This window comes from Hordeum vulgare, chromosome 7H, assembly GCF_904849725.1.
Source record: "Hordeum vulgare subsp. vulgare chromosome 7H, MorexV3_pseudomolecules_assembly, whole genome shotgun sequence".
NCBI lineage: Eukaryota > Viridiplantae > Streptophyta > Magnoliopsida > Poales > Poaceae > Hordeum > Hordeum vulgare.
This window is the reverse complement of record NC_058524.1, coordinates 525,602,226-525,674,314: the sequence shown is the minus strand read 5'-3', so window position 1 is coordinate 525,674,314 and position 72,089 is coordinate 525,602,226. Positions and strand designations below refer to the sequence as shown.

At 44.0% G+C, this 72,089-nt stretch overlaps 1 protein-coding gene and 2 long non-coding RNA genes across 3 annotated transcripts; 1 reads left to right on the top strand and 2 right to left on the bottom strand.

The window, feature by feature from the left end:
• Nucleotides 1-26,660: 26,660 nt before the first annotated feature.
• On the bottom strand, nucleotides 26,661-39,764 carry LOC123411869. Its single transcript, XR_006613345.1, has 3 exons — nucleotides 39,678-39,764; nucleotides 34,546-34,671; nucleotides 26,661-26,917 (listed from the first exon to the last, which is right to left on the bottom strand). It is a non-coding gene; the product is annotated as an uncharacterized LOC123411869 (long non-coding RNA).
• On the top strand, nucleotides 39,170-40,580 carry LOC123411868 (ethylene-responsive transcription factor WIN1-like). Its single transcript, XM_045104827.1, has 2 exons — nucleotides 39,170-39,453; nucleotides 39,654-40,580. The coding sequence occupies exons 1-2, from the start codon at nucleotides 39,371-39,373 to the stop codon at nucleotides 40,252-40,254; spliced, it is 684 nt and encodes a 227-aa protein (XP_044960762.1). The 5' UTR covers nucleotides 39,170-39,370; the 3' UTR covers nucleotides 40,255-40,580.
• Nucleotides 40,161-49,312, bottom strand: LOC123411870. The gene is made up of 5 exons (XR_006613346.1): nucleotides 49,094-49,312; nucleotides 42,134-48,217; nucleotides 41,179-41,356; nucleotides 41,009-41,089; nucleotides 40,161-40,250 (listed from the first exon to the last, which is right to left on the bottom strand). It is a non-coding gene; the product is annotated as an uncharacterized LOC123411870 (long non-coding RNA).
• Between the last annotated feature and the right edge of the window lie 22,777 nt (nucleotides 49,313-72,089).

Genomic DNA, 72,089 nt, shown 5'->3' with positions numbered 1-72,089 from the left:
ACGATAGTTCAGTGCAAAATACTTAATGGCTTAGAAGCAAGGCGCCGAAAACGTTGTAAAACGTCACGGAACATAAGTGATGTTCTAAAGAGATGAAATTGTGATTTCATGCTTGTGCCCTTGTTAAGAGGTACGAGACCTCCGACAAGATTCTTTGTCCACAAAGTAAAGGAGAAAGGCTCAATCGTTGAGCATGTGCTCAGATTGTCTGAGTACGACAATCGCTTGAATCAAGTGGGAGTTAATCTTCCAGATGAGATAGTGATAGTTCTCCAAAGTCACTACCACCAAGCTGTGAGAGCTTCGTGATGAACTATAACATATCAAGGATACATACAATGATCCTTGAGCGATTCGCGATGTTTGACACTGCGAAAGTAGAAATCAAGAAGGAGCATCAATAGTTGATGGTTTGTAAAACCACTAAGTTTCAAGAAAGGCAAGGGCTAGAAGGGATACTTCGTGAAACAACAAAACAGTTGTTGTACTAATGAAGAGACCCAAGATTAAACCCAAACCCGAGACTAAGTGCTTCTGTAATGAGGGGAACAGTCACTGAGGCGGAGCAACTCTAGATACTTGGAAGATAAGAAGGCTGGCAAAAGTCGAAAGAAGTGTATTTGATATACATGATGTTGATGTGTACTTTACTAGTACTCCTAGTAGCATGAGGGTATTGGATACCGGTTCGGTTGCTAAGTGATTAGTAACACGAAATGAAAGCTACGGCATAAACGGAGACTAGCTAAAGGCGAGGTGATGATACGTGTTGGAAGTGTTTCCAAGGTTGATATGATCAAACGTCGCACGCTCCCTCTACCATCGGGATTGGTGTTAAACCTAAATAATTGTTATTTGGTTCTTGCGTTAAGCATGAACATGATTGGATCGTGTTTATTGCAATATGATTATTCATTTAAAGAGAATAATGGTTACTCTATTTTCTTGAATAATCACCTTCAATGGTTTATTGAATCTCGATCATAGTGTTACACATGTTCATGATATTGGTGCCAAAAGATACGAGTTGATGATGATAGTACCACTTACTTGTGGCACTGCCGCTTGAGTCATGTTAGTATAAATTGCATGAAGAGGCTCCATGCTGATGGATCTTTGTACTCACCTGATTTCGAATCACTAGTGACATGCAAATCATACCACATGAGCAAGGCCTTGTTTTCATTGAGATGAAATAAGATAGTAACTTGTTGGAAGTGATACATTTTGATGCATGCAGTCCAATGGGTGCTGAGGCACGCAGTGGATATCATTATGTTCTTACTTCACTGACGATTTGAGTAGATACAGGAGTATTTACTTAATGAATCACAAGTCTGAAATGTTGAAAAGTCAATTCCGTTTCAGAGTGAAGTTCGTCGTAACAAGAGGATAAACTGTCTACGATATGATCATGGAAATGAATATCTGAATTACGAGTTTTGGTACACAGTTAAGACAATGTGGAAATTGTTTCACAGTTCATGCCACCTGGAACATCATAGTGTGATGATGTGTCTGAACGTCATATCCGCGCACTATTTGGTATGGTGCATACTATGATGTCTCTTATCGAATTACCACTATCGTTTATGGGTTGTGCATTAGAGACAACCGCACTCACTTTAAATAGGGCACCGCGTATTTCCGTTGAGATGACACAGTATAGACTGAGGTTTAGAGAAATCTAAACTGTCGTTTCTTGAAAGTTTGGGGTTTCGACACTTATGTGAAAAAGTTTCAGTCTGATAAGCTCGAACCCAAAGCGGATAAATGCATCTTCATAGGATATCCAAAGCAGTTGGGTACATCTCCTATCTCAGATCCGAAAGCAAAGTGTTTGTTTCTAGAAACGGATCCTTTCTCGAGAAAAGGTTTCTCTCGAAAGAATTGAGTGGGAGGGTAGTAGAACTTGATGAGGTTATTGAACCATCACTTCAACCAGTGTGTAGCAGGGCGCAGGAAGTTGTTCCTGTGGCGCCTACACCAATTGAAGTGGAAGCTGATGATGGTGATCATCAAGCATCGGATCAAGTTACTACAAGCCTCGTAGGTTGACAAGGTCGCATACTACTACAGAGTGGTACGGTAACCCTGTCTTGGAGGTCATGTTGTTGAGCAACAGTGAACCTACGAGTTATGGAGAAAGCGATGGTGGGCCCAGATTCCGACAAATGGCTGGAAGCCATGAAATCCGAGAGAGGATCCATGTATGAAAACAAAGTGTAGACTTTGGAAGAACTACTTGATGGTCATAAGACTATTGAGTAGAGATGGATCTTTTAAAAAGGAAGACAGACGATGATGGTGATAAGTCACTATTAAGAAAAAGCTCGACTTGTCGCAAAGATGTTTTCGACAAGATCAAACAGTTGACTATGATGAGACTTTCTCACTCGTAGCGATGCTAAAGGTCTGTTAGAATTATGTTAGTTGTTGATGCATTATTTATGAAATATTGCACGTAGGATGTCAAAACATTGTTTCCTCGACGGTTTCCTTGAGCAAACATTGTATGTGATACAACCAGGAGGTTTTGTCGATCCTAAAGATACTAGCAAGTATGCAAGCTCCAGCGATCCTTCAATGGACTGGTGCAAGCATCTCGGAGTTGGAATATATATACTTTGATGAGATGATCAAAGATTTTGGGTTTGTACAAGGTTTATGAGAAACTTGTATTTCCAAAGAAGTGAGTGGGAGCACTATAGAATTTCTGATAAGTATATGTGGTTGACATATTGTGGATCAGAAGTAATGTAGAATTTCTGTAAAGCATACAAGGTTGTTTGAAAGGAGTTTTTCAAAGGAATACCTAGATTGCGCTACTTGAACGTTGAGCATCAAAGATCTATGGAGATAGATCGAAAGCGCTTAATAGAAGTTTCAACAAGATGCATGCCTTGACAAGTTTTTGAAGGAGTTCAAAATAGATCAGTAAAGAAGGAATTCTTGGTTGCGTTGTAAGGTGTGAATTTGAGTAAGACTCAAAACCCGACCACGGCAGAATAAAGAGAATAGACGAAGGTCGTCTTCTATGCCTTAGCCGTAGAATCTAAAGTATGCCATGCTGTGTACCGCACCTGATGTGTGCCTTGACTCAAAGTCTGTTGAGAGGTACAGAGAGTGATCCATGATTGAATCACTAGCAGCGGTCAAAATTTATCCTTACTAACAAATGGACTAAGGAATTTTTCTCGATTATGGAGGTGGTTAAAAAGTTCGTCGTAAAGGGTTACGTCGATGCAAGCTTTGATACTAATCCGAATAACTATGAGTAGTGAAATGGATTCATATAGTAGAGTAGATATTTGGAGCATTTCCAAATAGCACGTAGTAGCAGCATCTATAAGATGACATAAAGATTCGTAAAGAACGCACGGATCTGAAAGTTTCAGAACCGTTGACTAAAACCTCTCTCACGAGCAAGACGTGATCAGACCCCATAACTATATGGGTGTTGGATTCGTTGGAATCACATGGTGATGTGAACTAGATTATTGACTCTAGTGCAAGTGGGAGACTGTTGGAAATATGCCCTAGAGGCAATAATAAATTAGTTATTATTATATTTCTTAGTTCATGATAATCGTTTATTATCCATGCTATAATTGTATTGATTGGAAACACAATACTTGTGTGGATACATAGACAAAACACTGTCCCTAGTAAGCCTCTAGTTGACTAGCTCATTGATCAAAGATGGTCAAGGTTTCCTGGCCATAGGCAAGTGTTGTCACTTGATAACGGGATCACATCATTAGGAGAATCATGTGATGGACTAGACCCAAACTAATAGACGTAGCATGTTGATCGTGTCATTTTGTTGCTACTGTTTTCTGCGTGTCAAGTATTTGTTCCTATGACCATGAGATCATATAACTCACTGACACCGGAGGAATGCTTTGTGTGTATCAAACGTCGCAACGTAACTGGGTGACTATAAAGATGCTTTACAGGTATCTCCGAAGGTGTTAGTTGAGTTAGTATGGATCAAGACTGGGATTTGTCACTCCGTGTGACGGAGAGGTATCTCGGGGCCCACTCGGTAATACAACATCACTCACAAGCCTTGCAAGCAATGTGACTTATTGTAAGTTTCGGGATCTTGTATTACGGAACGAGTAAAGAGACTTGCCGGTAAACGAGATTGAAATAGGTATGCGGATACTGACGATCGAATCTCGGGCAAGTAACATACCGAAGGACAAAGGGAATGACATACGGGATTATATGAATCCTTGGCACTAAGGTTCAAACGATAAGATCTTCGTAGAATATGTAGGATCCAATATGGGCATCCAGGTCCCGCTATTGGATATTGACCGAGGAGTCTCTCGGGTCATGTCTACATAGTTCTCGAACCCGCAGGGTCTGCACACTTAAGGTTCGACGTTGTTTTATGCGTATTTGAGTTATATGGTTGGTTAACGAATGTTGTTCGGAGTCCCGGATGAGATCACGGACGTCACGAGGGTTTTCGGAATGGTCCGGAAACGAAGAATGATATATAGGATGACCTCATTTGATTACCGGAAGGTTTTCGGAGTTACCGGGAATGTACCGGGAATGACGAATGGGTTCCAGAAGTTCACCGGGGGGGCAACCCACCCCGGGGAAGCCCATAGGCCATGAGGGTGGCGCACCAGCCCTTAGTGGGCTGGTGGGACAGCCCAAAAGGGCCCTATGCGCCATACAAAAGAAAATCAAAGAGAAAGAAAAAAAAAGGGAGGTGGGAAGGAAGGGAAGGACTCCCACCCACCAAACCAAGTCCAACTCGGTTTGGGGGGGGAGCCTTCCCCCCTTGGACTCGGCCGACCCCCTTGGGGCTCCTTGAGCCCCAAGGCAAGGTCCCTCCCTCCCACCTATATATACGGAGGTATTGGGGCTGATTTGAGACGACTTTTCCACGGCAGCCCGACCACATACCTCCACGGTTTTTCCTCTAGATCGCGTTTCTGCGGAGCTCGGGCGGAGCCCTGCTGAGACAAGGTCATCACCAACCTCCGGAGCGCCGTCACGCTGCCGGAGAACTCTTCTACCTCTCCGTCTCTCTTGCTGGATCAAGAAGGCCGAGATCATCGTCAAGCTGTACGTGTGCTGAACGCGTAGGTGCCGTCCGTTCGGTACTAGATCGTGGGACTGATCGCGGGATTGTTCGCGGGGCGGATCGAGGGACGTGAGGATGTTCCACTACATCAACCGCGTTCACTAACGCTTTTGTTGTACGATCTACAAGGGTACGTAGATCACTCATCCCCTCTCATAGATGGACATCACCATGATAGGTCTTCGTGCGCGTAGGAAAATTTTGTTTCCCATGCGACGTTCCCCAACATCAATCACTATGCTATTGCTCCTCGGCAACAACGTCATAAAAAGGTCTTGATAACCCACAAGTGTAGGAGATCATTTGTAGCCTTTTTCGATAACTAAGAGTGTCGAACCCAACGAGGAGATAGAGGTAGAATTAATATTCTCTCAAGTTCTATCGGCCACCGATACAACTCTAGGCACGCTAACGCTTACTTTACCTAGAACAAGTTTGAAACTACTTTGCGGGAAAGAAGCTAGAAGTACTTAGTAGGCGTGATAGATAGTATTGCAAGGAAATAAAGAGAAAGTAAATAAAATTCATGTGCTGTTTTGCAAGAAAATAAAGATCATGGAAATAAAAGTTAGGGGTTGTTTAGTAGAAAGGTTTTTGTGTAACGCAAGAAAAATATTGTCCATAGGCAATTGGATATAACATGATAGATGATTATCGTATGCAATGAGGGAAAGGCATATGCTAACAAACTTTCCGTACTTGAATCATATGCACTTATGATTGGACCTCTAGCAAGCATCCGCAAATACTAGAAATCATTAAGGTAAACCCAACCATAACATTAAACATCAAGTCCTCTTTACTCCCATATGCACACAACTCCCTTACTCGGTGTAAGCTTCTGTCACTCTAGGCACCCACTATAAGTGAATCATCAACATATTGCAAACCCTCCAGCGTTAATCCTTCACGTGTGCACCTCATGAAAGGCACCTTAGGACAGCATCATATCAACACACAACTCATATCAATAACATCATATGACAATTAACCCGTAGGACAAAAGAAATCTACTCAAACATCATAGGATAGACACACATCATTGGATAATAATATATAGCATTAAGCACCATTTTCAAATAGAGATTACAATGGGTAAGAGAGGTTTTACACCACTTCATAGAGGAGGAGAGAGTTGGTGGTGACGGCGGCGAAGTTGTTGGTGTAGATTGTTGTCACGATGGTTGCCCCGGCAGCGCTCTCACACCAATGGGAGAGGGGGAGAGCCTCCATCCTTCTTGTTCTTCCTTAACCTCCTCCTTAGGTGGGAGGAAGGTTTTTCTCTGGTCCATGGCTGCCATGGCACCCGGAGGGCTGCATTCCCTCCAGGATTGGATTTCTCTCTTTGTTTCTCTCGTGTTTTCTTGACCTGTTTTGGGGCCCTTCATTGTTTCTTAAATATCGAGCTGAAATTTTGAGGGTATTTTTATCAGAAAAATATATTCCTTGCAGCCAAAGGAGAGATCCAACCTACTTAAGGGCTGGCCACAAGCCATCAGGGCGCGGCTCCACCCCCAAGCCATGCCATGTTGGCTTGTGCCTCCCTCGGGCACCGTGTTGCATTGATTTTGACTCCTAAAATTCACATATTTTCCAAAAAAATCTTTGTAAATCGTTTGAAGTCCGTTTGATATGAATTTTCTGCAAAACAAAAACACACAAAAGACAGGAACTCGCACTAAGCACTGGGTCAATTGGTTAGTGCTAAAAATAATATAAATTAGTAAATAATTACTCAAAAAGCATCCTAGAATGATAATATAATAGCATGGAACAATAAAGAATTATAGATACGTTGGAAACGTATAACCGCTCGCGTGGATCCAGACATGGCCATCATTCCGCGAGTCCATCCCGTCCGCCGTTGCCGTGTGTAGACCTCACTCAATCGGATCGAGCAGGAGAGCCGTCTGCTTTCCCACATGCTCTGTGACCCACCTTGATACGGAGATAGTGGTAGGCGCGCCGATGGGGCAGACGGTGATGGTGCGTGGTTAGGCGGGGAGGGACGGGGCGTGGCAGAAGGTGCACCGATGGTGGAAGGCCGCAAGCATCGGCGGGACTGGGCATGAGTGACCGGCTGGAGATGGGATCGAGAGGCACGATAATGAGGGTGAATGGTTTTCTTTCTCTCGTACGTACCGGTTCGTTGACATATTTGGAGGACCGCGGGTTCATTTCTCAAAAACACAAGGGCTTTTTTGTAAAAGTGTCGCGATGGTGAGCGGGGAGAAGCACTCCATGCTTTATTATTAGGTAGAGATTCTTTGTTGTATGTTGAGGGATAATCATGTGATTCTACTATGTTGGAATTGTTGAGAGATTGCACTAGTGAAAGTATGAACTCTAGGTCTTATTTACAAGCATTTATATAACATTTTTCTCAATGTTTACTACTTGTTACCTCACTGTTTTTATTTATTCAGACTATAAAAATCTATTTCTACTATTCATACTACACTTGTATCATCATCTCTTCGCTGAACTAGTGCACCTATAGAATTTTCCATTGTATTGGGTGTGTTGGGGACACAAGAGATTTCTTGTATTTGATTGTAGGGTTGTTTGAGAGAGATCATCTTCATCCTACACCTCTCAGGATTCATAAACCTTAGGTTATCCACTTGAAAGAAATTTGTTGTTATCCTACAAAATTCAGCACTTGAGGGCCCAAAGATGTATAGAAGAATAAAGTTGCGTAGTAGGCATCACTCATCTCCATACAAGAGGGTTGATGCCAAGGAAATTTAAAAACCAACCAACAATATAAACATTTGCTTACAACCCTCCACGGTGTACATGTGAACTATGATTACTATCAACTATCAAATGGTTCTAACATAAGGAGATTAGGGTGTATGTTTGAAATATACGAAATTGTTGCGTGTGACAACTTTGCAATTGAAACCTATTACAAACCAACAAACCAAAATTACTAAATTACTGTGACAATCATTAACCAGAGGTACATACACACACATGATTCTTTTTTCAAGGCGGTGTACGGTGAAAACCTAGATTGAGTTAACACTTATAATGGTGTTTTTATTTTAATTTATAATTTCATGTTTCCTATATTCATATTTCAGGTTACTACTTAGTGAAGGCTAGTTGTTGCTCCTATGTTCGTAGTTAAGTTCCGACTATAAATTAAAACGAGCTGCAAATGAACACGCTCAATTTTAAGAAACTAAAATAGTACTATGAGTCGCGAGAATGCATGTTTAGTAAAAAAAAATCAGTTGTGGTTTAGTACTTACTATGATTGAAGTACCACTTATTTTAAAATGGACAGAAAACTTCTAATAAAATATTTATTTTGACCAGTCAACGGGGGGTGATTGCCCACCTGAACTCATTTTTGTATTAATAATAATAATACTAGACACTGGGATCGGCTGTCACAGAGCTCCGCAGAGCCCACGGAGAGAGAGAGAGAGAGAGAGAGGGTCAGCTAGAGATAGTTTCACACCACATCAGCAACAGAGAACATACAGTGCGGGAGGGGGCCAGACCACCCACAGTCGGAGGTGCTCCTGGATCGAATGTCGTTGGTCAGGGTTAGAGGACCCGATGTTATCGAACACCATCCAGTTCCAAGTCTTCCAAACAACTCAAAGGACACAACGCATCGCCGTGCTTAGGAGTGGATGGCTACAAGAAGGGTGGCGGGCGAAAAAGGCACACCAGACGCAATAGTCAATGGGAAGACTAAGGCAGTCGAGGACGCACGCCCACATCTATCGCAAGTGGGGGCACTCGAGGAACAGGGGCACGATCGTGTGAGACCAACCGGGGCAAAAGGGACAGTCGTCACTTTCAAGGAAGTTGATCCAATGTAGGAATTCCCGCGTGCGAGTGTTATCATGCCGCAGAACCCAGAGGAACACCTTGACCTTGACGGGCACGAAGCCATCCCAATTGAGGTCATGCAGAGGGAGCTCACGCCCAGAGAGTTTGATCATGCGTTACACTGCACCCACCTTGAACTGAAGACACCCACCCCACGCTAGGATCTGCTCATCACCAACCTCACAGAGCCGAACGCGATTGAGAGCTGATCGAACCAAGCAAAGTTCCAAACCTGCAATTCTTGACACTCAGTCCTGCACACGGACTGCATCAGGACCAAGCTGGCCAAAGTCCCCTAGGGTTGCTTCGGGGCGGAGACAGTGTGAATAAGCCACGGGGAGGGGAGCCGCCAATTGACCCAACGAGGTCCAATTTTGATGCCACATGGAGGTGTGCTCACCGTTGCCCACTCTCATCGATGTAAGTGAACGATAGAGTAGAACAAGGGAGGAAAAAACTTTCCAAGTGGGGGTAGAGGTCGTCAGAGGATCACCCAGGTACCATCGCCGAACCCACACAGTCCATGGGTTACACACACCACTGAAAATTTTATGAACCATCTTTAGAAGGAGGCACGTATTCTGGACACCAATGTCCGTCAAGCCAAGCCCCCCTTCCGAGCGGAGACGACAGGCATCATGCGAGGCCACTTGGAAGTCGCCCCCGGAGCACTCACAAGCCCCTTTCCAAAATGCGGGGGCGATCCATCTTGGTCAGAGTGCCCTTGGGGAGGGGGAGCACCGACATGGCATTGAAACAGAAGATTTATTTCAATCCATTTTATATTTCTCTATAGCTTAGCATGCTCGTTTGTGTCTCTCTCACAGAGTGAGGTGTCATAGAACATCGCCGTGTAGTTGAGGCTGGTGGTCGATGACAAAGGTGCAAGGCACAATGGGGATGGCTTAGGGCAATGCATGCTCTCGGGTGCTCCAGATATGCAGGTCCAGTCTATGGGACCTAACTCTGGTCAGTGTCGGCAATGGTGAGGCCCTTTAGGGGTCATTTCCCTTGTTGGAGACATTGTCGTGGAACTCCTCTCTTCGGCTCTGTGAGTGAATACCTAGCTGATATTCAGAAAAGGCAATACTGGTATGGTCGGGTGTAACCTTTTCTATAAATTTTTGTGTTAGACTGCAATGTAGCATTTTATGATATGCCAGAATTCATCGATATTTTTAGATAATAAATGTTGTCCAAAAATTCTGAAATATTTGCACACCCTACATAGCTTATTTTTTTTTCTCAAACTTCCGGTTGATTTTGTTCAATATTTCTATTTTTAAATGTCTTGACGTGAGCCTTTACATAAGAGCTCTTTTAGGAGCCAAGAAGAGGTCACGATCAATCACAAAACATGTATGCATCAATAATGCCTAATTCAAATTTCATACACTTGATACCACAACTCGAACCAACAATTCAATTAGATACAAGGAAAAGACCTCAAAGCACAAGTACAAAGAAACAACCAACAAGTCAAATGGACCCAAAATAAGACTCTACTTAAAGATCAACCGAACCGGATTTTTTCATTAGTTCCATGTCATTATCGTGCAAAATGGAAGAGACTACAATAAGCACACAGAAAGTATGATATTTCATAGCATTTCAAACCAATGTATATAAATTTTTTATACCCCTAATAATTATGAGCCAAAATAGACGAATGCAACAAAGCGCGTCATCAACGATCCAGTATACAGGGCAAAGCAACGACATCGAGATGGCTAGAGCTTGTTGCTAATTGCGACATAATCCAATAGACCATAACAGGTACCATGCTCGCGCGGGATTGGGAATCCTAGGCTCGCCAATCAGCTTGGCGATGGGATGCTCGAAAGAGGCAGCGGTGTAGGACGGGCTATGCTCCACGGCAAAAATCTTGGTGGCCACTAGGCGCTAGTCCGATGTACCGATTAAAATATCAGCCTCTTTTCCCACCGTTGGATCAGTCTTGATCTAAACGTTTGTGTCCACTCAGAGTCAACGCAGGCGAACGCTTCGCAATGCAACGCGCTTGCTTATTTTTCCTTGGGGCACCGGAGATGCTCCAGCAGTACCGTTGTCTTGCCAACACTAGACACAACATTGCCGTCACCTGGGCGAACTACGCCGGCGAGACCTTGCAGCACCGCCGTTGACTGAATCACATCAACGTCGTTATAGTTGCCTCCATCACCCTGCTCATAGCAACCTGCTCCCGGTCATACCCGACATGCTGCTATCACTACGAGCGCTAAGATGGCCTCACATCACACCTTGTCGGAGTAGTCTTGCCGCTTTCGCACCATTGCCATGCCTTCAAAGCAACAGGGCCACCGCTGCCGAAGCATGTAGCATGCCTCGCAACATAGCCATGGCCGCGAGAGTCGCACATCAGTCGCAGCATGACCGTGGGGCTGTGCAAAGCTCACCGTAAACTCGGTCGTTGGGTGTTGTGGTGTGAGCAACCATCTATCCTGGCTGGGCTATGGGCCATCTATCATGGGCCAACCGCCACAGGCTGAGCCCATCCAGACTCAGTCGAGCAAGGCGACTACATATACTCAAGGGAGAGGAACGATCAAGGGTATCCATTGGATCACGAACCCGGTGGCGGCGACACCTTGTTCTTCCCCTACCTTCCTTCCGACAATTCATGTATCTGAGATTGTAATCCGCTATTGCTACTCGAATTCGTGTGTGAGGGTGATAAATCAAGAGAGATATTGTTAGGTTGTTAACATCTGGTATTCAGAGCGAGGCCACCACCCTTTCACCCCTCATTTCCCCCCAATTTTGCTACCACACCTGATTCCTCTGTTTCACCGGCGACGACACAATGCCTCCTATCTTACCACCGGAGTGGGATGCCATGTGTGACAAGGAGTAGATGATATGGTATCTCACGTCCTTCATTGCCAACATTGAGGGCATGACAGCTGAGCTCGTTGTTGCTACCGCACGGCTCACTCGGTTGCCTCCTCCTCCTCTACCGCACGGCTCACGGCTCACTCGTTTGGCCCATCATCGACCTCGTGACCACGATGTTGGACTCTCTCACACCCATCGGCCAAACGCTCTTGGGCGGCAACGACAATTTCGTGTGCATCATCACCCCCTGCTCCGCCCACTGTTGTCAAGGAGATCCATGACACCACCTTGGACTTCTGCCCTAAGCTTGTAGTCGACCACACCATCGACGCCCTGGTCACCGCAGCCGCCACCGACGTCTCCTCTTCCACCACCAAGACCCTAGAGGTCCTCGAGGTTATTTTTGATGCGTCCACTGACTGCATTGCCAGGGCGCCCATCAACTGTTCGATGGATTGCTCAACCCAAGTCTCTACCATCGTTGACCTCAGCGAGATCCGAGACGCCACCACCACAGTCCATCCCGAGCGAGTGCTCGATCTCATCCACCAGGTGGTCACTGCCGAGACCGTGACCCTGGTGGCAACCACCACCGACGTCGGCCCCAAGACCATCGTGCATGAGCTTGATGCCCTTATTAGGTTGATCTCTCGTTCAATGGGCCCAACGGCCCATTGGAACCTTGACCCACGCCCTGATCGGGGGCGTCCAGCCCAAGCAAGGCTGGTGGGCCCCTCTCGCGCAGTGCTATATAGAGGAGGTGGGGACCATGGCACATGACACGAGGTTCACCGTCGCCACTGGTTCCCCACTCTTAACCCTAGTCCGATCCAGAGGGTAGCACTGAAGCGATGGGAAGTCCATCACCGCCGCTACCACATCTATCTCTCTGCTTCCCACCGTCGCCACTACGTCACGATGGACGCCGGAGGGAGCTCATCGAGTGCACAACAAGGTAATAAATCACTATATCATCCCGAACACATCTAGCCTAAGATCCATGGGATCTATCAATGGTATCATGAGCCACGAGGCTCTTTGATGTGTTTTCTGATGAAGAAGTACAAGTAAAGATTTCCTCCTCCCCGATATGAACCCAAGAAGGGCAAAGATCAAAGAAAAGAAAGCTTCACCGGAGTTCTCTCCGGAAAAGAAGCGTCGTCGCAAGGCCGCGCCCGTTCCTCTCGATCCCCACACGCATCGGCATGCCTAGGTGTGGGGAAGAAGAACCTACCCCCTCGGGGGCTAAGTACGGATCAAGATCCAAAAGCAAAAACAAAGAAATAAATCGGATCCGATCCGAAAAAGGCAACAAAAGGGGCGGAAGGGAACATGCAAACCAAGAAGCAAATCAGATCGGTTCCGAAAAGACAAAAAAAGGGGAGGGACCATCGGCACAAAGTATTAACGAGACAAGGGAGACCCCGCTCCTCCGCTTGACGGCGACGCGTTCACCGTCAAGGTGTTCGTGCACACCGGCAAGAGGGAGAGGGAGGCCTCCCTGCCTCGACGAGATCAACGGCGGGGCTACAGAGAGGCATCTTCGGCGGGGCATCGATGCCGCCGCGCGAGAGAAGCCCTCGGCCGCCGCGCTAGGAACGTCCCGGTTGGGCATGTAAGCCACTGCGGGAGAGGAAATGGGCTCCGCCACCCGCAGGTTACCGTCGGCGGCTGCTGTCCTACCCCGTCGCTCGAGGGCGGCGGGAGCAGCGCCACGGCTCCGACCGGAGCACGACAAGGCTCGGGGATAAGCAGCAGAGGGGATGCGGGAGCTTCGGCGGGGCATGAGAGCCACCGCTTGAAGGGAAGCGCCCGCAGTCGCTCTGCCACCCACGAGGAGCCCCTGCTCCGACGGCCTGAGGTACGCCGCGAGGATCCAGATCTCGCGAGAGGGAGAGCCGCCGCTCGAGAAAGGAAGGAGGACCGAGCGGCGCTGCAGGTGGAAAGGAAAGAAAAATGGGATTAGGTTTCGGGTCTGTGGCTGTCGGTTCCCTTTTTGATCTCCCGATCTGGGTGGAGAGCCGTTGGATCGCCACCAACGGCCACGATCGCCCCAGCGCTAACCCTAGCTGGTGCAGGCCAGCAGACCGGCGGGAGCCAGGCCGAGGCCCAGCCCAGGCCGAAGAAGCCGAGGTGGCTCGGCCAAAGGAGCCAGCCCGGCTCGAGCGCTTTTCCCCGGCTGGCCCAGGTAGCGATGGGCACCAGCTCGGGCCAAGCAATCGAAAGGCCCCAGGCCGGTCAATTTTTCTATTTTTAAGAAGATTTCTTTTCCTACTTATTAGAGGAAGAAATAAAAGGCCCTTCTAGACATTTTTCTTACGAAATTATGTCTAGATAACAGGAAATAAAAATGTTACAATTTTTGTGTTTAAATCAACAGAAATATGATAATATTTTTCTGAAAAGAAAAATAAAAGGTTCTGAAAATAAAAGAAAGATTTTCAGAAAAATAAAAAGTTCATGAATTTTATAAAAAGGATTATAAAGTTCATGAATTTTTAATTATGACAGAATATTTTTCTGTAATAGTAACATGTTTTTTCTGCAAAGAAAAATAAAAGGTTCTGAAAATAAAAGAAATATTTTCAGAAAGAGAAAAGTTCATGGATTTTATAAAAGGAAAATAAAGTTCATGAATTTTTATTTTTAACAGAATATTTTTCTGTAAATGTGCATGAATTTAATATTCACGCTTTTCCGCTGCAAAGTAAATGTTTAATTCTCCAATTAAATTGGAACCAACGGGAAAATTTAATTGGAAGAACTGTTATTAGCAATGTTTTTTCCGTTGTGGGTGAAATAAGATTCCAATAATTTCCGCTATGACAAAAGAAAAATGTTTGTTTTAAAGTTAAATATGGTATTGTTGTTTTCTGACCAACGTTGATGATAACAATACTATAATTGTATGAGTCATCTTATGTTTAAAGCTTAAATCTCTGATAAATTTTGTATCAAAGTGATTAATTTTCGGAGCACAAATAGAGAAATGCATATTTCTATTTCTGCTGCAATATGGTTAATGATGATGATTATTTCTTAGCAAAGTTGTTCAATAAGATTACTATCATCACATTGTTTATGAGTTATATGCATTATTTCCATTTCTGCCCAACGGTGATATGGAATTAATGTAGAAGGATGATGTTTTATTCTAATTCTACCACCACGGTGATTTAGAATATTCCAGAAAGTTTTAAAAGGTTTAATGTGCATGATTTTAATCAGACCAACGTATGGTTATTTTTATGCTCATTACCGTTGTTTATTGGCTAAGTTTTCTCAGACTAAAAGTTATTCAAGCTTTCACTCATGAAAAGTTATTCAAGCTTTCACTCATGAAAGCGAATGTTTTGGGTACTAGTGACCCGAAAGTTGGAAAAGAAAGGTCATAACTTGAGGGAATAAATTCTCTCTAAAGAATGGCTTCACAAGAAAAGAACTCTTGCATATTAATTCAAGAAAAGAAAAGAGATAGATCATTGAGAGTCTTGGTTGACGAATGTCTTTCATGTACTCTCTATGATGAAGTCACCTTTTTCAGTCAACATGATTGAAATGAAACAAGCAACATGCATGTTTAATTTGACCAACGTCGGATCAAACATGTGTGTCAAAGATAATTCAGATTTATTTCTGAATTTGATGCAGTCAAAAGAGCCAATTATGGCATTTATGTCCCTTACAGGGAATTACCCGCATGGCGGGAAAAGTCTGGAAAGAATGCCTGCGTAACCGGATAAAGTTGACATTATATTATGTCAACAATCTGTGTATGGCGGGAGAAATTTTGGCAAAGGCCTTATCCTGTATGACAGGAGAAAGTTATGATGACTCATGTGCGGTTAATGTCCCACTATGGGAGAAAAACATGGAGTAGCTATTAAGCTTTCCTAGTATCGACCGTACACCTTATGTGTAACGGTCATTATGCAATCACTAAATCCAGAAAGGATAAAAGTAACAGACGAACCTAAAGACAAGAATGATATGCAAGTGTGACTTGCAAAAGTGACAACTATAAAGAACTGTGTTGAGTTTCTGAAATGAAATGAGGAAAAAGTACTCCCATACTAGTTAACTTATAACTTCATTTTACATGAAGTGATAAGATGAATCAGCTAGATAATCGAAGTTTCCTCATTTCACAAGAACTATGAATGGGTTTCGAAATTGTGGCAGAAAAGTTCTTGCCACATTTCGAGGGGGAGATAGAGACATGAAATACATTGTAGTGTATTTCATGACTCCTCTGTACTTTAGATGATGTGATGCAGATTACTCCTCGGTACTTTAGATGATGTGATGCACATTATGCATCTAAAGTGATCCATTAATGAAGAATGTGATTGTCAAGGGGAGTACGACACTCATCTGAATATCGTCATTATGATACCCCTAAAGAAAAGAAACAGTTGTATTTCAGGATCTTTTATAGTTCCGAAAGCAGACTAAGGAATACAACAGTGGTGCTTAAAGTGCCATAAAGAAGAAAGTTTAAAGATACGACATTTCTTTAGTGAAGATGGAGTAATCTGGGGGAGCATGTTGTATGACATATACAACACCTGTTGTTAGCTCTACAAGGGATCTTGTGATACAGGTCCCTGTAATACATATTGCCTTTTGGAAATGGGTGACTATAGAATTAATTTGCCTTTTGGCAATGACAGAGCAACGACAACCCCATATGAAAGAAGTGCCAGTACCTGAGATTTTGATGGTCTCTAGGAATGTGAAAATCAGATACTTGTGACTACTATAAAGTCTATGTTAGTGAAATTCCATCATTTGAATTTCACTAACATAGACTTTATGAAGGGTATACAAGGAAAATGTGACTCCAAAGGGAATATGTAAAGGTGTAAAACATGACTTAAATCGAAAGATTTTGTGCAAAGAAAATGAGAGGACAATTGCATTCATGCAAAGTTATAGAATGGAAAATTCATTTCCCAATTCCTATGCATGTGGATGATGTCCTACTTGCTAGTGGTGGTGTCAATCTACTGCAGGGGGAGAAAAGAAGTTCTCGTCCTCAAAGTTCAAAAGAATAAAAGGGGGTATTAGGAATGTCGCATGGACATGCTAAGAAAGATCTCTAAAGTATTCATACGAGAAAACCTACGCCTGTTCTTATAGTCAAGGGCAATGGAACTGGAAACTATGGTGTTTCAAAAGTTAATAAGAAAAGATTGTAAACGAATATGGTACCATATGCTTCAGTTGTTGGAAGCTCAAGATGTTACTCTGACACAGTTCACGTATATATCCGGGTTGTTTTGGCAATGTCCAGTCCATAGATAAATCAATGGAATTGAGTCAAAGATATCGGCCTCATGCTGAAAGAAATAAGTGCTCTCAAAAGATTGTGAGTACAAAGGCAGGACTTGTGAAATGTATAGCGAAATCCACAATTGTCGCTAACTTTCATACTCGGAGTTTTGTGTGGAAAATCTCCAAATGAGTGAAACGATTGTCATCAGTGTGATGCAATGATATGTCATAGCTTGATACGAGGCTGAGGGACACGCAAAATGGTTAAGGCTACCTGTACCCGGAGTTGATAATGGTTGACAACAACGATAACCATTTTAAGTTCTTTCGCTCCTGTCACAACGAGTCAAGTGTTGATGCCAAACACACTGACAAAGAGTTACGTGTTGTGAAGGAGAAAGTCCAGAATTGTGGAAAAATGCTTGAAGCATAAAAGCAACAAACAAGTGTTTGCAGATCTGCTTATCAAAGGCTTACCGTCCAGTGTGTTCGGAGAACACACAGTCGACATGGGTTTTATGGTATAGTCTAAAATTTCTGGACAATAAAGGGCCCAAGGTTAAAGAATCTATCTCAAAATGGAGAGGTACATTGTGGTTGTCTGATTCCATCGGCAATTGAGCTGTGACGATGAAACATGCCCTATGTATTGATCTGTTGCGAAACGAGTAAAGTTAAAAGCATATGATGAGATCAAGGGGGAGAATATTAGGTTGATCTCTCGTTCAATGGGCCCAACAGCCCATTGGAACCTTGACCCACGCCCTGATCGGGGGCGTCCAGCCCAAGCAAGGCTGGTGGGCCCCTGTCGCGCAGTGCTATATAGAGGAGGTGGGGACCATGGCACATGACACGAGGTTCGCCGCCGCCACTGGTTCCCCACTCTCAACCCTAATCCGATCCAGAGGGTAGCATTGAAGCGATGGGAAGTCCATCACCGCCGCTACCGCATCTATCTCTCTGCTTCCCACCGTCGCCACTACGTCATGATGGACGCCGGAGGGAGCTCATCGAGTGCACAACAAGGTAATAAATCACTACATCATCCCGAACACATCTAGCCTAAGATCCATGGGATCTATCAGCCCTATCTGCCAACTCATCCACCCGAGTGATGAACGAGGTGTACCACGACGTCACCTTCATAATCCCTAGCTACCCTACTCCACCAGTTTTGCAAATGTGCATTAGGCACATGGGATACATATTCAGGCCAAGACCATGGCCATCGTAAAGGTACCATTCAGGTGCAGGCTATCCTAAGGAGCCATGTTCAGACCGAAACGAGGTACGGTCGTCGTTTCCAATTGGAAGGTCCATGGAGCATTTGTTTCTGTGAGCCCAAATACATGATTGCACTTTGATTGCTAGTGACTTTCCTCTGGAATTATGTCATATTGAACATCTTGTGTGCAACCTACATGGATTCTACATAAGGATGCTTTCTGTTGAGCTCTTGTGCTTGTGATTGTGCTTGTGGTCTCTGAAACAGGACATGGACAAATCATGTTTGTGTAAGCATCTCCTTCATGAAGGTAATCATTGGTTTTTAGAACTCCGTGCATGCTCTATTACTTGTGCACATGTGCTGCAACATTCTTGGCTTGCTACTATGGATGCACTTTTGTGTTAAAGAATGCGGAAAATGGGTGCTGGGAATACAGGAAACTCGAGCAGTATCGGTCTTCACTTAATTCAGTTCGAGCAATGGTCGCCGTTTGCTACAGCTAGCATCACTGATCAATGGCAACTTATCTATGCCAAGCACATTGTTGTATGTGATATCCCTCGCCATGAGAAATCGCAAGAGGCCATGCAGATCAGGATCATGTTAGTGATTCGGTCACTTTTGAGTCGAAGGGGATTTCAGGGTAATGTTTACATACCAACAAGTGCATTGCAAGATCTCATCGCTGCTCAATCTATGGTGCTGATCACAATGTTATTAACCAATATGTTTTACAGCATTATCATACTCTGCTCGAATGATATCAGTTGGTACTTGCATCACATGATTCTTCCCACTCTAAAACCTCAGTAAAATGTACACATGCCGAACTAGCAAACACATATACATATTCACTTTTGAGCTTGCATCTATCAACTTTTCGGAGTGGGACTACTTGTAGTTTGTCTATGTTGTCTTTATTCACTGAGCCATTGCTACATATTTATAGCGTACTGCTGCTATTACCTTGGCCACCACCTCATGGTGCACATGGATTGCAATCGACTGTCTTTTTCACGAGGGAATTTAGTTGTCCATTTTGTACACTTGTGCTGCCTTGTTTACCCTCTAAAGAAATATCATGTGAGGCTGATTATTCTTGTTGGTATTTGGCACTTCTCAAATCGTTGGTTTTTCAGATTGTACAAAATGCAGCCGAGGCTTGCGATTCAAAGTCCAGTATGTCTACTAGCGTGGTTCTCTTATTTGGTCACAAAAAGTCTATGCGTAAGGATCTGAATTTCCTACACCTAAAGGGCAACAGTAGTGGCCAACTTTTTATGGGCAGAAACATAGCAAGTATGTTATGTTTCATTCACTCGAATAAGAGCTGCAAGGAATTCAATCCCGATAACCGTAATCAAGATGGGCTTGCACGTGATCCATGGTTCAAGTCAGAGCTTTTCTGCTATTGCCTCCATTTATGGGCTACTATGTGTTAGGTTGATCTCTCACCGCGTGGGCCCAACGGCTCACCGGGCCTTGATCTATGCGCCCTGATCGGGGCGCCCAACCCATTATGGTTGGTGGTTCCCTGTGACCCGCGCTATATAAAGGACGGTGGGGTGCCGGGGCACGAACTACGAGATTCACCGCCGTCACACCCCTACCGACGTACCTATCCGATCTAGGTTAAGCGCGGTGCTCACGGGAAGCTCCACCCACGCCTAACCCTCCTTCTCCATCACCGTCGTCGCCACCACAACCATGGAGAACGGTGCGGACTCATCCGGCTCCGGACAACGTAATTACATGTGATCTACCGTGACTCATCTACCCTAGTCGATCCGCAGGATCTATCAATGGTATCTTGAGCCACTAGGTTAAGATGTGTTTCCGTGAAAGAAACCAGAAAGAAAAATTTCTCTCCCCACATGAACCCTAGATGGGCAAGCACCGAAGATGGCCTTGGGCCTCGTCGGGAAAGAAGCGCCGCCGCAAGGCCGTGCCTGTTCCTCTCGATCCCCACACGCATCGGCAAGCCGAGGTGTGGGGAAGAAGAACCTACCTCCTCGGAGGCAAAGTTCGGATCAAGATCCAACACGAAAACGAAAAGAAGGAAATCGGATCGAATCCGAAAAAGAAAAGCAAAAGTAAGGGGGAAACATGCAAAGCAAAGCATCAGCCCTTCGGGCAAAGGGCATCAACACCGCTCCCTTTACAGTCGCGCGTTCACCTTGAAGGTGCTCGCGCGCGCCGACAAAAGAACGGGGATGATGTCGAGGTTCTTCTCTGATAAGGGAAAAAGGAAATAAGGGCACCGCAAGCACGCCGTTCGACGGCAGTGCGCTTCCACGAAGGGAAACACACCACCGGCGAAAGGGGTGGTCACGGCGCCAACAGAGCAAAAGAAGGTGCGGCGCGGCGCGGCACGGGACTCATGGTCTCCACTGCCGGCGGCCAAAAACCCCTCGCAGGCCAAGATCCACCACCGTGGCGGGGCCCGAGAGACCCTCCTCGGCGGGGCATGCATGCCGCCCACGCGAGGGAGGGCTCGGCCACCAAGCCTGCAGGGGAAAGGGTGGGAGCCACCGGCGTGGTCTGCTCGAGAAACAGGAGGGGGAGGAACCAGAGGCGTGCACGGGGCGGCGGTCTTCGACCCCGTCACCGGCGGCCGCCGTGGCTCAATCACAAAGGAAAAGCGGCGAGCCCCTCCCTGTCGCGCGAACAGACCGGCTCGGTCAGAGGAGAAAGCGGCGGGGTGAGGAGAGAAATGAAAACGGCTAGGGTTTCGGTAGAGGAAAGGGGGTTTTATCCCAACAAAAATCTTGCGGAGCCGTCGGATGTAATCCGATGGTCAAGGGCGAAACCCTAAGCGGTGACGGGCCTCTCGGGCTGAAAGGGAAATGCTAGCCGTTTTCACTATGGTGTGTTGCTTCACCGATTGCATCTTGGATGAGGGACTTCTTGGCTCTATCTCCCAAATTGAATTGTGGCTAGTACAGTTTGAAGCACATAAATTGGAATGCATACTTGGCATTACTGCAGTTGGGTTACAGTCCTTGTCTGCAATTTATGTCCACATCCAATTGGGAGCATGCACCAGGGAGGGTGGCAAGCGAGCTTCATGGCAAGAAGAAGAGAATGCCAGTTTGTTAGTGTCGAACGACTTCTATGTTGCGTATTTTCACAAGACTAAGAAGTTGATATATTTACTTGGTGCCTTTTGCGAGTCTTCATATGAACTGCAACTTGTGCCATGTTTCTCTCTTAGGATATCCCATGACCTGGTTCTAATGTGTTATTGTCGTGCAACTCAGCAACCTACTCAGTGTGATGATGAAGATAGCATGGCCACAAGGACATCGTCTGTAGTTCTGATACAAGGCATTGATACACCATGGTACACTGGTGGCATCACACATGAACTATAGAAGGGCAGACACTGGCTTGAGGGCAAGCCAGTTTTTAAAGAAGGGGGGATATCAGCATCCCCCTATCCTGGCTGGGCTACGGGCCATCTATCATGGGACAACCACCACGGGCTGAGACCATCCCGACTCAGTCGAGCAAGGCAACTACATATACTCGAGGGAGAGGAACGAGAGAGGGCATCCAGTGGATCACGAACCCGGCGACGGCGGCACCTTGTTCTTCCCCTACCTTACTTCCCCCAATTCATGTATTTGAGATTGAAATCCTCTATTGCTACTCGAATTCATCTATGAGGGTGATAGATCGAGAGAGATATTGTTAGGCTACTAACATGCGGCACCACTGTTGTCGTATGAAGTACACCGTCGGCTCAGTCATCAAGCATCGCAGCATCGCCATTAATTTATTTCTTCTTAGGAAATATATTTTTGTTAACAAACTATTATTATATGCTTATTATTAAATATTATTAAAAAATCTCAATTTATAAGCCAATTATGTGTAAATTTTGTCATTATTTATTTTTTCTTTCTTAAAGGGTAATATTAATGACCCGAATTCGTACTTTCGTAGAGAACCTCATTTACCCCTTTATTGTTTTTGTATTGTGCCTTAGGGCATCTCAAACATGGACCCTCGGAGTGCATGCAACCGTGTGAATCGAACGATACCGTGTGAATCGAATGATCCGGATGCAGTTTGCCATCCAACATAATACCCCATCTGTTTGTAGACCAATCCAGATGTCTTTCTTTCTCAAACCGAAAGCAAACCAATGGGCTTTGCGGGCGTACGCACCACATCCACATGCGCGTTTTCCACCCATGTCATGCCCAAAACACTCTTCGCCTGGAAAACCCTCTACACGTGAAGCGGTTGCCGCATATTCATGGCGATCAACGGCACTCTAGAGAGGATGTGACTTTACATGATTGATTTCGGTCAGAGTGGCGCGATCGTACAAGCGGGTAGTGTCGCTTCAAAGCCAATGCGGTGACCGAGAAACCCACTTCAATCGTTATACCGCATTGAAGCGGGCTTTCCGTTCCTTCGCATGAAAACGCCCATTTAAGAAGGGCTCTAGTCCGTCCACACCACACCACACCAATATTCTTCCTCTTTTCTCCCGTCCTCTCTGACTCTCTCCGCTCTGACATCGTACAAACCACTGATTCCACATCACACCGAAGTCATGGTTCTCTGCACCGCAGTCAGTTGCAGCGGCTCTGGATATTGTTGTTTCTGTTCGGGGTCATCGACCTCGACTGTCGCCAACTCTTCCAGGAAGGAGGAGATCGACATCTTCTCTCGAGACGAGAAGGAGCAGTAGTTATAGCAGCCACGCTCTGGGAACGTAGTCTGGTGTTGCCCTCGTTGTTGCGTTGCCGCGTGAAGGGCGAGCTAGTGTCGCCTTGTCTCTGCCATGTGAAGGTGGAACTGAGCCCCCCCCCCCCTCACGCAACTATGACGTCCAAACAAACACCACATGAAGAAGGAGTCGGCGTCGCCGCAGGATAGCAAATACCACCGCATCGACTGGTTGGTGTCGCCACTATGTTGCGACTGACCCAACAAGGTCGTGAAGAAGGGCGTGGTTCCAGTGGCAACCTCGAAGGCACACGGGCGCCTCCTTCACTACTCGACGACGATCACAACACGAAGGTGCAGGCAGTGCCGCTAGTCGGGCCGGCCACGCATACGAGGTCATCGCCTCTTACAAAATAGTTTGTGTTTTCTAGGTTTTAGTTGAATGAAAATATCATCCGCTTTATGTAAATTATTATGTTCGAACTTTAGTGAATTTCATTGTGTTTGCATGAAAATTGTCTAGTTTATTCAGATCCCTTTAAAATGTATGCGGGTGTCAGTGTCAAAATCGGTAGATCTCGGGTAGGGGGTCCGGCACTGTGGACCTTAGATCGATGGGTTGCAGGAGAGAAGGGGAGACAATGTTTACCTAGGTTCGGGCCCTCTTGAGAAGGTAAAACCCTACGTCCTGATTGATTATATTGATGTGGATGATGATTACAGAGTCTATCTCGAGACCATGTATACTAAACCTTAGGTGGAATAATCCGTCTACATGGACGAGGACCCCCGATTTATAGTCACCGGGAGGGCCTAGGGTTACATGCAACCGACCTAATCTACTTTTACTTGGTTGCCACGCAAGTCTTCGGGGTTCTCCTCCTTCAATACGAGACGATCGCACATCCCGGCCCATGATAGGCACAACCCATCAGGCCAACCTCTTCGTAGTAAGCCGACTACCTGAGGACCCCTTAATTCCGGACTCCTTCAGCGGGCATGGTTGAATGGGTGGATCACATATAACTATTCATGGACAAATACCATGCCTGTTTTAGGGGTCCGTATTGAAGATTCCCACGTCAGTTTGTATTATCTTTCATACCTAGCTAAAGTATTTGGTGAGCTTCTCCTTTGTGATTGCGAAGGGCTAAGATTCTGTTTTATTTTAGTATGTGTCTTTTCTCTTTGATGCTTACTTGATTTTATGTTGTCGGATTTTCTCTAATTTTTTATGCGGAGTGGGGTTTATGTTGCAGTAGATAGTACTTGATATGTGTTTGAAATATAAAATGAAATTCTTGCAGGGACACGGTGTGTTAGTGTGAGTGCATACATGTCTAAACATAGTATTATCCCTAACTAATCACTAACATAATCGGCAAGGACCCACATAATATGTAAAAAATGTTCATACCATTGACAAAAATGTTCCTGAGATTTTCGTAATATTTAAAAATACAAAACTATTTTAATTACTTCTAAAAATAACGCTAATGAAATGTAAAACATTTTTGCATATTTTTTAAATGTACAGAACATATAAAAAAACTTCATGCTATTTAAAAATGTTCACATCCTTAAAATAATGTTCATTAAAGTGTAAAAATGTGATCATGAGATGCAACAAAATGGCCGTACACTAAATGTGCTCATGAATTGTAAAAAATGTTTCCATATTCTTTTAAAATGTAATAACATATAGAAAACTTTGTGCTATTTAAGAATGTTCACGTGCCCATACACTAAAACCGGGGGGGGGGGGGGTGGTGTGAAGAAAGTTCATCTTTACCTACTAATAAAGTAATTAGTGCTTCTGTCGTCCGTCATTAAAATTGCCCATAAAGTTGATGAAAATTACCCACAATTGCCACTTATAAGTCACATAAAACGTTCCAAACAGTAAAATCTTCGACTGGCCCGGCCCATGTAGACACCTCCTATATTACGCTCTGGGCGTTGGAAAAAGATGCAGCACACCTATTTGGGCCGGCCCATGCGTGGCCGTCTGTTCTTTTAGTTTAGTTTTTTTATTTTACTTTTCAGTTCCATTTTTTTCTACTTTAAATAATTTAGAACTTCAAATAACTTTTCTTAAATTTAAGAAACTGAGAATTTTGAAATAAAATATTCCAATAACATAATTTTTTTGAGAATTCAAAAACTACTCAGGAGTTTTGAAAAATGTTTGCATATACAAAAAAATGTTTAAACTTTTATAAAATGTCTGTAAATGAAAAAAGTCAATAATTTTAAACAAAAGTCCGTGTAAAAATCTTAAAAACAGTTCGTGCCTCTGTTTTTAGTCTCATTTTTTATTTTCATTTTCTGTTCCATTTTTTAAAATTTAAATAATATTGATTTTTGAAAAACTTTTGCAACTTATAAAACTGAGAATTTTGAAATAGAATTTTGAAGAAAACATAAAATGTTTGTGAATTCAAAAAATGCTCGGGATATTTGAAAAAGTATTCCCATATTCAGAAAAATGTTCATAATTTTGAGAACAATGTTGGTGAAAGCAATAAAAGTCCATGATTTTGAGAAAAAACTTTGTATATTATTTTTTAGTGCAATTGAAAAAAATGTTTGCTAATTCAAAAAATGTTCATGTATTTCAAGAAATGTCGTAAAATTTGAAGGACGTAATATGATCAGCATCCTTGAAGATTATAATTATTTTTCTCCCGTTGCAACGCACGGGTCCTTTTGATAGTGAATTTTAAAAAGAAAAGGGGAGAAAAACAAACAAAAAATAGTAAGAAAAAAACATGAAAAAAAACCGATAAACTGATTAATAAAAACAAATAAATAACAGAAAATCAAAACGGTTAGAACCTTTCCAAAATTAGGTTAGACTAATTGATGATTAGTTTGAACATGGGTTACTGATTTTCAGCCCATGCCCTCTGTTTTACGTTAGCATTAAGTTTTCTTGACCCTGCAGCAAGAAAGATATAGAAACAAATATATCTTTCGAACACCTAGCAGCATAGGGTGTGTGTGTATTACGTGTAATCCGCTGAAAAATCCTATTTAACACTTACTGCGTCAAATTACTGCATCAAAATGTAGATCTTTCGCACACAGCCATCCCCCGAACTAGCGAATTGGGCTAGCCCACTCCCCATACAAACATAGAGAGGGAGCCGGTTTTGGGAACCATCCAGAAGGTTCCTGACCCGGTTTTTTCTTTTCTGCTGGTTTAGCAATTTTATTTTGTGTTTTTTTTTCTTATTTTTTCTTTTTCGGTTTCATTTATTTTTTCGGTTTTTATCTCTTTCTTTCATCTTTTTACGTTTTTTTACAAGTACATATTTTCTTGATTTTTAAGATTTCCAATTTGTTTACATTTTGTCTTTTTTTGTGTCTTTGTTTGTTTTTATATTTACAAAAAAATAATTTTATTCACAATTGGAAAAATGTTAATAGTTTTAAAATTTGTTCACAATTCAAACAATTGTGAACAAATTTTAAAACATGAACAAATTGCAAATCCGTGAACAAAATTATGAAAGTGCGAAGATTTTTTGAATCATGAACAAATTTTTTGAATTGTGAATAAACATTTTTTGGAACGGGAGTAAATTTTGAAACCATAAACATTTTTTGAATTGTGAACAAATTTTAGAACAAATTTTGAAACCATACAAATTTTGACAGAACAATTTTTTAAAGCACAAACATTTTTTGAATCTTGACAACAAAGAGCGACAGGTAGGAGCTCCCATAATCCGCAAGGAAGGTCTTGGGTTCGACCCCGCTCTTGGCATATTATTACTTCTTTCTCATGTCCACTAAGGTGGCACCCACCGACATATGAGCACGCACGACAAATGCCAGGCAAATGAGGGTCTTTTTGCAAAAGAGTTGTTGCCTTGGTGTGCCACATGTCATCATCTCGTCTGCACCTGTATCAAATTGAGCATGCGGGATAAGTTTATGTAGTTGCTTATCGTGTTTGCGAGATTCTGAACAAGTTGATGTAGCAATGGTGCGTTTAACTCAAAAATATTTGTATCCGAATATGAATGGTTGCTATAATTCGTCGAACGGAGCCGCTATAGTACCAAACCTAGTCGCTAGTGCATAATGGACCGTTCTAGATGCTAGGCTCGCCTATGCGAAACGCAATCCATGTAATGCATTAGGAGCTCTGTGACGCTTAAGGTGCTAAATGTTGGAAATATGCCCTAAAGGCAATAATAAATTAGTTATTATTATATTTCTTAGTTCATGATAATCGTTTATTATCCATGCTATAATTGTATTGATTGGAAACACAATGCTTGTGTGGATACATAGACAAAACACTGTCCCTAGTAAGCCTCTAGTTGACTAGCTCGTTGATCAAAGATGGCCAAGGTTTCCTGACCATAGGCAAGTGTTGTTACTTGATAACGGGATCACATCATTAGGAGAATCATGTGATGGGCTAGACCCAAACTAATAGACGTAGCATGTTGATCGTGTCACTTTGTTGCTACTGTTTTCTGCGTGTCAAGTATTTGTTCCTATGACCATGAGATCATATAACTCACTGACACCGGAGGAATGCTTTGTGTGTATCAAACGTCGCAACGTAACTGAGTGACTATAAAGATGCTCTACAGGTATCTCCGAAGGTGTCAGTTGAGTTAGTATGGATTGAGACTGGGATTTGTCACTCCGTGTGACGGAGAGGTATCTCGGGGCCCACTCGGTAATACAACATCACACACAAGCCTTGCAAGCAATGTGACTTAGTGTAAGTTGCGGGATCTTGTATTACGGAACGAGTAAAGAGACTTGCCGGTAAACGAGATTGAAATAGGTATGCGGATACTGACGATCGAATCTCGGGCAAGTAACATACCGAAGGACAAAGGGAATGACATACAGGATTATATGAATCCTTGGCACTGAGGTTCAAACGATAAGATCTTCGTAGAATATGTAGGATCCAATATGGGCATCCAGGTCCCGCTATTGGATATTGACCGAGGAGTCTCTCGGGTCATGTCTACATAGTTCTCGAACCCGCAGGGTCTGCACACTTAAGGTTCGACGTTGTTTTATGCGTATTTGAGTTATATGGTTGGTTACCGAATGTTGTTCGGAGTTCCGGATGAGATCACGGACGTCATGACGGTTTCCGGAATGGTCCGAAAACGAAGATTGATATATAGGATGACCTCATTTGATTACCGGAAGATTTTCGGAGTTACCGGGAATGTACCGGGAATGACGAATGGGTTCCGGGTATTCACCGGGGGGGGGGGGCAACCCACCTCGGGGAAGCCCATAGGCCTTGGGAATGGCACACCAGCCCTTAGTGGGCTGGTGGGACAGCCCAAGAAGTCCCTATGCGCCATAGGAAGAAAATCAAAGAGAAAAGAAAAAAAAAGGAGGAGGTGGGAAAGGGAAGAAGGACTCCACCTTCCAAACCAAGTTGGATTCGGTTTGGAAGGGGAGACCTTCCCCCCTTTGGCTCGGCCGACCCCATTGGGGCTCCTTGAGCCCCAAGATAAGGCCCCCCCTCTCCCACCTGTATATACGGATGTTTTAGGGCTGATTTGAGACAACTTTGCCACGGCAGCCCGACCATATATCTCCACGGTTTTACCTCTAGATCACGTTTCTGCGGAGCTCGGGCGGAGCCCTGCTGAGATTAGATCACCACCAACCTCCGGAGCGCCGTCACGCTGCCGGAGAACTCATCTACCTCTTCGTCTCTCTTGCTGGATCAAGAAGGCCGAGATCATCGTCGAGCTGTACGTGTGCTGAACGCGGAGGTGCCGTCCGTTCGGCACTAGATCGTGGGACTGATCGCGGGACGGTTCGCGGGGCGGATCAAGGGACGTGAGGACGTTCCACTACATCAACCGCGTTCACTAACGCTTCTGCTGTGCGATCTACAAGGGTAAGTAGATCCAATATCCCCTCTCGTAGATGGACATCACCATGATAGGTCTTCGTGCGCGTAGGAAAATTTTTGTTTCCCATGCGACGTTCCCCTACACTAAAGAGGACCGCAACTGTCATGTATCGCTTGCTGCAATACATATAGGTTCGATCGACCACATGCGTGCGTGGTGGCTTGGGCCGGCTATTAATTGCTCGGATATTCTGCTAGCAGATTTTTGGAAGTGGTTTCTCGAAGGTTCTTGTAGCTTACCATCTGTTTTGAGGAAGCTTCTAGGCCATGGTTTTCTTACATTTACTTGTGTGTTTCTTGTTGTTTTTCCTGGGTTTCTTTTCTTCTTCTTTTTTTTGTTTCTTCTCGGGTCTTTGGTATTACTACGATTATATTTCTCCCTTTCTTCTGCATCCTTTTCTTTTCCTCTTCAACTTTGTGATTTTTTTCTAAATTCGTGAACAATTTTTTGAACTCATGATTTCTTATATATGTGAACATTTTTTAGAACCGGCAAACATTTCAGAAATCATCAACATTTTCTCATATTCGCAAACATCTTTTAAATTTCGTGAACAATTATTAAACTTGTGAAGAATTTTCTATATTCTTGACCATTTTTTAATCAATGAGTGTTTTTCATACCCCAGAATATTTTTTGAATTCGTGAACATTTTTTTGTGCTCACCAATATTTTTTAACTTGTAAGCATTTTTTAGACTAGCGTTTTTTAAGCCGTGATCATTTTTTTAAATTTTTTATTTTTTATATATTTGTAACATATTTTGAACTTGTGAACAGTTGTTCATATCCATGAGCATTTTTAATTCACGTACTATTATTGAACCCGAGAACAAATTTCATAGTATAAACCCTTTTTCTAATCCTTGATGATATTTTTAATCGCTAAACATTTTTTCATATTTGACAATATTTTGGAAATGGTGAACATTTTAGAAACCGTGAACATTTGTTTTTCATATTATCGACCTTTTTTTAATCAGAAAACATTTTTCAAACTTGTGAACATTTCTTCATTTTCATGAATATTTTATGATTTCTTAAACTTTTCGGAAATCATGAACACCTTTTCAAATTCGAGACCATTTTTAGTCCGCGGACAATTTTTGAACTTGTGAATATTTTTTGGACTCACAATTATTTTTGGAACTTGTGAACATGTTTTCGAATATTTGAATGGTTTTTAAAATCGTGAACATTGTTTTTACTCGCCAAAGTGATGAATATTTTACAAATTTGTGCGAAATATTTAAATTGATCAACTTTTATTAAAATATTTACTTGAAAAATGTTAGCTTTATACGCCCAAATGCGCTTTCATGTTAAAAAAAGGATTTAGTGCCCATGTAGATGATTTTTTGTGGTACGTACATGCTTCTGTGTATTTTTCTTGAGGTATATGTTAGTGTAAAACATAATCGATCGATTCATACTAAAAGAATATAACAGAAAATAATGAGACAAAAAAAACAAACCCACTCATTGTCTTTTCATTCGACATAGGCACAAGCACGCTTTGTAGACATGAGCATGCCCAATTAGAGCGGCCCTAGTGGGTGACGTAATCGACGCCCCCGCAGATGTATCCCTAAGTAGGTAGGAATGAAGTTATTTGACTTGTATGTATGTCCGTTCGATTTTGCCCATGTGCGGAGTTTAAGCTTAATTAAATCAATTTTGTTTTGCGAACCATACCACAAAATCTTTGTAAATATTTACGGAGGCTAATTAGAATGCAAACCCCCATGAACTGATACACGGTTACTCTAGCGACTAGTCGTTCGTGGCCCATATGCGGTGTTGAGTCGGCGGTTGTCGCCGTCGTTGCATCCTCTCCCCTCTCTTGGACGTGGTCCATTTTGGTGTCTTGTGCAAGTTTTGTTTGCTCTTCATGATTTCCTATTCATTTGGTAAATTAAAGAGTGCTATGAATAGCAACTAGTCATCGTAATTGGAACAACACGGACGTGCTTGTAGGGAGACAGAGAGTACGAACAAATTGCACATTGCACATGGGATCGGGGCAGGCTTACCAAGTTACTCGATCGTCGCATTTATATGAAGATGTATACTTGGCTTCCAGCGCGCCGCTCGCGCTAGCGCAGGACCGCCGCCGCCAACGGCTGATCTCCCTCCTCCGTCCACCTCCGGCCCAACCAAACGCAGATCCGGAACCCAGCCAGCGTCCTCTCTCCATCCATCCCGAAGCCCGGCGCCGTCTTCACCGGCTCTCTCCTCGCGGCGGATTTCGAGTCGGGGCCTACCCTCTTCCTGCCCCGCTCCCGTGCGGACGCACCGGGGCGCCCCTGCGGGCTCAAGCCGGTCCCTCCACGCCTCTCTCTCCACTCGCTGCCGCCGGAGGCGTCGCCGGACAAAGCCCTGGCGGTGCGGCGGCGGCGGAACCCCTCGGTCGCAGTCTCAAGAGCGGGGGCGGCGTTGCTCCGCTGCTCCAGGCAGTGATGTTGCGGGGCCTGCCGTGGCGGCATGATGCGGTGGAGGAAGCCGAGGCGGCAGCCTGGGGTGATGATTGCAGTGGCTGGAGGGTGCGGCGGATTTGGCGGGACTGAGATCTCGTGTCGCTGGGGGCTGCTGCGGTGCTGCGTGGAGGAGGTGCTTGGTGGCTCTCCAGTGCCGCTGGCGCGGTGGCTTTGTGGGAGGCGTGTGGGCCAGCGGAGGTGTTGTGCGTGGGGTTGTGGTGTTGAGAGGTGCTCCGGGCGAAAGCTTGCCGGGCAAGAGCTTGCCGGCCGACGGTGTCGGCGTCTGTGGACGTCGTCTCACCTTCTTGGAGGCACCGTTGAGGAGTTCTCTCCCAACACACCCTCGGATCCAGTTCTTCGGGTAAAAACCTTAGGCCCAGTTGGGCCGGACGACGGCGTCGGCATCGTCGCTTCCTCCTTGGGGGCATCGTCTTGAAGAGCTTTGGATTTCGATTGCACTCTCCAGGGGCTAGACGCTCGCGACATTGCGGTCGGCTGGGGATCGTCCGGCAATGTGGATGATCTGCGCGGTTTCTTGTGTGGCAACGATGGTCCCTTCAAGCGGAGAAGGATTTGTTGTTGGGTCCTGGTAGTCGGTCTCGTCCGGCGTGTTCGAGGGGTCGCCGTGCCTCTCTTGTCTTCTGAAGTCGAAGCTGTTTGAGGGGGATCCTTGCGGGACGATGACGTGAAGATGGGTGGTTGGTTCTGGCGCTGGCTCGACGCAGGTCCAGTGCTTTCTTCCTTCAATGCTCGTCGGCTGAGTCGAAGTTGCCTGGTCGCCGGCGCGTGTGGTGGACTGTTTGGCGTTGTCCGACGCAGGCCTCTACGCTTGTCTGAGGTGGAGGCTACATTGGTGGTCGTCGATGGTGAAGTCGGAGTCGCCCTCGCGGAGGCATGATGACGATGACGCCGGATTACAACCTCGACGGAGTTCTTCCCTTAGGCGGCGTGTGTGCGTTCTTGTGAAGGTTGCCAGGTCGCCCTGTGTGTCCTGTTGTGGCGGATGCATTGTGACGGTTTTAGCCCGGTTTTCCGATTATTAACCGGGCAACTCTCTTCGACCTTTTTTAATGAGATCGTACCTCAGGGACCGTGTTTCAAAAAAAAAAAGTATACTTCTACACTAGTGTATTAGTATGTGCATTGTCTTTTTTTTTGGATGGCCAACAAAATGAGGATGTCATCAATGGAGCCGTTGGGGCAGGGCTGAGAGATAGCAGTGTGACGTTCACCGCGCCCGGAGCTGACAAGCTCAACTGGTGCAGCGATGTTGCAGCTCATGCACTTTGCTTCGGATTCAAGCTTTGCTATGACTACTCGGTGCAACAAAATTGAAATGAATTCAGACAACATTGAAAATGATGCGTCTTCGAGATCGACACCATTTGTCCCGGACTGACCCATCATAACATTGGGAGATGATTTGTTGCTGAAGGTTGATCCCTACAAACTAAGAAAATCGCAGCTAAATCGCAAACATTGCACATTTGCCAACGCATTTCCACGGTCACCTCCCATTCAATCAAACCAAGACTGAATATAAGTCAAATGGTTTCTTTTTATACCTCATCAGCATATCTTGGTCCATGTAGGGCTCGGAAGGCGCCCCAATTCGCCTTCCTTCAGGACAAAGTAAGGAGGGGAACGTCTGCGGGCACCTAGTTTTCCCTTCTTCTTCTTTGGCCCCTTCGGGAAAGGCCGACACCTTCACGTGACGTGGTAAGCTTTGTCATCACTGTGCCTGACTCTTCACTTTGCCATCATTGTGATGGGGTGTTAGCCCAGACGGCGGCCGACCGTTGGAGCCGTGGAAGGCGCGGGAGCCGCACGAGGTGTGTGAGCCGTCGAAGCTACGGGAGGCGTGGGATCCGACTCCGAAACAACGGAATCGGATGCAGGTGTCGAGTCACCAACCGTGTTGTTGTTGGCAGAGACTGAGGATCGAGAAGCGTTGAAAGGTGGCGCTACTGTGAGAGAGGGGTGGCGACGGCTCGGGTGGGAAGATCTACGAAATGGGGGAATGTTACTTGTGCCAAACCGTTTTTAGAATCGAGTGCGCTCCAAATATCCCCATAACCTTCAAATATGGAGTCCCTCGAGCTTGGCTTGTTTTGGAGCACACTCCAATATCACTATAATGATGGTTATTATGCCGACCGTGTAAGACCCTGCCGAGGCTGTTGGGCTAGTACTTGGGCTGTTGGAGATGGGCATGGCCCATCTTGCAAGATGGAGGAAGCTAGCGCTACAAGTAGCAAAAGGAAAAGATCGATCAGTCACCCGTTGGATCACAGTAATTGCGGCAGGTTTCTCTCCAATCTCTCGCTCTCTTCTCTGATATCTTTCCTACTTGTTTGTGTATCCAGCTACCCCAGATTTTTTAATCCGTATGCCCAACTCCATGTAATCTGTACTTTAGAGTGACTAGCAAAAAAACCCGTGCGTTGCAACGGAAGAGAAAATAACACACGCTTTGAACACAATATATTTTCACATGGCATCACATTTGTGTTGTCGACGATGGCCTTAGTGCTCACACAACGAAAACGTGTTTAAATGTACAATCACTCGGAATAAGATGAGAAATATGTTGTTTCTTCCCACGAGATTTTCCAAAGGTGTGCATGTGTGATTAACGATGTTTTCTTTCCTGTCAATTTGACTTTAATTTAATGGATATTTATTGTAATTCGTATGGTCGCCGGAAAGAGAGGAAAAAAAGGACCGTGCACTACAGATTAAGTTTGCACCAAAAATAATATTTAAGAAGTATTCAACAGCTAAAAATAACATCCTATTTAGATTCTACACATTTTTTCAATCAAATTTCATATATAACATGTTAAAATCGGAGTTACGGTATAAAAGATATGGATAATTTTGTTTTAGATAAAATATGGATTGATTAACTAAAAAGTCAGGGTTTTTTTTGTTAAAATAAAAAAACGTTTTTGGCTGACTTAAATAGGGACGGCGGGTAGATTACCTGAAACATCAGGGATTTTTCTGAAAAATGCAAAAAAACGGTTCGGCTGTGACTAAAAGATGGACCGCGGGTTGATTATCTAAAATTGTGAGGACTTTTCTGCAAAATGACAAAAAAAACGGTTCGTTCTGACTTAAAATTGAACTGCGGGTTAATTACCTGAAACTGCGAGGGCTTTTATGAAAAATGACCGACGACGGACGCCAGAAGCGCCGCGCGCTTTATTATTAGGGGAGATTAGTGAAGAAGATGCTCCAAGTTGTACTCCCTCCATTTCTTTTTACCCTGCGTATAAAATTTGATTGAAGTCAAACTATGTAAAGTTTGATCAAATTTATCTTAAAAATATTAACATTACTTCCTCCGTCCTAAAAATAAGTGTCCCAACCTTAATATATATTTATATTAAAGTCAATATAAAGTTGAGATACTTATTTTGGGACAGAAGGAGTACAATACAAAGGTTCTATAGTATGAAAATCAATTTTATGATGCACCTAATGATATTGATTTCATATTTCATGTTGTGACTGTTGATTTTTTTTCTTATTCAACTAGTAAAACTTTACGAAGTTTGATATTAGATAAATTTTATATGCAGACTAAAAAAACGGAAGGAGTACTACTCGTACTAGGGATCATTTTTTTTTTACGCTAGTAGTACTAGCGATCAGTTGCTTGTAGGTTAATTCCACCTCAGACTGGGAAATGATTGAGAGCGTGCGTATACATCATGACACCACTGATCCGTGGAATTAGGAGGACCAACTGATGGACCATCCATGCGCTACAGAACAGGCCGAGAGGATAAAGTTCCACATGCCCAAAATCCCGTGATTTGTGGTGCAAAAGGATTCCACGCCGCAATTTCATCGCTACACTACACGCCCTCGAACTCCAGCAGTATGCGCTAGCTACTTGGTGATCAACCGCGCTCTAGTCGAGATTGCCACCGACGTCGTGTACATAGGCTGCACATGCGACGCGCCAAATCACCGTTCGTCAGATCTCAAAGGTCGGAGAGCAGTGGCGGAGCTAGAAATTGAATATAACCACTGATAAAAGGTTAAATACACATATATTTATTTATAACAGTCAAACGTATACTGTATACTTCAGGTTTCGTCGATTGTTGGGGACAGGAGCAATGCTAGCCGCCGCACTGGACCGCACAGGGATCTGTAGGTATGCTCCTTGTGAGCCCGAGAGCCCACGTACGCCAGGCAAGAAGTCAAGCGGCCCAAACCTACAGCAAGCTGCAACAGCCACTGTCCACTAGCCCGTTTGCAACCACCGGGGACGACAGCCTCATTATTGTGCCCGGCCAACCCTCTCATGGCCGAGCTGGTACAGGCAAAAATAATGGACCCTCGGGTCGTCGGCCGGCCGACACAGTTTAGGCCGGATACCTCGGAGTTAGGACACTCTCATCGGTCCGGCCCCTGCACGCTGCACTGCAGCTGCGGCAGCTCCGAGTCCCAACAAAAGACCGACCGATCCCATCCGTCCCTTTTTCTACGTGCGCCAAAGGTGGTGCAATGCACACCAGTGATCGATCGACTAGTGAGCGTTTGGTGGTACCTGTTGCAGTGCTGAACCCATGTCCCCATGCATGCACGAACGAGAAAGCCCCCCTTGGGCACGTAGCACGACTATAGAAGCTTTCACTGAGCTGGAGATGCAGCGCCCGTGCCCAACGAAGCTGGAACCACCATTGCTTGCAGTTACAGAGCTACTACTACAATTATCTGCAACGATAGAATATCGTCCCTCCTTCTAGTTGCGCTGGAACAGGATTAGGCGGGGATTAACTCCTGCGGGTTTTATTAGAAAGAAAGAGGTTTGATTACGTACGTAGCTCCTAGCAGTACATGCAAGTCTGGGCGGCGGTCGCCAACCACTCCATCACCGTGCATGCAGCTGTAGATGTAGATAGATGCCCCTTGGAGGCCACACACAAGTATGACCAGCACGCGCGTCCCCGATCCAAGACTTCTCCGCCGATCGGGACGCCACACAGGTCCGGTCGCCGCCTTCCGTTGCCCGAAACGGCCGACCAGCTCGGCTTCGGCCCCACCGTAGTCCCTCGCGTGCACAATGTGAACTTGCACAACGCGCCGGCTCGGCAGAGACCAAAACACGAATAGACTCTAATTAAGCACGTACTAGAGGGTCTCCCTAGCTACATTGGTTAGACGCCAAGGCAGTCCCTCCTGAAGCACTGTCATTACGCGCGCCGCCTAATTAGAGGACAGGACACTTCTCAGGAAAACATCATCAGAGGGTAAACACATACTGGCGTCCAAACACCACGTAGCATGCCCTACAAAGCCGTGGGAATCGGGTTGCCGGATGCTGTCTGCTACTAGATCAGAATATCAGATCATTGGTCACGGCTAGGAGGAGTACCGGTGTCGTACCAGCAGCACGGCGTAACTGCCCCACGCACTCGGCCTTTTTAACCGTCTTTCACACAGACATGTCCTGACAGCGCCGGTCACACGCACAGCCAACAACCACCTTAACCTGCCCCGCTGCCACGCACTTTCCACTGGAAAGAAAGGACCGCGCGTGTGGCCGCTGTACGTGCGATCGGCCGAGCTAGCAGCCAGCGGCAGCAGGACAAGGAAGAAGCTTCCGTCCGTCCTGGTACATGCAGCAAGAACTCACTGACACACGTATCTGAGTGGAGCCGAGCCGTGAAAGCGCGCTCGTGCCCATTCAATTCCCGCTGGCTCCATTAATTTCCTCTCACCTTTTTTACCGGACCTCTGCCAGGCGACGCCATGGATGATGGACCGATGATTGGCAGCCTAAGATAGCTAGCGAGTGATTGAGCGAGCGAGCGGTACTGGGTGCTTGCACGGCGGGCCGATGGGCTGATGGATCGGGAGGAGGAGGATGCAGTTATTAATTGCCGTCCAACTTCTTTGCGGGTGTAGCGTACTCCTGTACACGGTACACCCCACACCATGGCTCGGCTGCGGGTGTCCTGCATGGACGGAGTGGCATTGGAACTGGCGTAGTTAAACCCGCAGTGCGTGTGTCAGTGCATGGCACAGATTTGTTACTCGTCCTGGATGTAGCTCGCACTTGACTGCCTGATGAGTAACCACGTACGTCCATCGATCATGGGCACGTCGTATCGTGCATTCACGCATGCTTTATTGTTGTGGAGTAGGACCGGTACTGTACTCCACTCCTCTTCTCCCTTGGGGAGTCTTTTCCTACTGCACTAGCTTGAGTGTCAGAAATCAGCCTTGATCATCAATTAATTTCTTAGTATGGTGAGTTATTTGTGATACTATAAAATTGGCAAATACAGTTTGATCCATGTTCAAACAATTTCATATGCTTGTCATTTCATCCATGTACTACAAGGAATTTATAGGAGTAGCCCTTAGCGACAAATGACAACCAGCTGAGTATATAGGAATAGCACTGAGCACTTAGGACATCTTCAACGTTAACCACTAAAACAGACACACAATGAGAGGAAATGTCCGGTCCTAAATATAAGTCTTTTTAAAGATTTCACTAAGAGACTACATACGGAACAAAATGAGCGAATCTACACTCTATAATATGTCTATATACATCCATATGTAGTTTCCTAGTAAAATCTCTTAAAAGACTTATATTTAGAAACGGAGGGAGTAGTTCGTTGGAACTTGAATGTCTAGACCAGCGTGCGGAAGTTTGAGAGATAGCATTAGATGGATGGCAAAAAGTGTCAAGATGCCCTTAGCAATAAGAGTGATTTCGAAAACCAAATGGGATTACCACAAAGAGCTGGACGGGTTGGATCCATGGCTCCGGCTCGTCTCTTGCAAATGAGGTCTCCCACGCCATAAATGAGGTCGCCAAGCGTGTAGGTGGGGGAGTTAATTACCGGGGTTACGTACTGGCAGGCAGCGGGGAGGGAGTGGTTACGTTGCCACTCGGCCACAGTTCACCGACAGCCCACCCCAGCAGCGCAACGGGGGGCCCCTCTTCCCTTCCCCCAGCAAGCTCTCGCCGGAGAGATCTTTGATCTTTCTTCTCTCCTTTGGTCTTTGTCTTTCCCTCTGGCTGGGCTGAGCTTTATCACTTGCTACACGCATGCTGTTACAGCTTCCAACCCCACTGCTCCAACCCCCTCCATGGATTACAGCCTTATACAGACAGAGTAGGGGATTGCTAGCTGAATTGCCTGCCCTTTAGGCACCACTACATATGTTGTATACTTGTATTCATATATGGTAGTCAGGTAGTCACTAATGTCACAACTTCCATAGGGAGTGGTGAATTTCAACCTGAAACTGGAGTTGTAACTTGTAGGTCCCGGAAGTAACCATGTCCCAGTAAGATGATGGATAGATTCGGTGTGTGTACTGCATGGTAGTGACACGAAATCTCTGAGAAGCTTAGAGTGGGTGACGCACATGACAGATTGACAGTACCCCAATGTCCTAGCGGAGTACAAGTGAAACAAGGACGGGCATGCATGGAAGCAGCCCAACCATCAACAGATACGTGGAACGCAAGGCACACGTACTCCCAGTCAGTTGAAGTTACTGCCACCCCGGCAAAATCCAATCGATCTCTCTCCCAGTCACACACATGCATACGCCATGTGGCCCTATGTGTATGTATGTATGTATGTATGTATGTATGTATGTATGTATGTATGTATGTATGCAAGCGTAGGTGTATACGCATCCGCCTATCCATCTTTCTATCTAACCACATTTAACGCTCTGCAAGTACAGGGGGGGTCCGAGGTGCAGTAGCTTATATTCACTGGGAGCAGCAGGGCCTTCGCTCCTCCCCACACTAGACTGCTCCGCCTCTCTTCCGTGGAGGAGGCCGGGCTCACACTCACTCACTCACTCACTCGCACTGCGCCACACTGCCTGCTGATCATTCCTTCCCTCCGCTCTGCCCGTCCTCCTCCCTGTCAGAGAGAGAATCTCGCTCGCTCTGCATTCCGCAGAGAAACATCATGGTACAGTCCAAGAAGAAGTTTCGCGGCGTCAGGCAGCGCCACTGGGGCTCCTGGGTCTCCGAGATCAGGCATCCTCTCCTGTAAGCCTCTCGCTAGCTCTCTCTCTCTCTATAGCTGCTACCCCTACTCTCCGGCCTACGACTCGTGTGGCTATCCCACCGTGTCCTGAGAGATAGATACATTGACTCTAGTTTGAATTGCCAACTGCTTTAAGGCTGCTTTCGTTGATTTTCTCTTGATGTGTTCAAAATGCATGCATGTATGTGTGTATGGTTTACAGGAAGAGGAGGGTGTGGTTGGGCACCTTTGAGACGGCGGAGGAGGCTGCGCGGGCGTACGATGAGGCTGCCATCCTGATGAGCGGGCGCAACGCCAAGACCAACTTCCCCGTACCGAGGAGTGCCAACGGGGAGATCATCGTCGCCCCAGCAGCAGCAGCACGGGACATTCGCGGTGGCGTTGGCTCGTCGTCCTCCGGGGCCGCCGGCGCCAGCAGCCTGTCACAGATCCTCAGCGCCAAGCTCCGCAAGTGCTGCAAGACACCGTCCCCGTCCCTCACCTGCCTCCGCCTCGACACCGAGAAGTCCCACATTGGCGTCTGGCAGAAGCGCGCGGGTGCCCGTGCCGACTCCAGCTGGGTCATGACCGTCGAGCTCAACAAGGAGCCGGCCGCAGCGGCACCACCAACGCCCAGCGACAGCACGGTGTCGGCGACTCCTTCCTCGTCCACGTCCACGTCCACAACGGGCTCCCCACCGGAGGCAATGGAGGACGAAGAGAGGATCGCGCTGCAGATGATAGAGGAGCTGCTGAGCAGGAGCAGCCCGGCTTCGCCGTCACATGGGCTGCTGCACGGTGAAGAAGGCAGCCTCCTCATCTGAAGAAAAATATTGCACGGTTAAGAAAGTGTGATCAGGTCACCATCCCAGATCAAGGATCTGGTAGGGTGGTTGGCGCACAAGCAGTTAAGATCATTGCTCCACATCGTAGGTACCAGCCGAGTATCTCTCCATTACGCACTACGTAAAATCAAGCTTAGGAAACGATTAATTACTACTGTGTATGTACGCGTGTGTGTGAAGCCCTGTGTATTTATAAATTAATCAAAGGCTTACTTGTATGTAACTAAGTATATGCCGTCACCGTCATGATAGTCACACTATGTATCAACATCATCAGACTATATAGTACTACATGATTACGTATATATCAATGATATCGCTTTCTAATAAATGTAATAAACACCTTGTAATGCAGTACTCTTGTGCATTTGATTTCCTTTGTTAGAGAACCTCAATGATATCGCTTTCTAATAAATGTAATAAACACCTTGTAATGCAGTACTCTTGTGCATTTGATTTCCTTTGTTAGAGAACCGATGATGTGTTGTTTTCAGCCAAGGTTTCTCATCACCAAAAGGATATCCGGAATATGGTGAGGTGATATTTGCAAACTCTTTAATTGACAAGACAATCGTCTGTAAGCACTGCTCATCCTAGTCCTGTAGTAGTAACCCTAATTAAGAATAAGGTTCCAAAATATGTGTATGGGCTGTCGTATGAATGCAAGCACAAAATTCTCAACATGTATGCGGTATGTTAGTACTACCTAAGACGTTTTGCGAAAACGTCTTACATTAGGGAACAGATGGTGTACTTTCTATAGCTGGAAGGAGTAACAATTGAAGAAAAGAGAGAGCATGCACCCCGAGTTTTCCTGTACACAATCTCAACTCCATTAGTGACCTCAAAGCAAGTGGTTAGCCGAAGAGCATCAATGAGAATATAATTGAGAAGTAAACTCACAAAATCATTTGGTAAGCCAAACCGAGACGAAGAACACAATTTACCGAAAACATCTGTCAATCAATTACTCCTGCGCATGAGACCATCCATCCAATTCCTGGATGTTCCCTTGTGTAACACTCTTGTAATACAAGGGATCAGTCACCATAGAGAATCATCAGGTGCTTTAAGAACATTGCTGCAGGGAAACGGCATCCGTCAGCTAGAGGCCAACTTAAATACGTGTCAGTGCATTAACGTCAACATGTGTTAGTGCATCGAACTTGAAATAATATCAGATTCACATTTCTCCGTATTAAAATAGGTCCAGCTGGGAGATGATCAATAATCAGTAACCATGTTAAGCCTATGACTAGTACAGAGACCATACACACTACTGCACTAGGCTATGTGGACCAACAGATGACCACAAGGCATCAACTAAACCAAGATGTTGCACAAAACCACATGCATACAGTATTATATATGCTGGGTTTTCATACATATATATGCATTGTCACCTTCAAACAATGGCGTTCTATGCTGCGACGCCAATGCAGCACGAGGTAGCAACCAACAGTGTTTTCAGGATAAGATAACAATCATGTATGAAATGTTAAATGGGAAAAGAAAAGGAAGCACTAAAATGGGTGATAAAGATCCATGGTCCCCATATTATTTCCCTTTCTTATTTTCACGACACACACATATAGTCGCAATGAAATGCAAATCAGCTCTACACGGTTGGTTCTATAGGTTGGTAAAGCACGCAGTCAATGCAGAAGGGCCCGGTCAGTTAGTTGGTCAGCCATAAAGTACAATCATGTCAGAAAAAATAAGAATAATAATAGCAGCATGAGGATATATACTAGCTGCCTGCCATTGCTGCATAACACTAGTATGAGGTCTAAGACAGTGGCACTACACATTTAGTAGCACTGCAGTGGTACACAAACTTATGAAACCTGATTAAGACCTTGGTGAAATCCAATGGTGGTGGCCAGAAGCAAAAGCGATGCCAATATAGCGAGATCCCTACTGAGTTGGGATGCTTAGATACAAACAAATCAGTTTGCCTTTCTCGTCATGTCCTTGTTATCAGAAAAAGGTGATCACCACTTCAGGTCTCCATCCATCAAAACATAATAAATGGGCTCCGCACAGCAAAGCTGAAATATTATGACAATTAGTGCACCTTATATGTCCTGCAGAACAAATTGTTAGATATATGATGCTCCAATGATTTAGGGTAGTGACACTGCTGCTGCTACTATATTTTCTGAAAAAATCATACTAGTCTCGCCTTGACATCTTGTGGTGCCACAGTAGCTGGTGAAGGACCTCCCATGTTGCAAAAGCATGCATTCAATATGTCCAGTAGTGTAGGTGTACTGGTCCCCCAACATTAACTTTGCCCTTTGCTACACTCATTGGAATCAATCTGGCGATGCCATCCTAATCAACATTTGTAAGGCATAACGCATTAAGTTACCCAGCGATGTTGACACTGTTATCCCCCAGATCCACCTAAAATGGCCCAAATTATGGTGCATGTACATGCCAACTAATTGATTAATGACATTGTCAAGTGGGTTGTAAAGATAACAGGAGTATTACCCCTGGCAATGAGTAAAAAAATGGAAAGGTGCTATGTTTCAACTTTTGGATAAAGAGGAAGCTGCGAAGGTACACTATTAGACAAAGGATGTCATGCACTCCTTAGCTTGTAGTAAAAGTGAAGAATAAATTTTAAGCGGACATTTCCAGTATATTCTACTCCCTCTATCTCAAAATAAAAGGTCTTATATTTTGAGACAGATGGAGTACTTACTAGCAAAGATGTCAGTGCTACGCCACGGAACCACAGGAAACAAGGTGGAATTTGGTTTACCCAAGAACAAGAACCTTGTATGCTAGCTTAGATGAGTTTTGCCCGGTGCTAGCTCCCTCTTGTGCAGGGTCCACGGAAGGGTCCGACCACTTTGAGTTTGGCCAGTTGGCCCAAGTGTAATTAGTGGTGGGAGACGTCATGAAGGGGGGATTCACGAGGAGTGTGAAGGCTTGCATTGTCCCATTTGTTTTTTTTTTTCGAAACGGAGGCAAAGATTGTCCCATTTGTCAAAGTTTGAAGGAGGAAGATTGGGAGAAGAATGAACAGACGACCACCAACTCCAATCTTTCTAAGTATATAAAATATATAAACATATAATATAGTAAGTGGGAAAGATATGGTAAGTATATTTAAGGCAATTCACACATATACAAAGAAAAGTGTATTTAAAATAGAAGCTCACTGAAATTATTTCTCCCATAAACCACTCAAGGGATGAGTTCGCACTAAGGATTCACAAATAGTTCAAATGGAAAGCATCTCACCCCAACTTGTAGTATTATTGGTATAGAAACTTGTAGGGTTAGGGTCATAAGACTTGGTATATCAGCAACCGCACACTTGCAATGCATGGTTTCCACTGCAATATATACTTTTTTTGCAAATACTATGCAATATATACTCAGATACTCCCTCCGTCCGTGAATAAGTGTGCATATAGAAATTTTAAGACAGATTATAAAGTGAAGTATAAAACTGCATTGAAAAGATGCAAGCTATCACCTCTTTCATCTTTAATTATTCCACACCCAATGAGCTAAGCGCATGTAGAAAGTAAGGAGATCATGTCTTAAATGTTATCGGTCTTGATTACCATGTGATGAGAGAGAAGCATTTTTTTTCTACTTTATAGTGCATTGAGAAGATAGATGTACACATTTTTATGGACAAATTTTAAAGCTAAATGTACACTTATTCGTGGACGGAAGGAGTATGAGAAAACATCATTCAAAGTTTAAAAACTTCTTTCTCCGAAAAAACACCCAAAGCAAAAAAAATGGAGTATTAACCATGCATGAAATAGTGAACCATAAATTTGCAATTAAGAAGTAAAGAAACTAGAGTTGATTAGGGCTGAGAGTCTAAATTTTGTCACTGGATTGTGACCTGTAATTTTCTTGCCATGGTTCAAATGAAAAGTATACTACCACACTTTTATAACTATTCCAAGTTCCAAACACATGGTGAGTGATCTGCTGAAATATCCAGCGAGTAAATTACTACACCATGCAAAGATATAGTCTAAAAGAGACCCAACATGAGAGAACCGCCAATTTACCATGTTTGGGAAGATGCCAGCGAAACATGCTATGTGCGGACACAGCTAATTGATAATGTATAAAGGTAATGAACCTGCTCTGGAATGCTTTGCCTGCAGTTAGTGTGTACAACATTCTCTGGGTTTATCGGTATCGATAATTCTTTTTATCAAAGATAAATCACATCTGGCACACTTCTTCATGATAAGATGTGCAAAGCTCTTGCACATTCTCTAAAATACACTCTAGAAGAATAAGGTCTAATCAGCATTTCTGCAAGCAGCTAGCTGTAGACCAGCCAACCACCCATTGCAAAGCGTTGGTAAGTATAACTGCTAGTGTATGATCAGACCCCTACCCCTCTTAGGAGGGCTTAGTACTGTGCCTGGTGGTCCTAGCTAGTTGTTAGATTTTGACACTATCAAAGGCTTATAGCCATTCAGAATGGTTACATGCTTGATGAATCATTATCTTGGGTTTATTTCAACAATTCTTTCCATGGAACAAAAATAAATAAAGCATACTTTTTATTTTAGTTTACGCATACATTACACAGAAGACTTTCTGAACAACATTTTAGTAAATCCCCTTTTTACAACTCTATATGTCTCGAGAAAACGCAAAAAACCTTTGCGTTTCATTGCATTGAAAGGGGGGGGGATACATCCTCCTAAGAGGCGAGTACATCGGTGATACATATTGATCAATGGACGTCCCAAGAAGGAGGCAGGGTGATTCTAATCCCTTTAGCCCCGGGTTTAGCCCAGGTATGCAAGCAGAAAAGACCCCCAATTTCAATCATTGTATAGTAGTAGAGAAATTTTTTGCAAGACTACAGGTAGTCAAAACATAAAAAAACTGAAGATTTGCTCATTAATCTTGCAGAAGTGCAGATTTCGTTTTTTCGAGTTTAAAGAAGTACAGAGGTAAGGATCAAACTTTTTAACGAAGTAGTACATTTTTTCTAGGATGTTTTGAGACTTCAGTGTTAATAGCGATGGCCCAACAGGGTAATGAAATGCAGACGAACGTCTAGCATCGCAGTTGGCCAGGCTACGGAATAGGCATAGAAGGCTACTCTATGCTAGATTGCTGCTTAAATCTTCAGTTCTTTGTAGATTTTAAATAAACCTGTAATTTTGTGAAAATGTTATTTCACTAAAATAAACTAGCTTTTCGACAGCTCCCGCTGACACATATACCTTTGAAGAATGAAGATATAGCGGTTGGACTGGTCCTACTCGTAGTTTCTACTTATTGCACATCACCAGCATTTGTTTTTGAAAAAACCAGTCCACAAAGGCCAGGTGAACTTACTTCAAACTTTGAACCAACAACTTTCATAGGGCAATAGGAAATAGATCAAACCTGATACTATTCCAAAAAATATGCATGGCACAATTGTATTTGTTTCAAGTCTGGCATCAATATTGTAAGCTGTAATAATTTGTTCGTTTGAAAAAGGAAAAGTCATGGTGCTGGTCTTGGTACATGAATAAACTGACTATTTCGACAGCCGCAATTTTAATTTCATCACTTCAATTCTTTTACACTTGGATGATGTTCGGTTTCATTTATTATTTGCAGCCTAAATAGTTGTACAGATCTTCTATTTCTCAGAATAATATCCTTAAGTTAAACCTTGACTAACAGACTTGAGTGCATGGACCCATATAATAGTCAAGATTTTCTAAAGCGGAATATGATAGTCAAGAGTTATAGGCAGTGACGACACTTTAGAGCACAAGAACTCATGCAAACAGTCTCAAGAGCATAAATGTGCCAGGCCTACACTGCACAAAAGCAACGTTCAAAGCAACAATAGGACTGAGGTCATGTTATATGTATTTGTCCATTTGCTTTCAAAAGATGACAAATGAGTAACCCACATATCATGAAATTTCTCTCTCATAGTCTCATTTAAGAAATGGCCACAGAGTAACTTAATTTCCAACCAAGTACACAATGAATACAACAGAAGTATAACTTCTCTATATAAAATAGTTCAGACAGAGCCCATATTACCCGACATAATCAACCTATGCCAGACACCTTGATTGTTTGATACTAGATATATCCAAGAGCAATCAGGTCACAAATTTGACCATATTCAATATCGAGGGGCAGGAGGTCTAGGAATGTGGCAAACAGGTTAATCATTGCATTCCCGAGTAAAAACACAGAGCAAGTTGACAACGAAGAAAATTCCTGAAGTATCTAGGCTAGAAGCGACTGAAACTACAGCAAAAGAAGTCACTGTAAGAGTAACATATGCTAAGGGGGGTCATATAGTAAGGAAGCAAAGTGGCTCCATGCTTCCTGAAAGGAAACAGCAAATATCCTAAAACCAAAATGAGTTGAATGGCTGATTTGCACTAAATGATTAGCTACCAAGATCTGTGCACCTTTCTGCTGGGGGTGTATGGAGTCACTCCTATATATGGTAAGACATAAATCATAGTTGCCTGTGCTAGAGCTAGCCATACAAGTACAGAATCAAATGTTCTAAAGCTGTGATGTAACTCATTAACTACAAACAGATTTTAACAATTACTTTCACAAATAAAAAACTTGAACAACTACAATAGGAGAAAGGAAAATTGCAAATCATACCTTTTGTATTTGACTCATATATTGTTTACACTGACATAGGGGGCAGATAATTTACATTTGTCATATGAATTTATGCTCTAGAGTGCATGTCAAAGAGACGAAGAGTCGCCACTGCACTCTGGCAGGCTTCAGAGAATGAACAGACCCACTAAAAAGCTTGCAGTCATCCTCAATCACAAAGAAATTAACACATTCCCGTCTCCATTCAAGATATTGTTTGGTGGTTTTTGTCAGATTAACTAATATAACTTGGCATACTCTCAAAATCCACGACTCATACTCTGTCCATAAACTTGTTAGAAACAGTGACAGGTATTTCTCCTGTAATGAAAATTCTTCAACTCCACATTGGTGACTACTTGTTCAGTTGTTTAAATCATTTGTCCAGCTTACTTTGTTTCCGTCTGGTATATATATTACTGTTACCAGAGTTTTAGCCTTCCTGATCAAACATACTGCTGCTGAATGCTGAGACGTCACAACCTAGGTTAAAATGTTACAATTAGGTCTTCTGGAGGTGCTCAAAAGAATTACATGGCCTAAATACCTAAATGTCATTGGCTGTAAACAATCTAAACCATCCAAACAAGGGTGCAGAAGATTATAAGGTTCAACACTGTAGGATCAACCAGCCCACTATAGATAGTGGTACCAACTATCACACATCTCAATTTCTGCAGTTCTGGGGCAAAGGATCGCCATAGAGAAGTTTTAAAAGGTAGATCCTTTTGAAGCACTATTGCTTGCTCTTCCACCAACAGGAGCAACTGCAAATGGTCCTCACGATCCATAAGTGCTACAACTGCGAATTTGAACAACTAGAGATTTTGTCAACTGGGAACATAACTGTTTCTTTGCAGATACCTAGCATCAACAGAGTCAAAAGCTTCCATTATTTATTGATGCATCTGTGTTGGGTAGGCATAACAGATCGTGAGGTCTCAGGATGAGCAAAACCTTCCGCAGGAGACCACAGGATGAGGCGCCTGTGATTGCAGTTCTCTATTAAAAGCTCCAATATGTGAAATTGATCTAGCAGGTAAGCTGCTGCCTTAGACACTGAAGCTCTCACCACCAACTGAAGGTTTGACAAATTTTTCTACTTCTGTTGCTAGCTTTATGTTGGCAGAAATAACAGCAAAACGAATGCTCATGAATGCATCACCAATTTGGCCACATGTATACTTGCCATCTCACCCACATACAACACAATTGGGCTCTTTAGGAAGGACTCTCCACTGCTAAACATACCATGGCAAGGAAGTCACAGAACTAGCAAATTGTCATCCAGCTTCCCCTGAATCAGATGCATGAAACAGGTAAAGCACCTGCATAGTGCTCATTACTTCACAAATATAAAATAAACTTACAATGCCAGAGTGTAAATACTAGAGTAAAACCGGGACAATACCAGATAATCAATTTGATACATTTTCTAGGATATCTCTATGCATATTTGGTATATATGGACATTCCCATGGTTAAAACAGATAAAATTTCATCGCAAATTAGACTAGAACAGTAGTACAATTGTTAAACTAAAACATGCAGAGAATCCATGCTTTTATCTGACGTTCATCTGAATTCAAACTTCAAGGGCGCTGTAAATAACTACTGCTAACTCGAAACAACAAGCATTCAGAAATTATGTCCAGAAACCTGTTAACCTCCAAAAAGCAAGCAAAACCAATTAAAACATTGCTAATAAACCAACAATGGCAATAGTCACATTTGCACGCAAGCCACGCTTCGACATAGCCACGAACATGCAATCAACAAGGAGGTCCTAACTACTCCCTCCGTGGCTCAGTCCCATAATATAAGAGCGTTTTTGACACTACACTAGTGTAAAAAACGCTCTTATGTCACTAGTGTAAAAAACGCTCTTATATTATAGAACGGAGGGAGTACTAAATAATACACATCTCTAAACCTAAAATCCTACCAAAATTCAGGGGCAGCTTCTCAAAATTCGCCCTCGCCTCGCCTCGCCACTCCCCATCTCCCCCGTCCAAGCCCCGCGAAAACTGGCCTGCGTTTCAGCGCTCGTGCGCACCCAGAGCAGCCATCTCGGCTCACGGTAGTCGCGCGTTACACCCCCACCTCGCCCACCATCCCTTTCCCCTCGTTCAGAAACAAGAGGGTCGATTAGGAGAGGAAACTTTCGGTATACCTCGCAGCGCGGCGGAGCGGAGCGGAACGGAGACCAAGAAGACACGCGCCAGGTATCGTGTGCGGGGACGGCGAGGGATTCGCGTCGACGGTGAGGTGAGCGGCGCGGCACATTGAGAGACGCCAAGACGGGGAGGGGGAGCCGACTAGCCGAGACCGACGCGGCGAGGCAAGAGAGATCGAATCCTCGTGGGCTCGTGTTGGGGAGTCGTCTTCATTGCTCAATTGGACTGTGTACATGTGTTATGGTTGTAATATGGGCTGTCGGACATATGGTTTGTGGATCTGGGCCTTTTCCCGTTTATATTCTCGTCCTCCCTATTAAATAAAGTGAAAAAAAGCGAGCGTGCGCAGTTTGATAGCCGGATCAAAGCGGACATAGGAAGGAAGAGGGCAGGCTAAGATGAAGGTTGGAGCTGGAAAGGAAGAAACAGAGGAGAGGAGAACCATAGGAGCTATGGGTTCAACCGATCAAGTGGCAAGTCTCGCAATGAAAGTGATAGCTTATCATGCGTAAGGAGGGGGACGTAGTGATGGTGGAAACGAGGGGGTCACAGAGAAAGGGGAAGAAGTTACCAGCCATCACAAACTGACGATAGAACCTATCAGGTCAAGGAACCCAAAAAAGATCGATATGGAGGTTGCGTTGTTCATCCTAGTGGCTCCTGGCCAGAGTTGAGATTATCGAGGAGGCTTTGTGGCCTATCCCATCCTTTTAAAGTTTCATGATAGGTGCCTTTTGAAATATTAGGGGTTTGGGACAACCAGGTAAAATTCAGCGCTTGCGTGAGTTTCTTAGCAAAAATGTAGTGAATTTTGTGGGGTTCTTTGAAACGGAGAGAGAGAATATTAACAGTAACACTTTGGATAGTATTACAGGTAACAAAAAATTTATTTCGCATCAATTATCTGCCCAGAAGACAGCTGGTGGTGTCCTTGTGGGCATTACTATAGATCTGGTGGAGATTATTGGCTTTGTTAATAGGAAATTATGTGTGACTAAGACTGTTAAGAATAAAAATGACAAAACTGTCTAGCAGTTTGTTGTAGTTTATGGGACTTCTTATAATGAACATAAAATAGAAATTATAGCGGAGTTGCATGAGATTATGAATGATGCGTCATACCCCATTATTCTGGGGGGGGTGATTTCAGTCTCACTAGGTCTGATACTAATAAGAGTAGTGGTAATATCAATAATTCTGCTGCTTTCCTTTTCAATGACTGGATTAAAAAATGGGGTTTGATGAAAATTAGTATTGCTAACAAAAAGTTCACGTGGTGTAATAACCAAGACAACCCCATTTTTGCCACCATTGATAGGGTGTTTGTCTCCCCTTCTTGGGATGCTTTGTTTCCACTTTCGATTCTTAGAGCATTGCCGAGAATAGGAAGTGACCATACCCCTCTTTTACTTGACACTCTGGCTCAGAGGGTTACCTCCCCAAAGATTTTTAGATTTGAGAAATGGTGGTTAGATCAACCAGATTTTAAAAAGATTGTGGAAGAAATGTGGAGCCACCCAATTGTGGGTAAGGCTGCCATCGATGTTTGGATTTTTAAAACTAAACAGCTTAGAAAGAAGATCAAAGGTTGGAGTGCTAACATTGAAGCGGCCCTTAAGAAGAAGAAGAGGGATTTAATCCAGGAATTTGATATATTAGATATTTTTGCGGAATCGGGGCATGTTACGGATGTTGATAAGGCCCACATGAAAGATATCCAATGCGAGCTGGAGGTTATTACTAGAAATGAAGAGACTACCTTATGGCAGAGATCGAGAGATCGTAGAATTGAAGATGGTGATAAGAATAACGCGTATTTTCACGCCTTAGCGAATCACAGACATCGTAAAAACCATTTAGCAGAGCTGGTTGGGGACTCTGGCCCTGTTTTTACTATGAATGAGATGTTAGAGGCGGCGACGTCCTTTTATAAAGGACCGTTCGGCCATGAAGAAAGACATAACATTCACCTTGGGCCTTCCTTCTGGGAGGAAGGTGAACTGATTACTAATGAGGAGAAGGAGCTACTTCAGAAGACCTTCCCCGAAGAGGAAATCAAAGAGGCTGTTTTTGGCTCCTATGCCAATGGTGCACCAGGTCCAGATGGCCTCTCTTTCCTCTTTTTCCAGACTTTTTGGGGCCTGATTAAGGCAGACTTTATGGCTATGGTGCGGGATTTCGAGGAGGGAAAATTAGAGATTCATAGACTTAATTTTGCTTTGATCATTTTGATTCCAAAAGAACCTGATCTAAGGTTATGAAAAAGTTTAGACCTATCAGTCTTAGTAATTGTGCTATGATTTTTTTCTAAAGCGCTCACTAATAGACTAGCTCCTATTAGCAACAGATTGATTTCTTCGAACCAAACTGCTTTTATCAAAGGGAGATACATACTTGAAAGTGTGGTTCTTGCTCATGAGGTAATTCATGAGGTGAAGAAATCAAATCTCCCTGGGCTTGTGCTCAAGCTTGATTATGAAAAAACATATGACCGAGTCAGCTGGGATTTCCTATTTGAGATGCTTGAATCCAGAGGTTTTGGGACCAAATGGATATCCTGGATCAAGAGTTTACTGTTTCAAACTACTTTTAGTGTGTGTATCAATGACACCACTGGGCCCCACTTCATTGGTGGTAAAGGTCTTAAACAAGGAGACCCTATTTCCCCCCTCCTGTTTAACTTGGTGGCGGATGTTTTCTCTAAAATGTTGATTAAAGCTTCCAGACATGGTCTGATTTCGGGATTGTTGACTAATGTAATTTCGGGTGGAGTAGTTACTCTCCAACATGTAGATGATACTCTCCTCTTTCTAGAGAATTCATATGAGAAAGCTAAGAATTTTAAATGGACTTTATCTTGTTTTGAGAGCTTATCGGGTATGAGAATCAACTTCCACAAGAGTGATTTGATAACCATTAATGTAGATGACGAGAGTGCAAAGTTCTTTGCCCAGATTTTCTGCTGTAACTTAGGATCCTTTCCAATTAAATACCTGGGAGTGCCTCTGCACTATGACAAGCTAAAGAGGGAAGACCTGCAACCTATCATTGATAGGATTATTAAAAACATATCCGGTTGGCTGGGTAGATACCTTACCTATAAAGGTAAGATAATTCTATTATGTGCTTGCATTATGAGTATTCCTGCTTACCTGATGGCAGTGATGAAATTTCCCAAATGGGCGATTAATGCTATTAATATGGCCCTTCTGGCCTCGTGGGGAAAAAGATTCTTTGATGATAACAATAGTGACTGGAAGAAAGTGATTGCTTTTAAATATAATGTGGATGATCCAAACATCTTTTGGACTAGGCCACAGGGGGGTTCCCCTTTCTAGAAGAGTGTGTCATGGGCCCTACAAGCAGCCAGGTGCTTTTATTCCTAGAAGATTGGTAATGGTAAGAATATTAGTTTCTAGCATGATAATGGGCTCGGGATTGTTCCCTCAAGGTTAGTTTTTTGAGCTTTTTAACATATGCAACCAACAGAATTGTCCAGTGTCCCGGGTATGGGATGGGATTACTCTTAAGCTTTCCTTTAGACGGTATGTGAATTATGGGATTATGCTTAGGTGGGAACAATTGATTGAACACATTCAAAAATTTCATTTGTCTGATTCCCGTGACTCACCTGTTTGGCTCCTTGAACCTGATGGTAAATATTCAGTGAAATCATTTTACAATTGCATTAATTTTGGTGGAATAGTATCTCCTTATGGAGAATCCCTGTGGAAGACATTATGTCCTCAAAATATTCATGTTTTCTTATGGATGTGCTTGTACAACAAAATTTTAACTAGAGATAATGTAGCCAAAGGGAAAACTATGGACAACTTAACTTGTTTGTTCTGTGCTGAAAATGAATCTCTGCAACATTTGTTCTTTGACTATATAAATACTAGCAGGATTTGGTCTATGGTGTCTGAATTCTTCTGTATTAGTAGAATTCATTGTTTTGATGATGTGGCCTCCATGTGGAGAAGTAACAAAAAAAGTGTCACGCACAAGATGCGACCCTATCCTCAATTTGGCACGAAGGCCTCGTTAGGGATAGAAGCGCATCTCGTCGTGTCACAAGAATGGATATCGTTACAAGTACATGTACTGAAAGGAAGAGATATATAATAGAATTGCTTACACTCGCCATAAGCTACATCAGAGTCACATCAGTACATTACATAATCATCAAGAGTAAGAGCAGGGTCCGACTACGGACGAAAACAAACGATAAAAGAAGAACGACGTCCATCCTTTCTATCCCAGGCTGCCGGCCTGGAACCCATCCTAGATCGATGAAGAAGAAGAAGAAGCAACTCCAAATGAACAATCAACGCGCTCGTGTCATGTAACTTTTACATGTACCTGCAACTGGTGTTGTAGTAATCTGTGAGCCATAGGGGACTCAGCAATCTCATTTCCAAAGGTATCAAGACTAGCAAAGCTTAATAGGTGAGGCATGGTTAAGTGGTGAGGTTGCAACAGCGGCTAAGCATATATTTGGTGGCTAACTTACGAGTACAAGAAATAAGAGGGGGCAAGATCTACGCATAACGGACATGAACTACTGATGATCAAAAGAATGATCCTGAACACCTACCTACGTCAGACATAACCCCACCGTGTCCTCGATCGGAGAAGGAACTCACGAAAGAGACAGTCACGGTTAGGCACACGGTTGGCATATTTTAATTAAGTTCACTTCAAGTTATCTAGAACCAGTGTTAAACAAAGCTTCCACGTTGCCACATAACCGCGGGCACGGCTTTCCGAAAAGATTTAACCCTGCAGGGGTGCTCCAACTAGTCCATCACAAATTACCACAAGCCGCATAGAAATCCTCAATCACGAAGCTCGCGATCTCGTCGGATTCCCTAGTGGAAAACCTCAACTCTGAGATTACCCAAAGCATCACCGGAATCCCGATGCACAAGATATTTCGTCAAAGGTAAAACTAATCCAGCAAGGCCTCCCGACGTGTCGACGAGCCCGATAGGAGTCGCGTACCTCGTTCTCAGGACACTGCGGATGAGCTAGACGTCGGGATCGCTAAACCTCCGGGTGACCAGAGGGGCGCCGGACATCGCTCAGGTGGGACCAACACTCATGAGGAGCACTGGCCCGGGGGTTGATTAAATTATCCTCGGGTTAATTACTCCCTATGCAGTTCATTAGTTATTAGGCAAATGTAGTACCAAAGTTGGGCCTTGCCAGACCAGCTTTAATCTAAAACGAATTATCAAGGGGGTCCCCATAACAACCCCGATCGTGTTAGGAGCGCTCATTTATGGAACATAACACCGGTAGCCGAAACTAAGGGGGCAAAGGTGGAACAAAACACTAGGCTAGAAAGGCCGAGCCTTCCACCTTTTACCAAGTATATAGGTCCATTAAATTAAATAGCATTAATATGGTGATATGACCAGGAACCCATGTTATCACATGGAAGCAACTACACCTGCAACTAGCAACGCTAACACAGGGTTAAGCAAGCATTAACATAGCCAATCAGTGGTTTGCTAGGTCGAACAGGTTGAAGGTAATCATGGCATTGTTGAGAGGCTGATATTTAACATGTGGTAGGCAACGAGACATTAACGATAGAAACGATAAATCTAGCATGGCAATGATAGTAATGGTATCTGGGGAAATGGTCATCTTGCCTGAGATCTCGCTTGGAAGAAGAACAACTCGGTGGAGTCGGCAAGCCAACGTAGTCGAACGGGTCCTCACATTCCGACACGCTTGCGAAACTCTATCGAGACGGAGCAAACCGGAAACAAACATCAACACAGATATTCACCCCACGATGCACAATATGATGCACAACCTAATATGATGCATGATCAGTTCAAAATGCACAGGATGGCATGGCAATTCACCTCACGCAAACTCTACACATTAAGTGAAGCTCGATATGCAACGAGTTACATATTGACGAAACTCCACGATTAATTCTTAGTTCACTCTCGTTAATTTAACACGCAATATTAAATGTTGTTAACATGGCAAGGGTGTAGCGAGTGATTCTACCTGACATCCTAATCGGTTAACACGCGGGACTTAGAACAGAGATACGGCACAAGAGGCATGCAACACATGATTATATGCCATGAATGCGTCATGCATGCGAGTTCATCAACATCACGGCAAGAAGGGAAAGAAGCATGTGTCGCCACGGCGAGCGAGAGGGAACCATGGCGGCAAAATCGGAAACGATGCCACGACAACGTTCCTATCTCGATACTCAACGAGATATCAGTGCCACGATCTGGAAGCGTGGGCGGGAATGCTAAATAAAGAATGGGGTGATCCTGTATATCGGGTTCCCATGTGTCGGGGCGCGACGGAAAGAAGACAACGTGCAACGGGCTAATATACAGCGCATACATACATTCATCTCATACAACATGCATTCGGTACACGACACGTCTCATCGTTATACCTTCGACGCGTGCGAATCGGAGGGGATCGGGTCGTAGCGGACGTCGTGGAAGTAGTTGTCGTCGTAGTACTCGGGTCTCGTCGACGGTAGTCATACACGGTTCTTCTCGTCGGCACAGGGTCTTCGGCGTCGGTTCACGGTCTTCACATCGGTAGTCGAACACATTCAGGGGGTCGACGCGGGCAACGATCTTCACGGCAAACTTGTCGACGAACCACGACAGGCGGGGATGTTGCACGCGGCGACGGCACGCGACACAACAACAACTACAACATCTAGAAACGCAGCAAACTACCTACAATTACTAGCACTAGCATCCAACAGCAAGCAAGCTAGCAGCTATCTAGCAAAATGGCACGCAGCAGCAAGGCAACGCTAGCAGCAGCAAGCAGCAGCCAACGCAACCAGCAACTAACAAACAGCAGCAGCGGGCAACAGCAAGCGCAAGTAGCAAGGCACAACAACCTACAGGCAGGCAACGGCAGCGACACAGCTACATCAACCACTACAGCCAGCAGCAAAGCATCACACGGTCACGCAACAACAAACAACTAACATCAGCGGCTACTGCACCGCAACCGCATAGGGCATCGGCAGGCCAGCAAAACGGCAAGCAGCAAACGCAGCAGCAAACATCATGCAACAACGGCAACTGCATCGGCAGGCTATAGCAACGGTAGCAACAAACAAAACGCAACGCCAACATCGACGGCTTCAGCGACAGGCGACGACGAGGGGAACTAGGAGTCGAGCACGCACGGCAGGGGAGAACGTCCATGGCGGCAAGACGCGCGAACTCGTGAGGGCCGAGGCCGAGGGCGAGCCATGGCGGGGAGAACGGCGAGGCGGGGCCATGGCGGAGGCGAGCACGGGGGGGCACCATGGGGCTGGTGGCGCACGGGGCTGGCGCACGAGGTGGCGCGGCGAGGAGCACGAGGCGGCACGGCACCGGCGCGGGAACAGCGAGGCGAGCGGGCGAGGCGAGCACGCGGGAAACCTGCACGCGGGCGGCCATGGCGGCGGGGCCGGAGCTGGCGCGCGGGGTGGAGCAGGGGAGCTGCCGCAGGCGCTAGGACCTAGAGGGAGAAGGGGATCGGGCGAGGGGAGGAACGAACGGGGGAGGCTGCGGCAGGGGAGGACGAGTGGAGTAAGATGGGACGAGGGGCTGAGCCTCCCTGGCTCGCTAGGGTTGGCAGGGGCCTGTTCGCTAGGGCAAGGGGAGGCCTGGGCCTTGGCCTGCTGGGCCTTGGCCTGGGTCCTCCCCCTTTGGTCTTTTGTTTTCTTTTAAAACAGAAAAAAAATCTTAAACAAAGAAGAACTTTTAATAAAAAAATGCTTTTGCTCCTTTGAAAATTATACCCCAGTCCATAAAATTAGATTGGGCATTTTAAACAAATAAAAATGAAACCTTTTCGAAGAGTAAAATAAGACCTTTTAAAGAATTAAAAATTAAAACCCTTTTGAAGAATAAAATAAAAGCTCTTTTATTTAAAGAATAAAATAAAAGCCCTTTAAAAGAGAAAAGTAAATGAGACGGTTTTAAAATAAAACCAAAGGAGAAAAATAAAGAAAACCCAAGGGTTGCCCCTACATTTAATAAAATGATTTTTCTTTAAAAGAAGACGAATCTTTTGACGGGTTAAAACGAAAACTTCAGCAAAACCACAAAAACGAAATAAGAGGGGAGAGGAGGGGAGTTCCTATCGCACTAAGACTCGGTGAGCACTCTAAGCACACACACTCAAAACACCACACGCGACAGACGATGCAAGATGCCATACATGATGCGACGATGCAAACTAAATGATGATGCAACAAAATAAAATAACCAGACGGCGGAAACGGAAATAAAGGGGAATCTTCTCGAACGTCGGTCTCGGGCTGTCACAACTCTCCTACACTACAAGAGGATCTCGCCCCGAGATCCAAGAATGAAAGGGGGAGAGGATGAGAAAGAACAAGAGGTAAAAACTTAGTCGCTTCTTTGACAAACGAGTGAAACCAACAATCCTTGAAGGTTGCAAAGAGATGAGGACTGATATGAGAAGGAAGTAAGAATTCACGGAAAATTTTGGCAGCACTTCGGTAGGAAAATGGGACAAAAAGTTCGATCAGAAAAGAGAATTAGACAATATACATAACAAACAACTAAAATAGAGTAAGGGAACACCATAATCTTGATAGAACAACATAATAGACCCAAAAGAGCAATATCACAATGCCTCCGGAACAATAGAATATGAACTAGCTCAAGCGGAAGAAGAGAATGAAGAAAAGAATGACAACTACCATCACAATAGGATTGAAGAGCCTCCGGACAGAGAATTGACGTAGTAGTTGGAAAACCAACAACGAAAAGAACAGGATAGTAGTGGGCTTATGAAAATCATCTCAACAAATATGAGGTGACAACCAACCACTAAAAGAAACAAGGATAGCTTGGGAGCAACAAGAAATGAACTATTCTTACACCAAAAGGATACCTTGAGAACTAGGATTAATGAGAAGCACCATGATAGCACAATCCATAGGAAAAGCTTTAGGTGAAGTCCAAACCAAGATAGCTCAATGAAGAAATCATGGGTTGAAAATATCTCATGATCATAGAATTGGTGGGTTTAATTATCTCATTCTTGAAAGGAAAACTCTTCGAGGCTCCTACACTAACAAGAATGCTATAATACCACCTCAAAGGATAACGGAAGAACAAATGCACTGAAAATGGAAGAGAAAGAATACTTGAGGTATTATAGCAGGAATCTTGAAGAACACATGAGAATGAATCACATCCTTGAAGAACCAGCATGACGAGCCTCCGTATCAAAATGAATGACGCAACGATAAGGTAGAAAAGAATAAGATTATGACCTTGCAAAGACTTCGATGAAGCTTCACGAAGAGATACTTGAGAAAACTTGGAACTCCGGAAAAGAAAAGATAAGAACACTTGAGAAAAAGAAATTGATATCATGAGCCACTCCGGAAGAAGAACTGAAATCATAATGAAACAGGAATAAGAATTATGTTATGCTAATCCTTCATCAAGTTTAATTGATGACAAGCAACGGATTTAGCATATCACTTATTCTTGAAAGAATCTTGAAGAGGTACAGAGATAAGCACCATTTGAAGCAAAATTGAAGGACGCACCGGTAAGAATTCACAAATAAATGGGAACACCGCGAATTAATGGAGAAACATGAGAATGAAGAGCTCATGAGCCACCTGATAGAAAACTAGAACATGGCACCAGATAATCGAGAGACGAACGAAGAGAAAACAATGGAGAAGAATTGAGGATGAAAGCTGAAAGCTGAGAACGAAGAAGTCTTCTGAAATGATGGCCTTCGGAGGAACGAGAATGAAAACAACTCAGAAAAGCACCGGATAGCGAGAAAGGAATTACTCATGATTGACAACAAATGAGAGGATACACAAAGCTGAGATGACAGTCTTCACAAGAATGGAACAAGACTGAGAGAAACACTCCTTCGAATTTGCAAGCTGAGAATGATGACGAGAACAACACCACCAAAAATTAATGAGACACTCCGGGATAAAGAAGAATGAAAGCTTGAACCAATATGAGAATTAATTCAAATAGATCTTGACGAAGGGATCTGACTGATGGAAATCATACTTACGTCATAGTTGAAAAGATTTAGAGGTCTCTGGAAAAGATTACAAGAGCCAGGTAAGATCCTGGGAAAGAACCTGTGGGTTATGGGCCCACTCAAAGAAATCACCGTTAGAAAAGATTGCTGGAAAGATTGTTATTGCACCGATATGAAGAGAACTAGATGAGGTTAGCACCTCGAAATAATTAAAAGAATTGGAAACAAGAACCTCTGAGATAACTTCAGCACTCCGGATGGAATAGAGAGAAATGACAATAAGAAGACTGAAGAGAATTTCCAACATGGGAAAAATTACAAGGATGAATAGGATACGTGAACACAGATAATGAATTAAATTCACCGGGAAGGAACAAAATGAAGAAATGATGAACTCGACTCCTGAGAATGTTCACAATGAATCACCGGGTAAGAGAGAAAAGAACAGATAGCGGTAGCACAATGAAAAGAAAAAACTCTTGGATGAAAATTGAGTCACTAAAGAAAAGGGCGGGAGGGTGGGGAAAAACAAAGACAACTTGGGCTAGATGAGATGAACTCCGGAATAAAATGAGAGAATGATCTTGCAAAAATTAAAGAGGATTGAATTGACTGAAGAGAATCACACCGGTTGAAAAGAATTGATACGATGACTCCGGCTGAAAAGGAATTGACATGACAATCTGATTAAGCAAAAGGATTAGCATTCACATAAAAATATGAGAACACCTCTTGGAAAGGTCTGAAATCACCACTTGACATCGAAGCAACACAAATTTGTTGGAAGATCGTCCTATAAGTAACTACTTGAATTCCCACCTAAGAATTCCCGAAATATCTGGTCATGCAATCTGGTACACGGATACAAGGAGTAATATCACACAACTCCTATACTAACCCGTCACTTGTATCACATCCATCAACACACAACTAGAATCTCGGACCTTCATCTACAACAGACCCTCGTGATCACAACGATACAAAGTATGGCAGTACTTGAGATTCGAAGAGGCTAGAAAGAAAAGGTTTAGATTTTGGAGGTCTTCTAACAAATCCAATCTCCTGCAAAGTGGGGTGCTACCACACTTAAAATGAGTGTTACTGGTCCCTTAAGATGTTAACTATCCTCTGGGGTTTTGGCATCTGACTCCTCACAGTCTTCATATCTTCCGCTATATTCATAACGTTTCCATTAAAACGAGGGTCCTTCTGTTGATATAAGCTTCTTCCTTTACTGGGCCTTCTTAACTGACAGTCTCGTGATTAATACTAAATAACCTATCGATGATTCTCATGGTGGTCTACCATTTGTGGTTATCCTGCAGAGAGAAGGGTCTTGGCTTCATCCTCACCGTAAAATTTCCTACGCGTGACAACAAATGCCATGTACATGGGGCTTTCATCATACCATTCTAAGGCTTAAACAAAAGCTTCAAAGAACGTCGTCTCTCAGATTTACCATTTTGAATAGCAAGATAAATGATAAGAGTAAGTCGTCATGGTGATCAATCCATTCCGCACCCAAATCATTTCTCTGTATAAGGTTTACGAATCTCGCATTCTAACACTCGGGCATCCTCACAAGCATTGCAGAATTTTTCTTGTACACGAACAAAGTTCATACGAATCCATTGGTTCTGCAAGCTGAATAAAAAATCTATCGCATTCTTCACCACTCTCAGGTTTTTGTATGCTCCTAAGAAAATGTTTGCTGATCCACCATAGCTTATCCCTTCATGCTCTTAGGATAAACTTCATGAAAATCTTGAGATGCTTCCTTGGTACGGGTTGTATTCCTTGAACTTATTTTCCTTCCCATTGGATTGTGTACCAACAAAAGTGTTTTTTTCCTCATATTAAATCTCTCCTCAAATTTCCAATTCCAAGGTACACTATTCTTGTGTTGTCATCCCCATAGTTTGATATGATCCAACATTTCCTTCGACTGTATTCAGTGGGTTTGGCTTCTTGGTACGCATGGTATATTCCTACTCCTTGGGTCCTGTGGGTTTACCGATTACTACCACACTTAAAATGAAATATACTCATGTGTGCATAGACCATATTTTCTCATATCCTCGAAATGGTCAGAGATATTTGTTCATAGAGAAATAACTCATACAATTTCAACATAGGAAACCATGAGACAATAAATTCCATTTATTCATGATGTTACTACAATCTCAGGGACTTCTGTTACAAAAAATTCAACTCCATGATCTCATGAAAAACAAGAGTGCTTTAGGTTCCACTTATTGCCACTGTCAAAACTTATCTACTCCATTTTAGCTTTCTTCCCTTGTGGACAATCACTACCATAATGTCCTGCTTCCTTGCAACGAAAGCAAATGAGTTCTGACAAGTCTCGAGGCTTCTTAGCGTTTGCTTTTGCTCCTTGGATTTCCGGCTTCCTTCCTGAGCACATGTATTTGTGGTGGACAAATTCCATGCACTTGTAACATCTGACATGACTCAGGTCTATATCTACAGAGATTTGGCTCTTCCGAGGGTACTTTTTCTTCTTTCCGGACTCCTTTATTTTGGCCAGTTCTTCTATTTCAAGTGGATCAAACTCCACTTTTTCCGTCGGGAAGTTTCCCAGATACTCTTGGCTTCCCTTCGTGCAATCCTGTGAATAATGTCCTTCTTCTCCACATGAGTAGCATGCATTGGAGAAAAATCTAGTCAGACCTTGTCCATCAGGGTCTTCAGTATTTTCGTTCATACCGGTTCTTCTAGAATCTTCTTCTTGAGGGTTTCCTTCACTGCATCTTTCTGCTGCTTGACAACTTGTTGCACCTTGGGGTAAATGTGACACTGAGCTGGGTAGTGGGTGGTTCCTTCACAAAGGAAACAAGTCACCTGACTACTTGGGCACTCCTCAGCTGGGTGATTTTCTTCACAATGAGTGCATCCATCCTTGTGTTCTTCCTGGGTGTGTCCTATTTCTCCACAGATCTTGCATGCACAAGTCTTCTCCTTCGGATTATCATAGCACTTCTGAATAAGTCGGGATCTTAACAGAGTGTTCTTGAATTCGTCCCAAGTTTCTGCTCCACTAAATCCTTGTATGGCATGGTGCATTTTCCACCAGATAGCAGCACTTTGGGTAAAGTACTGAAGATCGTGTTCCACTTCATACTTCCTTGAGATCAAGTTGCTCCCGAAGTGGTTCTCCATGTTTTGAATCCATATATCAGCCTCCAGCTGGGTCATTGGTCCAGAGACTACAAGTCCAGCTTCATACTCCATCTGGTAGGGTTGAGGTTTTGGGGATGAGACGGGTAAGAGAGAGGGGGATACACACAATACAAACAATATTTTTGAGAATAGGTTTTAGTTGTGGCTGTCGGAAAACACACACCAATGACGGCTCACAATTCATCGTAACTAACGTGGGTATAATAGGGGTTTGGACTTCTAATGGTCATATAAAGATTCGAACGCTTCAGGGTCTTTGAATTCTTCGGGTCTTGAGAGTCTTCAATGGGTGTAGCTTCAATTCTTCAAATGCATGGTGAAATCCTCTTTACTTTGAAGTAGAACTCCGTTGATTCTTCATGAGGTCAAAGGGGTAAGGGTATTGTCTAACTATTGGAGGTGAGAGAGAACATTTGATGAAATCAGAAGAGATGAGAAGTGAAAGGTGTTCTCGAAAATAAGATTTTTTTGAGATATCCCATCCTAAGAAGTTTCTATTTTCTAGGGTTACGTCCTACAGTCAACATGTGCTCTGATACCATTTCTGTAGCGACCCGACTCAAAACGAGTCAAGCCTCTGTGTATCTGTGCCATCCTTGGATCAGTATGCTGGCACACACAGTACATCAATGTATATATCAAAGTGCAATCACATGTAAATAGCGTAAAACTGATATATACCTTAAATATCTCAGCGGAAGCAGTCAAGGGAGTGGAGTCCCAATAAACACCAACGGCAAGTTGAGTGCGGACCGTAACCCTGAATCGTACTCTTACTCGTCGAAGAAAATATCTGCAACATAAGACGTTGCAGCCGTGTAGGTCAGCATATTGAATATGACGGCAAGTCACATATGAGAGGGTGTAAAATATCATCTATACTATATGCATATATGGAAGGTGGGGCTATAAGTTTTTAGCGAAAAGCAAGTTTTCTCCTACATCAAGAGAGGGCTAAAAGCAAAATGTTACTACATTGTTGGTTGTTAACGAGATGGTTCCACCAACCAATTCTTGTACCCATGTTGTCAATAATACCCACATCAATATTATTATTTGTGTTGAGAATTTCAGACAACTTCAGTTCCTTTGGCTCAAGTTGTCCATGACCGTGGACATGGCTAATCGATTAGGTTTGAGTACTGTGCAGAGTTTTGCACACGTTCCCCACAAGATTTGATCGCCTCCGTGTATGTCCTCACACTTCAGGGTGCTTGAAGATCGGATGATCAAAACATGGTCTTTCAACGGGTCCCTCTGAATCCTTGTCAGTGCCCATCCAATCCTACCGTTCTTCTACATCTGCTAGCACCGCCTGTCCAGAGTCGCCGCGTTGTCCAACCAAGTCAGAGCCCATAATGACTTGTGGCTGTGCGGGTAAGACTTGGGTCTTGAAAATATCCGTCCGTCTCTTTGAGCCTGGGTGAAGCTTTCCGCAAGATGTCATGGACGTCTCCAGCATCTTGGGTCATCCACTGGTTTCTCCAGGGAGCCGATCAACCGTCCTTCACCCAGAGTTGCATTGCATCACGAGGTCTTGAAAAGTCTTGACTTAACCGGTCTTGGTTATTAAATTATTCTCGCATCACTCGTGGTAAACTCTCAACCAGAATCCCGTCTACTCAAGCATAGAAATATGAAATTTGTCATCCCGGGCCAAGTAACGGGGTTGTTGGGTGCCTACCACATGATACTACGATATGAAACCATAATTTCCAAGTACCTAGTCAGCATGCAATTGGGCATAGGATGGTAGAACTACGATGCATAAAACATAGGTGATACATGATCAAATGACTTGCCTGGCGATGTTGATGAAGAAGAATTTCTCGAGAAATAACTTGATAGACTACTCGTCACTCTCCGATGAAATCTATATAACAAACATATCATTCACATAAGCACTCATACTAGCAATCATTCTAGCAATCAAAACAAAGGAGAGAGTGGAATAAGAATCCGAAGGAAACTTCAAATAAGACTAGGGAGTCTTCTACTACGTCAAACACTAAATAGTTTTTGTCTAACAGAAAATAATAACAGGGAACTAAGATATAAATTTAACTAGGATAAAATAAAGTATTTTTTTCACAAAACTATTTGAAAGTATTTCCAAACGGGATTTGAAACAGTGGAGAAACCAATTGCAAGTTATTAGAGAACTAGAATTGATTTCATGATAACATATAAAAATAAAATCAAAACTTGTTGCAAACCTACTGTTAACTAACAGAAACAAAACTTAATATTTCTGAAATATAAAAGAAAATAATTTAAAAGCAACTAAAGAAAGTAAATTAGTCACAATCCTACAAGAGGTGAAATAGAAATTGTTTCACAAGAAACAATGTGTTAAAATACTCAAATAATTCTGAAATTTTTACCACTGATAACTAAGATCACTAAGGATCAGTAGAAAAAAGAATTAAATTAAAAGCTATTTTTAAACTCCTGGAATAAGTAAAACAAGGTTTAAACTAAATCTGATCTAATTCAAATTTGAAAATTTCAAACATAGACAAATTATATGTTTTTAAAAACTAAAGAAAAATTGTGATCTACTGGAACAAGTTTCAACTCCATTGGAATTCGGGATCAAAAGCTATGATCAAAACAAGATTGGAACTTTCTCTGTTTTCTAATCTAAAACAGAAAAAGAAGAAAAACTACTAGTGGACAGGGGGGTATCTGGCAGCTCCTGATTGGCCTAGATGGTGTGTGCTGCGGGGCTAACTAGCAAACGGCCGATAACTAAACAAAACTCCGGCTAAAAATAAGTGAGACAGAAAACCATTCGGTTCTTTAACTAAAAACCGAAGGGGTACATGGTATCTAATCCTAGCCATCTAAAACAGATCGGACGGAGGAGGGAGAGATGGGGTAACTCACAGTGGGGGGATGCCGGTGTGCTCTACTCCGGCGAGGCAGAGAGACGGTGGTCGACGGGGATGGCGGATCCGGGGGGTCTCCAGCAAGGGAAAAGGCTCCAGGCGATGGCAGTGAGCCTTCCGCGCCCAGTGGTGGCGTCGGGGTGATGTGGGGGCAACAGGAGGAGCAACCCGAGGCTCGGGGGTGTGGTGGTGGTGCTCGGACTCTGGCGAGGCGGTGCGGTGGCGTGGGGCGAGGAGCTTGGGTGTTTGGTGGGAAAATGGGCTGCGGTGATGATGGGGAACTCGTTGGTGGTCTCGGTGGTGCGGGGGGACGAAGTGGCGGCCGGGGCGAAGCGAGGGAGGTTCCTACTAGAGCCTGCTCCAGCGAGGTGCGTGGGGAAGGAGGGGTGTTCCCTGGCGTGGGAAGGAGGCGGCCAAGGGGGGGCGTGGAGGCGCAGTTTATATAGGGGGCAGGGGGCGAAGGAAGGAAGGGGGCGTGGGGAGGAAAGGATCCCGTCGGATCAGGAAGTCACGCCATGGGAGGGCTGGTCGCTGGGGAAGGAAAGGGTGGGCTCATGGGGAAAGAAAGAAGGAAAGAAGAAGAAGAGGGAAGGAAAAAAATAAAGAGAAAAAAATAAAAGAAAGAGGGGGTGCGCTGGGGAGCTGGTGGCGGTTGGAGAGATCTCTCCAGCGATGGGGGGATCTGTCCCCCGATTTGTTTTTTTAACAACAAGAAAAAGAATAAAAGGAAACAAAATAAAAATAATTTATATGGGGTATTATATACCAAATCGATCAGAAAAATATTTCCTAATTGATTATCATTTTTCCAAAACCAAAATAAAAACTTTTAAAAAATGTTTTTTTTCAGAAAAATCCCTAAGGCTTTATTTTCTTTTTGAAATTATTTTCTCCACAAAGTTTGTGTTTCCTTGGCTCAAAATATATCAAAAGTGCCCCTGGTCATTTTGGAGGTTCATATTCCTCCTCTCTTTCTTGCTTGACAAGTATATTGTCAGGAAAAAAAATTGTGGTTGAAATCTTGTGCCAAAAGTAAAATTCAAATCAAAAACCAAAGGAAAAAAATCAAATGCCACATTCATTCAAATTCTTTATAGTTGAAGAAGTCATGTTATCTTCTCTCACTGATTTTAAATGGATGAATTTGAATTCAAAAGAAAATGGGAAAGTCATTTTATTCCCTCTCATTCAAAAGTTTTAAAAAAGTTTCAAATTCCACTCAAGTTTCAATCACTCAAACAAACAAACTCTCAATCTAATAATTATATTAACATTCCAAAAATTTATAATTTTGGGATGTTACAAACTACCACACTTAAAATGAATCTCGTCCTCGAGATTCGAAGAGGCTAGAAAGAAAAGGTTTAGATTTTGGAGGTCTTCTAACAAATCCAATCTCCTGCAAAGTGGGGTGCTACCACACTTAAAATGAGTGTTACTGGTCCCTTAAGATGTTAACTATCCTCTGGGGTTTTGGCATCTGACTCCTCACAGTCTTCATATCTTCCGCTATATTCATAACGTTTCCATTAAAACGAGGGTCCTTCTGTTGATATAAGCTTCTTCCTTTACTGGGCCTTCTTAACTGACAGTCTCGTGATTAATACTAAATAACCTATCGATGATTCTCATGGTGGTCTACCATTTGTGGTTATCCTGCAGAGAGAAGGGTCTTGGCTTCATCCTCACCGTAAAATTTCCTACGTGTGACAACAAATGCCATGTACATGGGGCTTTCATCATACCATTCTAAGGCTTAAACAAAAGCTTCAAAGAACGTCGTCTCTCAGATTTACCATTTCGAATAGCAAGATAAATGATAAGATTAAGTCGTCATGGTGATCAATCCATTCCGCACCCAAATCATTTCTCTGTATAAGGTTTAGCGAATCTCGCATTCTAACACTCGGGCATCCTCACAAGCATTGCAGAATTTTTCTTGTACACGAACAAAGTTCGTACGAATCCATTGGTTATGCAAGCTGAATAAAAAATCTATCGCATTCTTCACCACTCTCAGGTTTTTGTATGCTCCTAAGAAAACGTTTGCTGATCCACCATAGATTATCCCTTCATGCTCTTAGGATAACCTTCATGAAAATCTTGAGATGCTTCCTTGGTACGGGTTGTATTCCTTGAACTTATTTTCCTTCCCATTGGATTGTGTACCAACAAAAGTGTTTTTTTCCTCATATTAAATCTCTCCTCAAATTTCCAATTCCAAGGTACACTATTCTTCTGTTGTCATCCCCATAGTTTGATATGATCCAACATTTCCTTCGACTGTATTCAGTGGGTTTGGCTTCTTGGTACGCATGGTATATTCCTACTCCTTGGGTCCTGTGGGTTTACCGATTACTACCACACTTAAAATGAAATATACTCATGTTTGCATAGACCATATTTTCTCATATCCTCGAAATGGTCAGAGATATTTGTTCATAGAGAAATAACTCATACAATTTCAACATAGGAAACCATGAGACAATAAATTCCATTTATTCATGATGTTACCACAATCTCAGGGACTTCTGTTACAAAAAATTCAACTCCATGATCTCATGAAAAACAAGAGTGCTTTAGGTTCCACTTATTGCCACTGTCAAAACTTATCTACTCCATTTTAGCTTTCTACCCTTGTGGACAATCACTACCATAATGTCCTGCTTCCTTGCAACGAAAGCAAATGAGTTCTGACAAGTCTCGAGGCTTCTTAGCGTTTGCTTTTGCTCCTTGGAATTCCGGCTTCCTTCCTGAGCACATGTATTTGTGGTGGCCAAATTCCATGCACTTGTAACATCTGACATGACTCAGGTCTATATCTACAGAGATTTGGCTCTTCCGAGGGTACTTTTTCTTCTTTCCGGACTCCTTTATTTTGGCCAGTTCTTCTATTTCAAGTGGATCAAACTCCACTTTTTCCGTCGGGAAGTTTCCCACATACTCTTGGCTTCCCTTCATGCAATCCTGTGAATAATGTCCTTCTTCTCCACATGAGTAGCATGCATTGGAGAAAAGGCTCCAGGCGATGGCGGTGAGCCTTCCGCGCCCAGTGGTGGCGTCGGGGTGATGTGGGGGCAACGGGAGGAGCAGCCCGAGGCTCGGGGGTGTGGTGGTGGTGCTCGGACTTCGGTGAGGCGGTGCGGTGGCATGGGGCGAGGAGCTCAGGTGTTTGGTGGGAAAATGGGATGCGGTGACGATGGGGAACTCGCTGGTGGTCTCGGTGGTGCGGGGGGACGAAGTGGCGACCGGGGCGAAGCGAGGGAGGTTCCTACTGGAGCCTGCTCCAGCGAGGTGCATGGGGAAGGAGGGGTGTTCCCTAGCGTGGGAAGGAGGCGGCCGAGGGGGGGGGCGTGGAGGCGCAGTTTATATATGGGGCAGGGGGCGAGGGAAGGAAGGGGGCGTGGGGAGGAAAGGATCCCGTCGGATCAGGAAGTCACGCCATGGGAGGGCTGGTCGCTGGGGAAGGAAAGGGTGGGCTTGTGGGGAAATAAAGAAGGAAAGAAGAAGAAGAGGGAAGGAAAAAAAGAAACAGAAAAAAATAAAAGAAAGAGGGGGTGCGCTGGGGAGCTGGTGGCGGTTGGAGAGATCTCTCCAGCGATGGGGGGATCTGTCCCCCGATTTGTTTTTTTAACAGCAAGAAAAAGAATAAAAGGAAACAAAATAAAAATAATTTATATGGGGTATTATATACCAAATCAATCAGAAAAATATTTCCTAATTGATTATCATTTTTCCAAAACCAAAATAAAAACTTTAAAAAAATGTTTTTTTCAGAAAAATCCCTAAGGCTTTATTTTTTTTTTGAAATTATTTTCTCCACAAAGTTTGTGTTTCCTTGGCTCAAAATATATCAAAAGTGCCCCTAGTCATTTTGGAGGGTCATATTCCTGCTCTCTTTCTTGCTTGGCAAGTATATTGTCAGGAAAAAAAATGTGGTTGAAATCTTGTGCCAAAAATAAAATTCAAATCAAAAACCAAAGGAAAAAAAAATCAAATGCCACATTCATTCAAATTCTTTATAGTTGAAGAAGTCATGTTATCTTCTCTCACTGATTTTAAATGGATGAATTTGAATTCAAAAGAAAATGGGAAAGTCATTTTATTCCCTCTCATTCAAAAGTTTTAAAAAAGTTTTAAATTCCAGTCAAGTTTCAATCACTCAAACAAACAAACTCTCAATCTAATAATTATATTAACATTCCAATTTTTTTTAATTTTGGGATGTTACACCCAGATGGGATCTTGCGGAGACAGAAGCTTGCGGCGGCGGAAAAGTGAGTACGATGCTCCCTTGATTTTTTGGGAATATTTGGGAATTTATAGGCGCAAGATCTAGGTCAGGGGACCTCCAGGGGGCCCACAAGCCTGCATGGCGCGGCCCCCCTGGCCGTGGGGTGGGGGCTTGTGGGGCCCCTGGGGCTCCTCTGGCTTGGCCCCCAAGCTCTTCGATCTTCTTCCATTCCAGAAAAAATCTTTTCGGGGATTTTCTTCCGTTTGGACTCCGTTTCAAAATCTCCTTTGAAAGGGGTGTCAAACATGGAAAAAACAGGAACTGTCACTTGGCACTGAGTTAATAAGTTAGTCCGAGAAAATAAATAAAAGGCATGCAAAACATCCAAAGTTTGACAAGATAATACCATGAAACCATCAGAAATTATAGATACGTTGGAGACGTATCGAGCGCCATGGGAGCGAGCGGGGGGGGGGGGGGGGGGGTTGGGGACCTGCTCTGCTGGCTGGGGCGCATACGGCGGTGGGGCACGCCCCCACGGCGGCTCAAGGCGACGACGCTGGTGCTAGAGAGAAGGTGAGGGGGAACATGAAGGAGGGAGACGCAGCGGTGGCCTGGGCTTGCTGGCCGACGAAGCTCCATGGTCAGAGGCCGAGGTCAGGAGACAACTGATACGTCCATTTTGCATCATGCTTTCATGTTGATATTTATCGCTTTATGGGCTGTTATATTACTTTGTGGTACCATATTTATGCCTTTTCTCTCTTATTTTGCAAGGTTTATTTGAAGAGGGAGAATTCACACAGCTGGAATTCTGGACTGGAAAAGGAGCAAATCTGAGTCCTATATTCTGCACAACTCCAAATGCCCTGAAAATTTACGTGGAATTTTTTGGGAATATATAAAAAATACTGGGCGAAAGAAGTACCAGAGGGGAGCTACCAGGGCCCCACATGCCTAGTAGCCGCCACCCCCTGGTGGCGGCTACATGGCTTGTGGGCTCCCTGACGGCCCACTGGCCCCCCTCTTTTGCTATATGAAGGGTTTCATTCCAGAAAAAATCAAGAGGGAGCTTTTTCGTGGTTTTTCCGCCGCCACGAGGCAGAACTTGAGCAGATCCAAACTAGAGCTCCGGCAGGACGATCCTGTTGGGGAAACTTCCCTCCCGGAGGGGGAAATCGTCGCCATCGTCATCACCAACACTCCTCTTGTCGGAGGGGAGGCATCTTCATCAGCACCATCTCCTCTCCAATCGCTAGTTCATCTCTTGTAACCAATCTCCGTCTCGCGACTCCGATTGGTACTTGTAAGGTTGCTAGTAGTGTTGATTACTCTTTGTAGTTGATGCTAGTTGGATTACTTGGTGGAATAGTTTATGTTCAGATCCTTGATGCTATTCATTACACCTCTGATCATGATTATGATTATGCTTTGTGAGTAGTTACTTTTGTTCCTGAGGACATGGGATAAGTCATGCTAATAATAGTCATGTGAATTTGGTATTCGTTCGGTATTTTGATATGCTGTATGTTTTCTTTTCCTCTAGTGGTGTTATTTGAACATCGACTACATAACACTTCACCATACTTGGGCCTAGAGGAAGGCATTGGGGAGTAGTAAGTAGATGATGGGTTGCTGGAGCAACAGAAGCTTAAACCCCAGTCTATGCGTTGCTTCGTAAGGGGTTGATTTGGATCCACTAGTTTAATGCTATGGTTAGACGTTGTCTTAGTTCTTCTTTGGTAGTTGCAGATGCTTGCGAGAGGGGTTAATCATAAGTGGGATGCTTGTCCAAGTAAGGGCAGTACCCAAGCGCCGGTCCACCCACATATCAAACTATCAAAGTAACGAACGCGAATCACATGAACATGATGAAACTAGCATGACAGAAATTCCCGTGTGTCCTCGGGAGTGTTTTTTCTCCTATAAGACTTTGTTCAGGCTTGTCCCTTGCTACAAAAGGGATTGGGCCACTTGCTGCACCATTGCTACTACTTGTTACTTGTTACTTTTCACTTGCTACGTTTCACCTGCTACATCATCACTTGTTACCGCTACTTTCAGTGCTTGCAGTTATTACCTTGCTGAAAACCATTTATCAGAGCCTTCCTCTCCTCGTTGGGTTCGACACTCTTACTTATCGAAAGGACTACGATTGATCCCCTATACTTGTGGGTCATCAACGACGCGCTCGGGCTCTCTCTCACTTCACGTGGTGGCTGGGCGAAGCAAAGGACGAAGGGTGGAGCTGCGAGGATCATGGCGCGGGCTAGGAGGAGTTCCAGGAGGGCGGTAAAGGGGCGAGGGGCTCGCCGGAGTGGTTGCAGCCGAGGGGATCGGGGCGGGGAGCTCCTCGTGCGATCTGTGCGTGTGTGGCTGTGCTGGAGGAAACGAGAGGGAGAGGGATCCATAGGAGAGCGAAGTGGGGATCAGGCTGGCTAGGGTTGGAGGTTAGACAATCCTTGGGCCGGCTGGGTGTGGTGGAGAGAAGGAAAAAGAGAGAAAAAATGGCCCATGAAAAAAAACTAAATAAGTTGCCCCGTTTAGAGATAAAAGGATTTCTCTTTTCTATAAACGAAAAAGGAAGCAAAAGAGTTATTTGGATGGCCA

Bases quoted from the DNA above. Each gene is read 5' to 3' on its own strand.
- LOC123411868 (XM_045104827.1), top strand. From the start codon at position 39,371: ATGGTACAGTCCAAGAAGAAGTTTCGCGGCGTCAGGCAGCGCCACTGG. The intron at 39,454-39,653 runs GTAAGCCTCTCG...TATGGTTTACAG, and splicing joins GAGATCAGGCATCCTCTCCT to GAAGAGGAGGGTGTGGTTGG.